The following is a 69,220-nucleotide window of genomic DNA, read 5'->3' as shown; positions in this document are numbered from 1 at the left end:
GCCGGCCCGCCCCGCGGGAAGGAGCCGAGCGGCAGGGAAGGCGGGTGGCCACTGCAGATGCGGACCCCCTGCCCACCCCTGCCTGCAGGACTCCTGATGCCTTGAGGGGACAGGGAAGCCACCGGTTCACCTGCAACACTTGGTCTTCCATTTGCAGGCCCCAGGCCCCTGGATTCTTCACTGACCCTGGGCTTCCAAGACAGGGGCCCATGGGCCGATCCAAGGGGCTGGCAGGGCCCCGGCCCGGGCCTTTTCTCCAGCTGAGGGGCAGGGCAGGGGTTCACAGCGGCCCCTGTAGAGAGAGCACAGAGCACCTGGGGTGTGGCCATATATCATTTTGCAGGAGCCGTTCTGGCACGTGGATATTTGGCCCTGGCCCAAAAGCCTACAAGCCACTGAGCTTGCAACTTTCAAACAATGTTAAATGAGATGCAAGATGGACACACAAGGCCTGTCAGGGAGTCCGGCTCTGCTGAATGGCCCGCTGGGACACGTGTGATGAGGGCAGACTGGATCAGTTCTGGAGTCTTCTGCAGCCAGGACCTGGCGTCTCCAGCTCTACCACGAGGGGGAGGCCGGAGAGGGCAGATGGAGAGGGTGGTGACTGGCAAGCCCCGCTCCCCCTTCCCGCCCCCTCCAGGAACACACTGGAGACGCCTTGTGGGCCACAGGAAGCCAGCCCGTGCCCAGGCCCACACTGCTGTTCCCCACTAGGCCCACTGAGCAGTGGGGAATGCGGGTACAGCCTGGCCGGGAGCCAAGGACCGTGTAGAGCCTCTGGCCCAAGTTGGAGGGCGGGGGAGTAGAGCTCCCTTCCCTGACTGCTCACCCCACCCCTACCTCCTCCGCCGCTGCTGCCCAGGGGGCCAGGTCGGCCCGGGGTTTCCGAGTACACTTCTCTCCAGGACAACTGGCACCTGCCTCCCGTCTTCTCTTCGGCTCTGCCTGCTGGGGGCAAACACCGGGTCGGGCTTGGACCGAGAGGCGAGGCTGCCCGCAATGGCACACGGCTTTTCCAGCCTTCTTGACGGCACAACCTCAAAGTCCTCCCGGGGGGGAAAAGTCTGACTGTTGACACTGTTTTTGTTTATTATCAAATTTCCCAGGGTACATGACGATCATCATCATACGTGCACACACATATACGGACATGCAGCCCAAGTGCCTGACCCCTGACCTTAAGCGTCCAATCGCCGAGCCGTCCATTCAGAAAACATCCATCTCAGAGAAACACACTGCCCTCTGCACAACACGGCAACTGGCAATCCTGCCCGACCCACGAATTCCCGTCTTTCAGAGGGCCCAGGGTGACTTAGGTTTAGGTAACTGGCCACTTGAGTGTCCCTGCTTCTCCCTTCCTGTGCCCTAATTCCCGCTCCGATGCTTTAAATTTCCCAGTGAAGAGTGAACCGGACAAAGCCTGACGCCCCGCCCTTGAGCCGAATAAAGGCAGAGCCCCAGGTCGGCACACTGTTCTCCTTTCCCTCTCTACCTGCGGCCACACTGTGCGCCCCTCAGGCCTACTGTGCACCCTGCAGGGCCTGTGAATAATAGATCCCGTCCCTCCAAGTTCCCTGATGGTTTTTGCTGACATGCATCCTATGACAGAAGAACCACAGGGGACAGGCCCGTTGGGTAAACATCCGTGGGGCTGGCTGCCTATGAGTCGGGGCTGGGTGGGCGCCTCAGGCTTCCTTGCTGAGAGCAGCACCGCGGGTAGGCTCGGACCAACCCAGCAGTGTGTGTACATACAGACGTTATCAGTGCGTATACTGTGTATGTATTACACGTATGGAATGTATACGGACCAAGTTCACTGCCAGGCTTCCTAATTAAACACACTCGTTTAACAATCCTGGGCCCTGGGCCCTCCCTCCTCTCTCAGACGCAGCTCAGCTGACGGGGAACTCAAGCATGACAAAAGTAGAGAACTTCCTGGTAAGAGTCAGGCAATATGGGGATCCAGGCCTCTCTCAGGAGACCCCAGGCTCACCTGCATGGAGGCCGTAGGGGGCCCCGGGCTCTGCTCTCCGTGGGCCTTCACCCAGGCTGCCGCCTGTAGGGGCGCCGCCGGGGCGTGGGGACAGGGGGCCAGGACCCCTGCAGCTCGGAAGGCGGTCCCTCTCTGGCAACACAACCAAAGCAGGGGTCAGGGCGGTGGCTGTGCCCGCTGGGCCTGGCTCCCTGGCCTCTCCTTGTCCCCCCCCCCCCCCCCCCGCCCCCCGCAAGCTCACCCTGTGGAAGCAGCTGCCACAGCTCTTCTCCCTCCGAGCTGCTGAGGCTGGAGCTGGAGCTGGAGCTGGAGCCGGAACCAGGGCTGGGGCTGAGGCCCGGGCTGGAGCCGGAGCCGGAGCCGGGGCCTGCCAAGCAGGCAAAGTGCAAGGGCCTCCCTGGCAAGATCCCCTTCAGGGAGTTCTCCAGGCAATGGAGTGGGGAGGGCTTCGTGGCTGCCCCTGGGCCATGACAACAAAAGAACACTCAGGAGGACCCTCTACCTTAGAGAACAGGCTAAGTCCCCCTCCAGCTCAGCTGACGGCCCCACACGAGCGCGGGTAGATGCTGAACAGCTCCCACTCCTGCTGGCAGGCGGACAGAAGCGAGGCCGAGCCTGGCCGGGCTGCCCCAGAAAGCCAGCGGGGGACCTTCCCGGAGTCTCACGTCCCTGCTTCCAGCCAGGCCTGCACCTACCTGCACCCCACTCAGGACCAGCGGTCCAGAGCAGAGACTCAGTTATGTCCCCAGGAACCTCACCCCCCACCCCAAGCCAGTTCTTTTCTGCTGGGAATATTTAGAAATACCACACTGAGCCAAACAAGTCAGACCCTGCCAGCCCACTCTGGCCGGGCTCAGAGGGAACACTGCTGTAAGTGCAAAGGAGCAGCGGCACCAGAGGAGGGAGACCCGCCCCCCTTGGCCCCAGGCAATCTCCGCAATAAAGGAAATGACCAGTCCTCTCCCAGAGAAACCCAATGGCTGCATAAAAACCATTCTCCTGCCTTCCCTTCAGCGACCCGGGTCACAGTCTTCTTTCAGCACACCTCGGATGCTCCAGCCAACAGCTGGAGGGAGGTTGGGGAAGGCCCACCTGCTCTAGCACGCAGCTTGTGGTGTGGAGCATGCGGCCGGGGCAATGGCGGGAGACGGAAGGAACAGAGGAGAGGGAAGGGGAAATCTAGTCCCTCATGGAGGATTTTATCTGGAGGGAAGGGCTGCCACTAAACACAGAGGGAGATGTCAGCTCACCATCTTGGAGCCACCGCCACGGTCCCGGCCTGGTGGCCCCGTGGTCTTTGAGTCCTCGCTGGTAACAGATGGGGACACTGCTAGAGGTCAGCGCCTGTGGGCTGGCCAGCCGGAAGCTCCTGGTGGGTGTTTCCCCCTGACTCTGTCCCAGATGGGCTGGCTCACAGGCCTCGCCCCTCAGTCCTGTTTCAATGAGAAGCCAAAGGGCCTGTCAGCCCCATGGGGCGTTGAGACAAAAAAGTTACTGGACAGAGAATAGTTTCTGCCGCTGTTGGCTTCTCGGGCACACGAGCTCCAGGTGTGGGACACACACCAGGCCTCCAGATGCTCCCGGGAGCCGCCCAAACCTTCCAGGACCTCTTCATCCCCAGACCCAGCCACCTGGACTCCTGAGGGCCCCACAGCTCAGCGAGTGTTCTGGACAGCTGAAGGCGGGCAGGGCCGGCACAGCCAGGATGGAAAGAGCAGGCCTGGACCCAGAGTAGCGCGTGGTGGGGCTGGGTATGCCGCCCTGACTGCGCCCACACTCAGATCCTGGCAGCGCTATTTGGCTTTCTGGCCTCACAGAAGCCCCTGCCAGAGCCATCCCCAGAGCATCGTCTCAGGGCTGGAAGTGGGCCTGCCGGCCGCGCAGGGACGCAGGGCGGGGGTTGGCAGTGTGTGAGTCGCCTTGCCCTGCTCTCAGACACCGGGGTGGCCATGCTTTACCTTCCTTGTCTGCCGTCCAGTTCTTGGGCTCCGCTCTCTGTGGCCCCCTGTCCCCCGCTGAGGACCAGGACGAGGCTGACTGTGGCCTGGGCACAGGTATCTCTCTGAGACAGTTCTCCAGGCCCTGGAGCGGGGAGCTTCCCACTGGGCTTCCTGCGAAAACCCAACATTTGCAATCCTGGATGGTCAGAGCTCAGTCTCTGTGAACCCCGGGAGCCTGGCTATGCCCTTGTGTGCGGGGCAGCTGGGGCCCCGGGGAGGCGGCACGGAGCGCTGGACTGGTCGCGCCAGGTACCTGGTCCCAAACACGTGTCAGTCCCAGCTCTGGGCCAGCCTGCTTGGGCTGGCCCTGGAAGAGGCCAAGCTGTCTGAGCCGGAAGATGAGCCACAGGCACAGGCCAGGCTCCCTCACAACACCCTGCTCCACCCTGGCAAGGGAGGCCACCATGCTGCTTCGCCCACAGACAGCCGTGAGGACCGAACGCCATGAGGCCCCCTCCACTACGCGGAGGAAAACGCGTGCCCTCGCCTCCGGACATGACGCAGCAGGTTGAGAAGGCCAGCACCGGTGCAGTCACAACTTGGGAAAAAACCCAAATACATCGCAAATAACGCATCTGCGTTGGAAGGAAGTGGATGGGCCAAAAGTCCAGAAAAGGAAAGGCCCTTATCTACAGGAGCTGCCGCCATGGCCACGCTCTTTCCTGAAGGTGTCTGCAGACACTGGGCCAGGCCAGGCACAAAGAAAGAGAGGGTACCAGAGCTCTGTGCCGCCGTGTGGTGCTGGAACAGCAAAGTTCAACCACAGCAGCCCCGAATGCGGTTCTCCTGAGTTCCAGAGCCACAGAGGGAGCTGCAGAGCTGGGCTGGGAGCTTCCAAAAGGCAGCACGACCTCTCCTGCAGTTTGGGTTTCTTAGAAAACAAGGTGCCCCGAGAGAGGCTGCCCAAACAAGCAACGCGCCAAGCCCTGTGACCGACACTGTCCGGTGGTTCAGAGGAACGGGGTGCGGCTAGTGTCCAAGAAACATGCAGAGAAAGTTCAGGAAGGTGCCAAAGGCAAACGGTAAAACAAAAAATGAGGCGGGGGAGCTGTGTAGAGCGGGCTACCACCTGTGTGAGGGAACAAGCAGCTTGGCCACGCACGGGACGCCCCGGAAGGGGAGAACTCACAGCAGTGGTGACCCGGGAGGGTGGGGTGCGGGGAGGCATCATCTCTCCTACACAACCTGTTTTAGCTTTTGAACGAAAACCCTGTGATTACCTATTAAAAACTAAAAGTTGGGGCGCCTGGGTGGCTCAGTCAGTTAAGCGTTTGGCTTCGGCTCAGGTCATGATCTCACAGTTTGTGAGTTCAAGCCCCACGTGGGGCTCTGTGCCGACAGCTCGGAGCCTGGAGCCTGCTTTGGATTCTGTGTCTCCCTCTCTCTCTCTGCCCCTCCTCTACTCACACTCTGTCTCTCTCTCTCAAAACTAAATAAACATTTAAAAAATAAAATAAATAAATAAATAAATATAAAATAAAATCAATAAAAAATAAAAACTAAACGTTAAAAAGAGAAGTTGGCTGCATTTGGGGAGGAAGAAGCCCCCACACCAGCAGCTGACCGTGGCAGGATGCAGGAATCCGGGCTGCCGTGGACACTGGAGCCCCCAGTGGTGATCTGCGGGCCCCAGCTAGCCTGGCCCAGAGTCCTGGGGCAGCCCTAGGCTTTCCACAGACAACACATGAGGTGAGCAAAGGGGGACCGAGTGCGGACAGGGCAGTGCTTGGACTATTCAAGTGGGTAAAAAGGCCAAGAGGGGACCCCACAGAGTCCTGCAAGGTTCCAAAGAGGTGTGACAGCTCACCGTGGATGCCTCCCCGTGGGGGCACCTAGGACAGACACAGGTCACCACAGACACTCCTTAAGGAGGTTTTACATGAACCTGAACCTCTGAACTTTTTTTTCCTAAGTCAGAGGTCAGTTTGATATCATAGGCATTTCTTTGTGGCTGGGACAAAGGAGAATTTGACACTAAAGGAGACCCTTTTCTATTTTTTAAGAGACCTTAGATATCGTCCTGCCCCTTCTGAGCCTAGTCGTTAAAATGGATACTCCCCTCCCCACCCCTCAACCCCCGATCCTCCATTCTCCCCCTCCCACCCTGTAATAAGTCCTGGGTTTGCTCCTGCCTCAACATCCCCAGCTCTGCTCCAGACACTGGGTAGGGCGGTCGGACTTGGTCGGGTCAGACGATGTGGGCAGGGGAAGAGCCCACCCTTTCCCAGGACTGACGGCCACAGGCCCGGCAGCTCACCTTTTCCAGGCTGACGCCCCTGGCTGCCCCCTGGGCTCTGGAAATCCAGGTCCCCATCGGTGCTGCTGGATGAGGAGAAGCTGGTAGGGGTGCTGTGGGGACCTGAGGGGAGGGCAGGGCTGCCTCTCACATAGCCCTGCAGACTCAGAGCCAGAAGAGGCCCCATAGCCACCTCTGCAGGAAACAGCACAGCTGACATCATGAGAAAGCCACTGGGCATGAGGTCCCCGGGGCCCTGGGTGGGCACCAGGAGACCTACCCCACAGGATCTCCCACAGGGGTTTCCCCGTAGGCTGGGGGCTCACGGCTCTGGTTAAAAAACCCGTGGGAACCCAACTGTTGGTCTCCTGGGACTAGAAGGTAAGCCAGAGCTCTCAGAGGAGGCAGTGTGCAGGAAGAGTTGAACTGGTTTCCCCCACATTCAGGAAGTGCTTGAGGGCAGGCATCAGTAAGGGAGCTAGAGAAGGGCATGCACCTCATGGCCCAGGATGAGGAGTGGGGGACCTAACGACGTCCTCAGTGTCCCCCTATGCCATGCGCAAGGACAAATGCCACCCTGTGCCCAGGGCCCCGTCTACCTTCACTGTGTGATCTTCGGGGCTGCAGCTCGGGCCTCTGAGACCCGGGATCTCCCGGCTGAGGGCTCCGGAACCCAGAGGTGGTCGGCGGCTGGGGAGGTAACGACCCACTCAGGGGAATGCCCTTCAGACAGGCCTCCAGGGCTTCCAGGGGCGAGCTCGAGGCACTGCCGGCTGGGACAGGGGAGACGGCCCTATCACCATCTCGGGCACATTCCCCTGGCCCGGCCCCAGGCTGGCTGCCCCAACCTGCCTTCTGCAGGGGTGACAAGTCCTGCACCAGGCATGGGGGCCTGCCAGGCAGGACACCCTGCAGGGGACTTTGATTTGTTCTCTGTTCCTACATGGGAAGGACACAATCTGCACCCCAGGCCCAGGGGTGGGGTGGAGAGACCCGCTAGTACATAGGGGCCAGCTTCCTGGCAGGCAGGGAACCTCTGCAAAACAAAAGTCCTTACAACGGAAGGCTCCTTACAACGGAAGGCTCCGGGGCGGGCACCCAGATTGAGAAGGATGTGGGTTAAGAGAGGGGAGTCACTGCCAGAGAAGGACGGCGTGGTCCCTCCCTCCTCCCCCGTGGCCTGGACCTGCTCCCTCTTCTGTGGGTGGGCAGAACCTTGTTGGTGGGGCTGAGAATCCTACTGGGGAGGACTCGAGCAGATGCCCCCAGGCCTCACCTTGAGCTACGGGGCCCCAGCTGGGCACCTGGACCCCTCTGGTGTCTCCACTGCTCCCCTGGCTGCTGGTGGCAGAGGGGCTGTGGGTCCACTTGCCGGGCTGACAGGACGCAGGCACTGGGGGGCTCTGGGCCCGGCTGTCCTCTGTCTTCACCACAGGGGGCACGCTGCCATCTCCTGGACCAGGGCCGGGAGGAGGGGTCTGGGGGGGCCTGGGCCCTGTGGGAAGCCCGCACGAGGCCCCTGTAGGGGTGGGACGGGGCTCCCAAGGCCCCTGGCCTCTACAGCAGTCTCTGGCTCCAAAGCGGTCACTGTTCACGGACTGACATGCGCCGACTCGCGCTCCCATCCTGCCCCTGGCCCCTCTGGGGTGCCGCCTCCAGGGGGTTCTACTGAGGAAAGCCACATCAGCCTCCTCCGGCGGCACCAAATCAGGTCTCTACTCCAAGGCCAGCAAGCCCGTCTCAATTCGACTTTCCCAATAGTCTGAGAAGCTACTGAGTACCAGTGATCTACAGCGAGTGGAAATGCTACCCCAGCCCACGCGAACACGAGGACAACGCCCAATTCGAAACTATGCCCCAAGTGTCTACGGGGAGCCAGAGCCGTGTCTTCTGTTCTCAGCCTCCTACCCCTCCCTCTGCCCCCTTCCTCCCTTCTGGAGCTTTCAGCCCTACTCTCACAGCCACGCTGGATGGTGATCACGGACCGATGAAGCGTCTCTGACGTGCCGAGCCGACATGACAGGGATCGCCCCCAACATGCGGTGACCCCCACCTACATGCAGAGGCCAGGGCCTGAGGGCCTGGCTGTGGAACCCTGCTCGGAGTGGGGAAAGGAAATGGACGGTGTCCTGGGGCCCTCCCTGCCCGGCCAGTGGCCTTTACCTCCAGAACTCCTCCTGTAGGCTCCTGGATCCTCCTGCACGCCGGAGGGGCTGGGACGCCCGTGCGGGGTCTCGGGGATGTCCTTCAGACAGTTCAGCAGACCCTGGAGGGGACAGTCCCCGGAAGCTGCCTCTGACTTCACTACAGGAAAAAGGAACATACTTTCACCCTGGGCCCGGTCACGACGTACAGCCAAAAGCAGCCGACCCAGGTTAGCCGTTAAAAGGGTTCAGGGCCAGGAATCTAGAGATGTGGGTGTTCTTGCGGCTCATTCAGATTTGCACAGGCCGCCATCAGCTCGGTAGCTCGGAGCTCGGTGCTCGGTTTAAAAACGCCTGCCTTCACGCCTCCCTGAACCGGCCGGCTGGAGGGAGGGAAGACGCACGGGCGCGGCACGGAGGCAGGGCACGCGGCGTCACCGCAGGTAGCAGCGGCAGGAAGCGAGCTGACAGGCTGCGACCTGCACGTGGCTCCCTGGGCCCCGAGCCGAGCTGGCATCTCCGGACCGAGCTTCTCACAAGCAAACACCAGTCCGTCACCGTCCCGGGGCCTCACAACAGCCCCCAAAGGGGGGGACGGTTGTCCCCTTTTACAGATGGGGAAGCCGAGGCTCAAGGGCTTCAGGGGCCGGGCACAGTCTTCACAGCCACCAGGCGTCAGACGCCGGGCCAGCGCTCCCGCCCCCACCACGCTGCCCGATCCCCCAAGCCCCTCCAAACACGCACTTAGTGTCAACGCGAAGTGACAGCCACGGCTCCTCCTCAGGGGTCCCATATTAAGACGGGTGAAAAAACACACACGGATCTAGGGCCGAGTCTGTTTTTGAGTTTCCGCCTACGAGCTGACCAAATGCCGTTCTCCCAAGAAAGCCGCCTGGCTCCAGAACGAGGACACTGAGGATACTGGAGCAGCCACGTTGGGAACGATCCTTTGGGAAGACACTGCTATTCGGAGAAAGAGCTACCGAAAGGCAATTCGGGGACTTCCGAAACCTTGACCTGAGGAGACAGGTCCCCGGGGGACTCACCTCCCCAGGGCGGGCTCCCAGGCCCCAGCTCTGCTCTGGTTAGCTGAGAGGTGTCCCGGCCGGGGACAGGAGGCAGTGAGCGTGGGGACACCTCAGGGTGCTGGGGCCCAGGCACAAGGATCTCCTTCAGGCAGTTGATAAGGCCTTGCAAGGGGCTGCTCCCAGGAGAGATTCCCACGGCACCTACAAGACCGGCCAAGGTCAGTGCAGCCCTGATGGTGGCCTTCAGAAGGTCTGTGTGAGCAGGGACGACACCTGCTGCGTAGGGTGGTCAGGGGGCTGAGATGAGAAAGCCGCCTGACACGCGTGTGTGAGCCAAACGTGCCTCCGTTGCCCTTCCCCGCTCAGCTCCGGGGCAGACCCCACTCCCGCAAAGCCAGCCTCTCACCTGTCCCCATGGGCCCTCTCTCCTGTTTCCGGTGACCCTTCTTCCTGCTGGGGCTACAGGTGGGAGGGCTGGGCTCCCCACCTGGGGCTTCGGGGCCTTCCTTCTCTGTAGATCTTGGTTTGCCAGCAGTGTCTGTAACAGGAAAGACAGAAAGGTCTTTCTAGCCCTGGCTCCTGGTCCTGAGGAACCGACCCAGGTTGGTGCCCACAGAACAGACCTCTCAGCACCTCAAATCCCTGGGGGGCAGCCAAGTACTAGAAACTTGGATTTGCGGCAGGGCCAGCTCCTGTGGGCTTGTCCTAGGAGTCTGTCTCTGTTTCCTTCTGGTGTCATTGTAAGCACCAACACGGCTTTCCCTGAATAACGTGGAACCCCCCAATTCCAGCCTCTGACTTTGGCTCAGTAAGTCATTCCGGCAGCCTTGACACGCAGGACCCAATCTTGCCCTCCTGCTTCTCAAGTCTGAGCACATGGACCCCCTGCCAGACGACACCTAAAGTCACAGGCTAAATGGGGTCTGTTTTTCAAGGGTGTCAATTTTAGTCCCTCTTCATTTAAAATACTTTAAAAACCAGCTATTCTGACAAATGCAAAATTGGCAAGAATTTTTGAAAATACAATGAGACTCCGGAGGAATTCTAGTGGCTACCCTCACCCTCCTCTGCTCTCAGCGGGGGGAAAGGCTGAGACTCCGATCAGGGGCGCACAGGTGTCCCCTTGCCGATGGGCCTGCATGTTAGACACTGCCCTCAGCTGACTGCGCATGAGCACACAGAGCACAAGCGGGGCTGGGACAGAGGCTGCTCAGGGACCGAGCATCACACCTGCTCTTTGGTCTACAGATAGGGAACCTTGTCCCGTTCTCTGGGGAGCCTGCCCCCTTTAACAACAAGGGAAATTGAGTCCTAGAGATAACAGAGGGCACAGAGTCCAGTCTCCCTGACTCCAGGGTCAGAGCCCTGCCCCTGCTGGGTCACACTCACTGATGGGGAGGGGACTGCCCTGTCCCCCGGCTCCAGGAAGGCCGCTGGACGATGAGCTGCTGCTAGACGTGGTGGCCAGGCTGGGCCAGCCAGTAGACGCATCTGGAAGGCAGCTGAGCAGGCCTCGGAGAGGGCACGTCTCCACGGTCACAGCTGCTATTGGGGAGGAAGGACAGGACGCTGGAAGCCAGAATTTAAGCCCAGCAATGGGTAAAAAGTCCCTGACACTGTCCCATCCGGGCCCTTCCTTGCCATGTTCCAGTACCAAGGCAGTATCCTCTGCATTGTCATTCCTGGGCTCTGAAATACAGATTCCCAGCCACGGTCTTGTTCCCATAAGATCCTCCCACCCCATTTTCTGTTTCATTTACCATCCACTGAGCAGGCGCAAAGGCCAGGACTGGTGGGGACAGACTTCGAGAGAAGGTGCAGTCTGAGCTGACAGCACCGGTGAGCAGGGGGAGGGAGCAAGAGTCTGGGAGGTGGGAAGAGCACGGGCTGGGGGTACCGAGCCCAGTCTGCGTGGCTTCCTCTTCCTCATCTACAGAACAGGGACTGGCCTCAGCTGCCACACAGGGCACGACGCGACAGGGCCATAAAGTGTGGCTGAAGCCACGTAGAAACCACCATGAGAAGAGTCGGGAGGCACCGTCTCACCAACCACCCATGCCTTCTAGGGGGCGGACGCGCTCTCGGGGCTCGTGAGCCGGGGGCTCCGCCTAGGGTCTGGCAGGAACTGGGTAGGCACACAGCTTGCAGCCTGAACTTCATCTTGTAGAATGCAGTGGCCGCTGTCCGACTTACCCTCGGGACTGGCCCGCTCCCTGTCCAGGCCGGCTCCCCCGCTCTCGCTCTCGGGGTTGACCTCCCCAAACAGGAACTCTGGAATCTCCTTCACCAGCTGCACCAGGGCCGTGAGGTGCAGGCTGTGCGGGGGCGCTCCTCCTGCCAGAAAGGCCGCAGTGAACCCCCACACCCTCTGTCAGCTCCGCACTCACGCTTCTGTGCACGACATCAAACCACATCTCATGTCACCCTCCTACCACGTGAGTAGCACGTGGAGTGACTTCTGTCCCAGAAGTAAAAGGATCTGCCCGGGCACAGCCAGGACTCAGGGCTGGGGACTCAAGGTACCGTCGCTCAGCACCTGGTACTTCTCGGAGGGGAGCGCCAAGGAGGGCTGCCTCCCCTGCCCCTCCCGGCAGCCAGGGCCTCTGCCCTTCTTGGCACCTGTAACCTCCCAGCCTCACCCAGGCTGGGCCCGTGGGCCGTGTCCACCATGTGAGGTCTGCAGATGTCAGCCCTGTGGCAGCACCCTCGGGAGCTGCAGGCTGGCTCTGCGTGGTTGGTGGTGGGAAGGGGGCTTGAGTAAGTCTCCAAGGGTGACCCTAGGTTTCTTCCTAGCCCTGCGTACAATGGGCAACTGTGTGCCAGGTTCCCAGCCCAGGGGGGGCAAAGGGTAAAAAGTCGCAGAGGGCTTTGGGCATAGAGTGTGGCAAGGGCTGAGGTCATAGCGGTCCCTGAGGAGTAGAGCCAGGGGCTGAGGACCACCCAGTGGAAGGGACAAGAGTGAGTCCCCCTGGGCCCAGGGGGCCAGAACACCCAACGAGGCCTGACCCTCATCTGCCAGGATTACTCACCCAGGGGGCCTCCTCCCTGGGGAGGCTCCTGCCCCTCACCAGCGTAGCTCCTGCCTTCCATGGTTCCAGCAGGCTCCGTAGGAGACAGGAAGGCAGAGAGGGGGAGCAGCTCAGCTGTCCCTGGGAAAGAAAAGAGGGAGGGACAGCCCCCTGGGAATGGAAGCTGGCCTCCACCCAACTATACACAATCACACAGCTGCTTACGTGAGTGTTCGGTGTGACCACCCAACCCCAAGAACCGCAGGGCCGCCGGGTGCTCAGAGACCAGCCTTCTCCGCTCCGGAGCACCCACCAAATCTCACCCAGAAACAATGGCAAAGAAGATCAGCGAGGCCCCCAGCGAGGCCCGAGGCTCCCGGAGCACCACTTCCAACTGTGTCCATTTAGTAGGTAAGACTAAGGCCCGCCGGGCCCAGGGCGACTCAGGACATGGTGCTGGCCCGCTGGGCGAGCGGGCTCCTTACCCAGGGACAGCAGCGTCTCGTAGTTCTCCCGCATCACGTCCTGGTACAGCGCCCTCTGCCCCTCCCCCAGCAGCTGCCACTCGTCCTCTGAGAAGCGCACCGCCAGGTCCTGGAAGGCCACGGACACCTGTGGGCACAACCTCAGGGGAGCTGGTGGTTCCCGCCTGGCGACACCAGGGGTACACCAGGAAGTGGGGAGCAAGGAGGGTGTGGCGGGGGGCTGGCACATGGGGGCAGGTGAAGGGGTGATGGGCATCTGCTCAAGAGACAGTGATGGGGTTTGGACTGTGTGCACAAAGAGGGGGGCTGCACCTCGGGCCCCTGTGAATGCGGCCCTATTTGGAAACAGGGTCCCTGCTGATGTGGCTAAGGTGAGGTCATACGAAGGTAGGGTGGGTCTTTAACCCAGTATGACCGACGTCCTCATAAAAAGGAGACACGGTCACACAGGGAGAAGGCCAGGTGACAATGGAGGCAGAGACTGAAGTGACGCAGCCCCAAGCCAAGGAAGGCCTGGAACCACGGGAAGCCGGGAGAGAGGAGGAGGATCCTCCCCTAGAGCCTTCAGAGGGGGGCACGGCCTTGCCCACACCCTGGTTTGAGTCCCGTCGCCTCCAGCACAGTGAGAGAATTCACTTGCTGGGTAAGCTGGTTTGTAATCCTTTGTTACAGGTTCCCAGAGGAGCTGGTACAATCTGTGGCCCTCAGCCTGGGGCCTCAGAAAAGGTCAACTCCAGGCTGGGAAGTCCAGCCAGCCCTGAATTCACCATGTTAGAGAACCCCCGGAGGCAACAAGCAAGCTTCACCTTGGCTGTGCAAGGACCTGGGATCCTATCGCTACGGCATATAAAAAAGTTGACACATAAAACAGATAGTAAGGACGACAACGAACGAGACACTCCACGCTTTTTAGTGGGGAGGACCCAACAGTCAGGAATCAAGCAAGCAAAATGTTTACATTGCTCCTCCCTGTCCCACCCCAAGGAAGAGGGGGAAAGAGAAAACCTCAAACAGCTCACAAGTCTAGAGGAGGCAGACCCTCCCACAGACAGATGGCTGGGTGCCTGTGAATGAAGAAAACCAGCGGCCGACGCACCTGTCCTGTATTCGTAGCCCCTGAACTTCAGACCCCAAATCTTACAGCCACAGTTCTTCTGCAGACCCTCTGGCCCGGCCAGGTAGAACTCTGGTTTCCAGCTGTTTTGCCAGAATCCAGGCCTGTGCTGGGCTGAGCCTGCCCTCACTTTCCTGGTCTCACCTGACCTTCAGGGCCCCAGCCAGCCACGGTGATTGCCATGGCCATGACCCATAGCATTCACCACCAAGCCCATGCAGCTCGTGGGCACTACACTCTAGCAGGAGATGATGCCACCCAAGCCCTTCCCGGCCACCGTCCAGGGCTCCCTGCTCCCACCTCCACACTCCCCCACTCTGTCCCCCTCCCTGACCTTTCGCTCTTTGGCCCTCTAGGCTTGGAGCCTGGTACACCGTTATCCGTTGTGCAGAGAAGGGCTCCGAAGAAACCTGGGACCACCCTTGGAGAGCATCCCCTGCTTTGTAAGATAAAAGAAACATTTTGTCCTGACTTCTTTAAAAATAATCATTAAGTGGGCCTTAAGATGGCTGTGAGACCCCAGATGACCAGCATCTGATAGGTATGAATTTTAAATTACAGCAAAAATTCACTTTGTGCAAATTAAGCAAACAGAATGTAAATTGTGGGAAGGGTCCTTCTGGTGTAGAAATAGATGCTCAACTATTTGTAAGAAAAAAATTAGTGAATAAAATGAAAACACTTCCTAATCAAGCAAATAATCTACTGCCTTGTTTCATCATCTCAAGTCAGCGACTTTAAAACCATCACTGCTACCAACTCTCAGCATTGTCACCCACGGCATCTGCTTCCCACTCTACCCGTCACCCTTTGACAGGGGGCACCACATGGTCACAACCACTGCCCTCCGCTCCTCTGCTGAAGTGGTCGGGACCCCATCCACACACACACGAGGCTTGAGGCAGCCTCCCCACTGACCACCTACCTGTCTTTGGTCCCAGAGGTTCCCATCCTCCCTCTACAGCCCACTAGGCCAGCCAGGAGTCTCTCTGGAACTAATCTCCACCTCTCTGGCCCACGTTTGCTCACTCCCTTCCAAGAACACGCTCAGACATCCTCAAAAACATCTTTCAGAGAGCCACCCCCATTTCTTCCTGGCTTTTGGACATATACAATGTAGTCAATGGTAGGGTCTGTGCATGACAACTAGCAGAGCAGGCCTGAGGCCACCCTGCTTACAGGCTGGGCCTGGCCAGTGTTAGGGAACTTGGATTTCAGGAGGGTGGTTCACTGGGCCCAGGCTGTTTGCACAGTGTGGTTCATGCTGATCGTTTACTTTCATTCCGGAACTCTGGGATTTTGGTCCATGTCAGGTGGAAGTGACTATGTGACCAGCCCCCAGTGAAAACCCGGGGCACCGAGTCTCTAGTGCGCCTTCCTGGTAGACAATATTTCTTTTCTTTTCTTCTTCTTCTTCTTTTTTTTTTTTTTTAAAGTAGGCTCCATGCCCAACATGGGGCTTGAACTCACGGCTCTGAGATTAAAAGTTGCATGCTCTACCCACTGAGTCCCCAGCCAGGGAGCTCAGGCCGCTCCCTTCCTTCCCAGAGCCCACAGCCCACTGCCTTGCTACACTCTCTCGTCCCTCTGCTCCTCCCGGCTACATCCTCTTCCTTCTCTCCCTCCTTCGCAAGGGGAACCCCAGGGCTGATGGCGCAGGGAGACACCTCGGTCAGAAAGTTCTCATCTGCACAGTAGACCCAGAGTAGACCCAGAGCCTCAGACTTGCCCTAACACGCCTGGTGTCAGAATGGTCACAAACATGGTCTTATTGACTGAACACACGTTTTTGCTTACACACTTTGATGACTACGTTTAAACGTATACAGATTCTGTTGTGATTATGTGCGTGTCCTTTAAAAGTAACACTGAAAAGGGGACTTTACTATTACTTTAAAAGTAATACTGAAAAGGGGCGCCTGGATGGCTCAGTTGGTTGCATGTCCGACTCCTGATTTTGGCTCAGGTCATGATCTTACGGTTCGTGAGATCAAGCCCCACATCAGGCTCTGCACTGACAGCGTGGAGCCTGCTTGGGATTCTCTCCCTCCGCCCCTCCCCTGCTCATGCTCTCTCTCTTTCTCTCTCAAAATAAATAAACAATAAAAACATTTTTAAAAATTTTAAAGTAACACTGAAAAAACTTCTTTTAAAATACTTGCAAAGACTACCATCTAATATGCTAAGGATACAACTACGTAGGGTTCAGGGGAGTTTCCAACATTAAAAAAGAGGATCCCAGACCCAACAAGGTCGGAACCCCCTGTTAGTTGCCCCATTCGCTCACTGCTACAGCTGAGGAAAGATGGGGAGGGGGCAGGGAAGGGCCATCAGGTCACAGTTATTTTGCTTTTATGCTAGCCATACAAATTTTTATTAAACTCTCACTCTGGCCAATATACCAGAGCAAAATAAGACATCCCCAGAACTTGGAAGCTGGTCAAACCAAGCCCGATGGGAGAGATTAGCCACCTGGAGGAGGCGGCCGAGCCACGGGGCAGACGTGAGTAGTTTGGGTGCGCTGAACACCATCAGGCTTCACGCCTGCAGGCTTTCACGCCCAACTGTAGGACTGGGACCTCTGAGCTGACACTCGGGTACCCTTTCTGCTGGGCTTAGTTGTCACTATAACCAATAATATTAGTAAACCTTAAGAAAACAAGCATCAAATGGCTCTAATTTTTAAAAAGTTATTATTACCCAATAAAGTTTGCTGTGACGGATCCTCAGTACAAATAAAGGCTCCTGTGGCCACTGCTAAATGGCAGAAGAGTTCAAATGGCATTGCTCTGGCTGGAGCGGGCAATGTGGGAGTAAGGACTCAGGACAGCCGAAGGACAGTTCTCCTGGGGAGTTAGTTTATCCCAAGAGGTAGGCAGACAAGTTCTCTGTTTAACTGAGTGAAAAATACTCTGTATCCTCAACTTCTCCCATAAGAAGCTTTTTATAACATGATGACTGAAAAAACAAAAGGGCTTTTGGGTTCAAATGATTTACTTCAGTTTGCTTATAATTAGGGCTGATTTCCCTGCCTCATTCTTGATTTACTGAATCAGGAGTCAGCCCAGAAATCTACATTTTCACACATTCCGTTATCCTGACACATTCTCAGCTTAGAATCAGAGGGCAGGGGAGCACTACAGTCCAGTCACAGGCTGGAGTCCTGCCCAGCCTTGCTGGAGATGAAAAGCATACGGGAGAACAGACCTCTGCAAACAGGCTCGGCCCCCCTTCTTCCTAGGAGCCAGCTCTCAAGTGGAGTGCATTTGTGAGCTAAAAATCACAGGTAACTGCTGTAGACCTTTTAGGAGCAGGGATCATGAAATCCCGATTTCCACCCCAAACAGGATGGCTCTTCAATTTCCACTTGAATGCCTTCAGTAATGGGTGGCTCACCACATTTCCAGCAGCTGGTCCTATCACTGGCCCAATCGGGCAGTTCGGAAGTTCTGGACGCACAGACGAAGTACAGCACAGGAGTTGGGGCTGGACCCCAGGAGCCAGGCTGCCAGAATTCCACTCCCTGCTTTGCTTCATATTAGCTATGGCATCTTGCCAAGCTACTTAACCCACTTGGGCCTCGGTGAACTCATTTATAAAATCGGCCTACAGCCTAGGGATGCTGTGAAGACTAAATGAATTAATACAGGCAGTGCCTGGACCAAACGCTGGGACACAGTTAAGTGTTATGGTTAGTATTGCAGCAGCCAAATCTGTCGGCCTGACGTCCAGTTACACAGAATGAACTCGTCCACACACACACTACTCCTGACCTCGAGTGCCTCTTTATCTCCTGGCTAAATACACCCAGCTCTTTTAGACATCTGGAAGGGATGGTTTCCAGGTCTTTCACCATCTCAGCCTCCAGACAAATTCTTCAGGACAAAGCTCTTATAAAATGGAAATGGGAACTGACTGTGGCCAGAGTAGGTGGTTCAGTCAATGGCCTCCCTCTGCCCAGAAAAAGCGGAGGCACAGTGAGGAGCGTGTGTGTAAGGGATGCAAACACGTAAGGCACAAATGCTTGCCTCAGGAGACGGAAACACGCTGTTGGCTTGCAGTCTGGACCCGCTGCCCCCTGCGAGCCCTACCTCACCTCCTCTGTGACGCTCAGGCCTCCCTCCCTCAGCCGACAGGAGGAAAGCTTTCTGGATTGACCCAGGATTGTTGTAACTGTGCAGTCTCCTGGCTCACTGCCGCCATGCTGGGCCTCCTAAAACATTCCTTCTGCCCTGCCACTAGCCCAGCATGAAAACCACAGCTTCTGTGCCCATAGGGCCAGTCCATCTTCCCACAGTCCTTCCTGGCCTAGACCCCTTCTCCCAGAGTGCCTCAGGCTTGGGTTCCCAGATCGGACTCTGCACCCTGCTGCTCCCCACTTATGGGCTGTGCTCACACATCCCTAGGTATTTGGGAGACACACTGGACAGGAAGACAGGAGGCCTTTCCCATCACTATCCATCTGACGGTAATCTCCTGCTCCCCAAAGCCACTCTAGCCACCTCCTCTATGAAGCTACAGGGTGTGAGGACACATCCTTCCTGGAACATCAGATCTGAAAAACTGGTGGTCTAAACCTCTCATTTTGTAGAAAAGGAAACTGCAGCATGAGGAGGGCCTAGCACAGGCCCAGTGGACATAATCTGGGCAAGGGTGCCCTTGGGCTGCTTAACTGCACAGCCAGAGCTTCAGGCAAGGCTGCCTCTGCTCCCACAACTTCCACTTTTCCTGCCTTGTCCCAGGAGCTTGTGGGTCATTAATGACTGGAGGTTTTGGTACAGTGTGGGCTATGCGTGGCCACAGATGGCCCCAGCCACCATCTCAATCCCCACCCACCTCCAAACCATGGAGTCTACAATTAGTTGACGTTGGACCAACCTCACGGGCCACCAGAATTACAGAACTGGCTCCGGTCGCTCACCCAGGGGAACGTGCGACAATTCCCCATTAGGTATCATCACGTATTCCCGGCACCTTCCCAGCCCCGCACGCAACTCGCCCCAACTGCCCAGGCTATGACAGATGGGGCTCTTCCTCCAGCTCTCGAATCTACACACCTTACCTGGTGGATAAAACCTGAGGCCTTGTTTCACGCCCCCTCCCCCAAGGGTCCAGGATCCTACCAAATAAACGCATCAGATTTACTCATTCCCGAGGCCTTCGTGCCCACAGCTGCCAGGATAACTAGCAATCAAAAGAGGCCACGCCGAGGGAGGGCGATGCGTAACCCAAAGGAACGAGTTTCCAAAGGTGGAGACAGGCTCCACGTACAGGGTACTGGGGGCCGAGGACTGGGGAGGGGTTGGGGTCGTCCGAGGGGCTAGACTTCTCGCCAGGAAATCCTGTCCCGCAGGCCCGCCTGGCCGAACACAGCCAGACCCCAAAGTTGGCGGGTCCCGGGGTCTTCGCCCCGCCCTACCACCGGACCGCACCACGCCGCGCGGAGCTGACCGGCCGAGTTGTCCGTCGGTCCTTCTGTCCTCCTGGGTTCGCCTTACCTGGCGCGCCATTCCGGGACTCGACCTCCGCTCTCAGCTTCCGGCGCGGCCCGCGGCGCCCGCTCCCCGCCCGCCGACCGTGCCGCCACCCTCGGCGACAGCGGCGACCGAGGTCAACGCGGATGGAGGCGGGGCTGGGGATCTCGGGCAGTGGGCGAGAGGCGACGCTGGGGACGCCCCGGCCGCCCGGCGCGCCCCACTCCCAGAGACGTGGTCCCACTTCCGCCCGGAGACCCCGGCTTCGGCGGCCCGCTGGGCGCAGGCGCGAACTACCCTTCCCAGAGGGCGCCGCGGCACCCGCAGCGCGACAGAGTCGGGGGCGGCCTCCTTGAAGTCCCCTCCCCACCTGCTCGGCTCACTACCCCGGGAGGCTGCAGGGAGGGACTCCGCGCCGGGATCCGCCTGGTGGCCAGCCTCCGGGTGTGTCCGCACGCGGGAACGCATTCATCCATCATCCATCCGTCATCCACTCTTGCATCCAACATTTACTGAGCGCATCCTCCGTGCCAGGTGGGGATGCTCTGTTGAAAAGGGACCCGCCTCTCCCAGAGGTCACATCCCGTAAACCGACCGTTTCCGAGGCCACGGGGAGGTGTGGGGGGGAAGCGGACGCAGGGGTGAAGAGGGGGCTGCAGGCCGCGCGGTCGGGGGTGAGTCGGAGTGGCAGCCGGACCCCCGCGCATCCTCAGATCTGCCACCCCGCTCCCTCGCTTGCGGTAGCATTGAGCCGGGCCAGTGTGACCAATTGCTGGCCTATTTGGTTGACTTAGGTGACCCCAGAAGTTTCTGGAACGTAGGAGGCCCTCAAATAAATGTGTGATGAGTGAATGAAGCATGGGCCCCACCATTCTGGTCAGGACGTGGTGGGCTGGGGGCAGGGGGAGGATCCCTGCTGAGTACAAGGAGCCTCATTCCGGCCCTGGGGGACCACCCCCTGTTAAAACAGCTCAGAGAAGGTGGGCATGTGGAGCTAAACCGGCTCTGGGAGACAGAGGCAGGGGTCCAGCCAAGTGGAGAGGCCCATGGCCCCGGGGAACCGGCTTCCCCCGCTCCCATCCCCCACAGGCTCTTCCTCTGGAATATTTGGGGAAAGAGAATTTCTGGCCCAGCAGTCCCAGTGCTGGTCCCTGAAGCAGCTCTGGCCTGCATAGGTCTCCGCTGACCTTGCTGCTGGTCACCTCCAGGTACTCTGGGGTACAGTGTTGACATCCTTGGCCTGGCCTCTCAAGGAAAGGCCTCCAGGGGAGACCACTCTCAGTCACTGCCCAGCTTCATACCCAAGGCCAAGCCCGGCCTTCGTGCCTAAAGAATTGGCAACACAGACCGGTGAGTGTGTGCGTGTGTAATCCACTGTGGGAGTGTTTGAAGATATCACAAAGGTTTCACCACATGGAAAAGGAAAGCTTCAAGTTCAGCATCTGATCTCGGGATCCCTAAAGGTCGTAGCCCCTTGTGGTAAGCCCCTTGCCTGTGCTGTGTGCCCGGTATTCGTGCTGAGGTAGGTTTCCTCCCAGTAGCCAGGGTGTCCCTTCTCCCAGTGCCTCCCCTCGCCCCACCCTCAGTCTCTAAAATCCCTCAACTTAGAAAAAAGTAATTTCTCCACCCAAGACACACCTTTATTATAGCATGTACAGAGTCTTGGCATCTCTTTGTCTCAACCGCCCCCTACCCGACCAGGCTGAGACCCCCTTTGTAGACTCTGGGTCAATAGTCGCTAAGATTTGCCAGCCTCCAGTCTGCTCAAGTTTGCCGAAGCTCAATCTGCTGAGTGGCCAGCTCTCCCAGTGCTTGAGGAACCTCCTTCCTATCTCTTTTAGTTGTACCTCTGACCTTGTTCCTACATCCAGCCCTGCCTCTGTATCTGCATTGCAAAGTGATTGTGGAGAACTTTCCTGAATTCCATTGGAAGTGTGTGTTGGCAGTTAGGCACAGAGACAGAGGCAGGAGTGTAGCTGGAACACATTTTTTAAAGATTCTCAATCATTCAGTTTGGTTTTCAGCAAATTGATATTCAGTGGTCTAGTTTCATCAGATTTGGCCTTTGGCTACCTGGCCATTGTGTGAATTGGCTTTTGGTGAACTAGCCAGCTGTACTTCTCCCAAACAAATTGGCCAGCTTCCTCCGAAAGATAAATGGTACTGTCCACTCCTCCACGTGAAAATGGCTGCAATTTAAAAATATTTTCTGGTTTTCATTATTTTCTTTTTCTATCCACGAGGTTATTGAATAGTACTTTTGAGTTTCCAAATGTATGGGTCCTTTTCAAAGTTTTCTTTTCCTTATTGAGTTTTACCTTGTACTAAGAGAATATAGTATGTGATGTTCTTTTTGTTTAGGATTTTCTGAGACTTGCTTTGTAGTCAGGGATGTAATAAATGTTTGAAACTGTTCTGTGTTTGTTTTGAAAGAGCGTGTATGTTCTAATGTTGGTTGTCGGATCTAGTTTGATCTGTTAAATCAAGCTTACTGATTGTGTTATTTGTGTCCTCTCCATCTTACCATTTTTTGCTTCTCGATGTATCAGTTACTAAGAATGATGTATTAAAATCTATTTATGTTGTGCATTTGTCAGTTTCTCCCTGTATTTCTGATACTTTTTGCTTTATATATTTTGATACTGTGTATACAGTATAGAATTGTGTTTTCCTGGGACAGTCCATTTTATTATTATGAGGTAATACTCTTTGCCGTAATAGTACTTTTAATCTATAATTCATTTCATTTGATAATGATATAGCAAAACTAACTTTATTCTGGATAGTATTTGTTTGATATATATTTTCCCATCCTTTTACTTCCAAGCTTTCTGTATATTTATGTTTCAGGTGGTGTCTTATAAGAGCATGTAGCTAGAGTTTGTTGTTGAATCCATAATGACAACCTCTATCTTAACTGGCAAGTAGTCCATTTGCATTTATTGTGACTAGTAATATATTTTGATTCATTTCTACCATCTTATTTTGTGCTTCCTATTTATTCTGATTTTTTCTATGCCTTTCTTTCCATTCTTCTATTGGATTGATCACTTTTTCTTTATTCACCTTTGACGAATTCACCTTGATTCACCTCTTTCTATTAATTTGAAATTTATCTAATTTAGTCTTCCTTTTCTATACTTTTAGGGGTTACTCTAAATTTTTACACACACACCACCTGATCGGATACAGTCTCACATCAATTAGCATTTCCACCCTCCTTTCACACAATGGAAGGACCTTAATATATTAATTCAATCCCATCATTGCCCTTGTCTTCTGTATAATTGTTCTCTTTAGTTCAGTCTTATTTTTAAGCACCCCCCAATTCATTTTTCGTCTTGTTTAATCTGTGCTATTTAGATTTACCAGTGTGCTCACTGGTATCTTTGTTCACTATTTTTTCTTTTGCCTCTTTTTCCTTCCTTCTGGGTTCAGTGTTCTTCTTTCTGAATTACAAGTTTTAAAGTTCTTTCAGCAAGGAAATCTTAGAACTAAAAGCCTTCAGTTATATTTCTTCCACACCTGAATGATAGTTGAGCTGAGTAGAGAATTATAGCTTATAGTCTTTGACGTGTAAGATTTCATTCCATTGTTTTCAACCATCATTGTTTCCGTTGAAAAGTCTGCTGTCATTCTAATTATTATTCCTTTGTACATGATTTGTCTTTTCTCTTTGGCCACTTTTAAGATCATCCCTTTGTCTATGGTATTATGAAGTTTCACTGCAGTGTGCCTGGGTGTGAATTTATCTTTTTCAGAACTCATTCCTAAATCTGAGGTCTTTGTACAAGTCTGGAAATTTCTCAGCTATCGTATTATTTAATATTTCTCTTCCTCCTTATAATTTATACTTGCAGAATTCATATTTGATATTTGTCTTTATTCTGCACCTCTCTTAACCACTCTTTTTTGTTTTGCATTTTTTTAGAACTTTGTGCTTCACTCTTGGTAGTTTTTTAAGATTTATATTCTATTTCACTCACAAATCTCTCTTCTATCTAATCCACTATTATACTATTAATTTCAGTTATTGTATTTTTCATTTTATTTATTTATTTTAATTTTTTTAATGTTTATTTATTTTTGAGAGAGAACACAAGCAGGGGAGGGGCAGAGAGAGAGAGAGAGGAGACATAGAATCTGAAGCAGGCTCTGGGCTCTGAGCTGTCAGCACAGAGCTCGATGTGGGGCTTGAACCCACAAACCATGAGATCATGACCTGAGCTGAAGTCGGATGCTTAACAAACTGAGCCACCCAGGCACCCCTGTATTTTTCATTTTATATGAGTCTGCTTCATCTTTTTAAAAGTCACATATTCCTATATATTCAATTTCCTATGTCTTTAATAATTTTAACCATACTGAGGCATCTGGGTGGCTCAGTGGGTTGGGTGTCTGACTTCGGCTCAGGTCATGATCTCACTGTTCATGGGTTTGAGCCCTGTGTCGGGCTCTGGGCTGACAGCTCAGAGCCTGGAGCCTGCTTCAGATTCTATGTCTCTGTCTCTCTCTGACTCTTCCCTGCTCGCTTGCTCTCTCTCAAAAATAAATAAACATTTAAAAAAAATAATAATAATTTTAACCATACTTACTTCATAGTATCTATATGATAATTCTCTTATCTGACATCCTTTATTTTGTCTGATGGCTTTCACTCATGGTTGGCTGATCCTCATATGTTTTATTATTTTGATTGTGAACCCGTTTTAAGCCAGGTTTCATCCGTGGGAATTCTGTGGGGCCTGGTTTGCTTATGTGCCCTTCAGAGTTTGTGTTTGCTTCTTCTGGGTACCCCACAATCAGTGTTAGCCTGGGCACATTTTTTCTGTTAATTTTTAGCTTGGGGAATTTCTCAACCCTGCAGGCAGTGTAAATTCAAAGTTCTAACAAGAATAGCTTTGTAGTTATGAATTTTCAGGGGAATTACCCCCTCCCCCTGAAAAGACAAGGACCTCTTGTCTACTTGTGCTGGTGTTTTACTAGCCCGCCCTTTTACTAATGGTGCGACTCTGAGAGTCTGACTTTACATGGGGGAGGGGATTCCAAGTCTAGACCTAACCTTCTGGATCCACATGGCTGTTAAAACTCAACACCTAGGCCGTCTCACCACAGCCATGGGCATTCTTGGGGTCAGAACTTTAGTTCATCCCCCCACCCACCCCCAAGACACCCTTTATTGTCATGACAGCTCAGTTATACTTACGAAAGGATATTTGCTATATTTTATCTTGCATTTCTGGGTGCTTTGAGTTAGGAGGAATTTTAGATGATCTAATCTAGCATATTTCTGGTATCAGAAATCCTTTCATGTTGAAACAGCGCTCTCTTCAAAAAAAATACAAAATAAAATAAAATAACCCTCTCCTCTGTTTAGCTTATTCTTGTTATTCACTTGACCGTTTCTTCATGTGGCTGTTCTACTCACCACAGATGGTTCTTGCTCAGCTCTGTCTTCCCTGTGTCCGGCCTCAAGTAGAAATCAAATATGTCTTGAGCGAATGGATGATTCCATGGATGATCAGATGGATATCAGCCACTGCTCTGATGTCAGTCAGCATCGTGAGGATAGAGTAGAGGTCAAAGAGTCCATCGCTGCCTCTTTGGGGAAGACAGATTGGGGACAGTGGTGTGCTAGAGCCGATCTTGCTCCAGAGAGTCACTTGTTAGCACACCTTCCCAATTCCATGTTCAGTGATCTTACGTTTGTAGCTTGAAATTGGCCATGGTGAGATTATTTATACCGTGAAACTGGAAAACACTAAAAATCAGCCATGCTCTTCCCCCAAGAGCTGGTTGTTAAATATTTACCAGCATACCACAGACTGGAACAATGAAAACATGTAGACAAAATAATCCAAAGCCTATACGGAAAAAGACCCATGGTAAGTGAAACATGAAGTCAGAGTTGGAGGAATCTATCACTCTGGGGCTGTGGTGCTTGGTGACAAAACTTTAAGTTATCCCTGACTTTTTTTTTCCTCCAGATTTGGAAAGTCTTAGTATCCTGAGGCTCCCTATTAGGGAAAGGAGCTGAATCTTTAATAGCAGCTTCAATGAACAAAAGTGAGGGCTGGCAGGGGGCACCTGGATTTGAACCAGGGACCTCTTGATCTGCAGTCAAATGCTCTACCCCTGAGCTATACCCCCTGACGTAGGCTGGGGCCTGAGTAATACCTTTTACCTGTATAGCCACACCCAACATCCCTATAAATTTTCACTACAAACGTTCATTGGCTAGGCCTTCTGGAAGCTGCCAAGCCTTCCTCACTACAATTTTATCTCTCTGATGCAAAACAAGCAACAGTTTCCCCTCCCTATAGCTACCTCCCTGCTTTTTCTGGAAAAGCACTGACACCGACATTTATAGCTGGAAGGGACCTCAGAGTCGCTAGTCTCTATGCCATTCACAGTGGGCATCTGATTACAGAGATTCAAGATTACTAGTCTTCCTACCACAGAAAGCCCTTTATTAATAGGATCAGAACCTGGATCCACTCTTCCTGACTTTGGGTTTAGAACCCTGGGTTCCATAGGCTATAGCATACCCTTGGATTTTGTTCTAAGGAGGGCGGTAAGCTACTGAGCAGAGCAGGAAATGTGGTCTCACTCATGTTTGAAACAATCATCTGGGTGGAAATAGGAGGAGGGGAAGAACAGAAGGGGGAGACCTGTGAGGAGAGTATCAGGACGGGCCAGGTGGGAGCTGGACCCTGGGCCTTGACCGCAGGTCCCGGTGGGGGGCCAAGAGAACCGCTCAGATGCAGACACATCTGACAGCGGAGCCCACAGTTCTCACTGCCGGCTTTGGAGGCAAAAGAAAGAGGCGACCCAACAGTGGCTGGCAGGTGTTTGGCCCTGGTTGCTGGGGGAAATCCTTGCACTTAGGTGGGCACCACGGATGGAGCAGGGAGCTGGTTAGGAGTGAGAATTCATCATTCGCTTCCCTCTGTGTTTGGTGTGAGAAGCCTGCTAGTTCTCTGCATGAGGGTATCAGGTGTGAGATGCTGGCTCTGGGAGGAGGCTGCAGGTACCACTGGAGGGTCACCCACGGACTTTTCATGTCCCTGTTTCTCCCCAGGGCTCATCTCCTTTCTCTGTCCTCTGTGGATGGTGGGGTTCTGCTCTAATACACATGCTCAGGTCTTGCCCAACTGACAAGCCCTTCCTTTGCCCTCGTGCTTAAATATTAGTTTACCTGGGTTCAGAATTCTAGGTTGGAGGTTGTTTTTCTTCATCTGTAAAAAATATTTATTTTATAATAGCATAAAATATCAATAAAGACAACTTTATTCAAGTATTCATCTCACCAAGGAGAAAAAAAAGTTTTAATTTCAAATGCCATGGTTCAAGTGTCTACACAGCTAAAAGGTTATGCGTATCATTGCTTACTACTTTGGATTATAATTCTCAACTACAACTTTTTTTTTTTTTTAATAGCACACACAGTAAAGGAAGGAACTCTATGATTTAGAAAATATACATTTCAAACAATCCCTGATAATTATGACCATCCCGGGCTTAATCTGAAAATATTTATGTTTTTTAAATCCATAGACATTTAACAATGCAAACAGTACATTTGGGGCTGTGATGATTTGAGATATAGTTTGAGTTTTTTACTTTGGGGAGAGATGGGGGGAGGTCTACTAAAATACAGATCTGCCCGTTAGATCTATTTAATTTTACTTTCTTTTACTTACGTATACATTTTCACTTGAATATACAGCTTTTTAAAATAAGAATGTTTTCCTGATTATAATAAGGCAATAAAGGCGGTATTAGAACCAAGGGACAAGATGGTTGAGTGATAACTGCTTTCGCACAGTAGAGGAAAATCAAACAAGAACCGAGCTCTGTGGGAAATGAAGGGGAAGCTTCATCACTCAGGGCATCACTCTGAACGATGAGGTTCTGTAGGCCCCCTGAGTGAAAGACAGTCGCAGTGTCCTGGAAGGTACCTGGGTATTGCAACAGGTTAAAAGATGTCAGTTAGAAGTCAACATCGTGTGTGGGGGTATAGCTCAGGGGTAGAGCATTTGACTGCAGATCAAGAGGTCCCCGGTTCAAATCCGGGTGCCCCCTCGAGATTTTCTTTCCGCGTCATCCTGGGTCCCGGCAGTGGTTTCACCCTACCTATTAATTAGGCGACCTTTTTAATTGGGCTGATTTCCTGTGGACGGCTCAGCAGACCGGAAGTGGAAGCGGGAGGAAAGGCCGGAAAGGCCATCTCCTGCTTCGGGAAGTGGTTTGCTGCGGGAAAATTGCATTGCCCGCCCAGAAACAGACCTTTTTGCCACGACCCTCTGGCCGATGTGTATGTCTGGTGATCTCAGGCACTGTTTCTCCTTCCGAGTGAGTAAGCAGGCAGGAGGCTGGGGGCGCACACAGAAGCCGCAGCCGCGAGACATCATAGGCCTCGGAGCCGGGACTCTGATGCGGGAGGCCTGGGCAGGGCCCATCGGGAAAACCTGGCACCCTTCTGCCCTTCCCCCTATCTCCTCCAACCCCACCCGCTCTAGATGATCTGACGGACGCGTGTGGGGCAAGACTACGCTGGATGATTTTTAAAGGGCCTTTCGCCTAAATGTGTATGATTCTCAAAGCCGGTGCCCTGGGCAGGGGCCTGAGAAGCTGCCAGGTGCAGAGGGAGGCCTGGCAGGAAAGGGGCCCCTCCGCCATGCAGCAGACCCCCCACCCCCAGGCTTGAGGCGAGCCCATGGAAGACGTGGGCCACTTGCTATGCTAAGAGCTCTGGATACCGATTGCGGGGCAGGGGCAAGGCGCCCTGGCTCCTCTGTGGGTCCTTTGAACACAGATCACGTGGTCTCTGATTCAGTCCAGGGAGTCCCCACCTGCTGTCATTAAAAATATGTATGTTGCAGACCTTATTTCTTAGAGCAGTTTCCGGTTTACAGAAAAACTGGGCAGAAAGTACAGAGAGTTCTCCTATACCCCCTCACCTTACTCCCCCACCCCCCCGCCCCAGTTTCCGCGTCATTCACACCTTGCCCTAGTGTGGTACATTTGTTAAAATTGGTGAATGCATATTGATACGTTATTAATACCCTGTAATTTACAGTAAGACTCCTACAGTTTTATGGGTTTTGACCAACGCAGAATGCCATGTATCCACAATTACTAGCATCATGAAAGATAGTTCCACTGTTCTAAAAAATCCCCCCTGCTATACCTATTCATCCCTCCCCTCCCGGCAATCCCTGGCAACCACCTATGTTTTTACTGTCCATAGTTTTGCCTCTCCCAGAGTGTCATACAGTTGGAAGCATACTGTATATAGCCTTTTCAGGTCAGCGTCTTTCACTTAGCTATAGTCACTTAAGGTCCTTCCATGTCTTTTTGTGGCTTGACAGCTCATTTCTTTTTTAATCACTGAATAATATTCCATGGTATGGGCTTGCTGTCGTTTCTATTTAGACTTGGTGTTGACATTTCCAATAACTGCATCTTCCAGCAAGAAGAGGAGAGAGAAATTAAGAGTACACATACCTTGATGAGCACCAAGTATTGTATAGAATTGTTGAATCACTACACAGGACACCCGAAACTAACATGACACTGTATGTTAACTACACTAGAGTTAAAAAAAAAAGGGAGGGGGGAGAGAAGAGCAGCACGTCAGGCCTTTGCTAGAAAGCTTCCCCCAGTCTCTGGTAACACTACACAATTTTCTCCATTCCTCATCCTGCCACTGATTCAGTCTCACTGATGATACTCGTGGTACGTATTTGTAACTATCTTACACCCTCAACGTTTGAAATTCCTTTCCATCTGGGGGGGATCCAGAGCTGTGCATGGCTGGTGGAAACCAGGATGTAACTATACTACAAAAGGCAAAAGTACCAGACTTTGCCCTCCCACAAACCCCAGCAGGGCTTAGCCGATCCCATGCACGTGATGGAGACTTGGAACATGGAATGAGGTACACACAAGCAGGAAGAGTCTGGAATTTACTCCAGGGGGGCCACTGCTCTGGCATTGGCAGTGGGGCTGATGGCTGCAGCTGGTGCACAGTGGGGGCATTATCAGCCCCCTAACCAGGATGCTGTTTGGAGGTAAATGATCCTGACCACCCCCCCCCCCCCAGCTGTCCTTTAATTCTGCCCATTTTCTGAGCGTAGATCTCTAGGTTTCCTTTAGTGGTCTGAGATTTTTGTCATTGTGCCAGTCATTTCCTTGTTTGTTTCATTTAGCCATTATCAGTTTCTGTTTTTGAGACAGAATGCTGGCAGTGTGAAAATTGATACCAGAGTTCGGTGCAGGAGGTGAAGGGGACATGACATCGGTCATCTGGTCTTGTTGGGGCTAAAAGCAGTGAACATCTGGCTAGTTATTCACAAATTGGGACCCGGCAGTCATTGACACACACTGACAAAGCAGGCAAGTTGAATATTGCCAGTGTCACGTGGAAGGAAGTGCATGATGAGAGCCAGGCCTTGATGTGCTAAGAACACCAGGGGACACCATACAGTAAAGTGGCTAATTCTAGGGGCGCCTGGGGGGGCTCAGTCGGTTGAGCATCCGACTTTGGCTCAGGTCATGATCTCGCGGTCTGTGAGTTCGAGCCCCGCGTCGGGCTCTGTGCTGACAGCTCGGAGCCTGGAGCCTGCTGCAGATTCTGGGTCTCCCTCTCTCTCTGCCCCTCCCCCGCTCATGCTCTGTCTCGCTCTCTCTCTCTCTCTCTCTCTCTGTCAAAAATAAATAAAACAGTAAGAAAATATATATTAAAGTGGCTAATTCTATTGGCATTGGGACTCAGAGAAATAAAACGCAGGTCAAATGTGTAAACCCTCTACCCAGCGCCAAGCACAGAGAGTCTGATCTCTTACCCCTAAATAACTGAAAAAGCCTCCAGCCAAAAGTAGGATTTGATCCTGTGGGTTACTGACTTATAGTGTCAATTAAATTAATAGTATCTTTGTCACATGCGTGAAAGGACACGAAATGGAAAAGAGTGGGATCTTCACATCCATCCTGGGCTTATTCAGGAATTACTGAATATTACTCAGAAATAAAGGCAAGAACTTTGGGCAGGGAGGCTAGGAACCAGCTCTGCCTAGTGGATTTCGCCTCACCGGGGAACGTGGCCACCCCAGGGAAGGGTGCCCAGCTTTCCAATCACCTCCCTTAATAAAAAGATGGTGTTTTATAGGGTGGTCAAACAGCCAGCAACATGATAGCAGACTGATTATGTTAGAAACATCCTGGATGGGGCGTTGCTTTGTTCTCACTGGAATACTTATTTCGAATTTACATTCTATTTTTGAAGTGAAACATGTTACCCGCGTAACGCAGTAATGATCCAAGTAAGCTGCACAGGAATGAGACAAAAATCTCCCCTCTTTTACCACATTTTCCATTGCATAGCTCAGTATCCTCTGTGGTCTCTGAAAAGTGAATCTCACTGGTCTCTGATGCCATGTAATAGAACATAGGTTACTGTGCTGGTGCCTTTTAGGAAGGACTGGTGTGTGTCCTCCCTATGTGAGTGAGGGTCGGCCGTGGGGAGGGAGTGGGGGTGGGGGCGTGGGTACATGCAGGGCCTGGAAGAAAGAGCCATCTCTGACCATAAACCAGGGATCCTTGCGCCAGGGCTGTGGGTCTCCAAATAGCAGCCTTTATGCCTCTCACTAGCTTCCTCTGTTGTGCTGCCGAAAGGATCCAGGGGCTCCTGCCTCTCTAGTGCCCAACCAAGCCGCTGGGAGACTGCCTCAGGACGGCATTGGGCTGGGGAGACGGGGGAAGATGTGAAGGGCAAGAGAGCAAGCAAGGGTGAGGCTGGGGAGGATGGGGCAGAGCAGGTGTAGCTGAGGGAGGAGGGAAGAAAGGAAGGATGGGGGGGTTGGGGTCCACAGAAACCTGGTGCCTCCTGCAGTTCAGGTGTGGCTGTAGTGGAAAAGTGCTAGGAGACAAGCGAAGGGTCTCTGGGGAATCGGAAAGGCGGTGTTATGGCTGCATAGCCGTCTTTAGTGAGTTGCGGTGCACCTGCCGGTTTCACAGGCCGACCAAGAATGAACAGAACTTACAGTGCCCTATGGAATGTTTGGTGCGGCGTCACAGGTGAAATAATGTAAAGAGGACCTCATCCCACGCAAGGGGGTATAGCTCAGGGGTAGAGCATTTGACTGCAGATCAAGAGGTCCCCGGTTCAAATCCGGGTGCCCCCTGCTGGAGCTTTGCTTTATTGCCTCTCGTAGAGGAGTGGCTTCCCAGCTACCACATTCTATACAATGTCATCAGTTGCCCTCCCCACCTCTTTTCCCCAGACCCTGGTGTTTTTTCAGGTGTCCTTTCTCCCTTGACGTACTGAAGTATGGTAGGTTCCTGGTACCAAACTTCTGAGGGGCAGAGGCCAGCCAGGTGGCCGGCGCCGGCAGGGGCCAGGAGTTGGGAGGGCCCAGAGTGATGGTCACCGGCGCAGCTGGGACTATCGGGTCCACCGCGGGACTTCATTCCCCGGGTGCGTGCCTGGGTCCTCACACTCCCACACCACTGACCAACCCTGCAGCAGAGACCAAGGGGAAGGAAAAGCAAAAAAAAAAAACAAACAAACAAACAAAAAAAACAAAACGAAAAACGAAACAAAACAAAACAACACGTAGCAGGAAAGAGGGAGACAAGCCCCTTTTCTTCTGCAACATCCCTCCGGCGCCCTCTACTGACAGCTCTTAGCATTGTGCTCGCTCAAGGAGAAAGGCGTAGGGAAGCCAGTCCGTTTATTGCAGGGCAGGTATGGAAGCATGAATTTGGACCCAGGAGTCAAAAAATTGGTAACTGGCACATCGTGTGAGTGCCAACAGGATGTTAGCAGGTGTATGCAGGCGGGGGCTTGAGATCATCCTGAAAATTTGAGTGTGCCCTCTGGCATTTCTGCCATTACTGTGAGATGTGTTTATCCTGTGAGCCGCTGCCCCTTCAGCCTGGGCCCCAGAAAGAACACACGTGGTCCAACCTTAAGCGCAACTCACCTAGAAAGGCCAATGCCCTCTGGACCCACAGCCTGAAGCGGGCTTACCCAGCCAAGCCCAGCCTCTATCAATTGATCCTCATTCAATAGTCTGACCCATGAGCATGAGAATAAATGCTTATTGTCGTGTGTCAATGCTTTGGGGCATTTTTGCAACACTCTTATGAATACGACTAGAAAATACTAACATTGACATACAGAAGGGGTCTCCCACTATAACAAAAGCCTAAAGTACATGACATGTCTTCATGATGAAGCATGCGGAATTAGTGGGAAGTTAGTGGGGTAACTATAATTGAGGGCAGGGAAAACGGGCTCATGATAACCTGGAAGGCAGAAAATGTATTTGAACTTGTAGTGTTAGGGGGGGGATATTACAAAGAAAAATACTGAATGCATGAGCTGTTTTGTTACAGGCTGTTTTTGATAAGGTACTGCAAAAAAAAAAAAAAGATTTGAGTTCAGAAGACAACTTACTGGTTTGCAGTCAGAATTTAGAGACAATCTAGATAGCTCAGAATTGCGTAGTGAGAAAAATAAAACCATCCCGTCCAAAACAAAGGCGAGGCTGTTATTACATCACTTTAGCCAAAAGGCCAAATCCAGAGCCTTCCAGTAAGACATAGCCCCAAACCAAATCAAGCTTAATGTGCTCATAGCTTAGATGTACTTCATTAAGAGCACTGAAGAATTAAGCCGATACTAAGTACATCCTCTCAGCTGGACAAAAGTATTCCTAGAAAGACTAAGGATGTGCCCAAGTACTTATAATTGAGCTGGAGGGAGAACATACATCAAAGAGAATTGTGGTCATGGCTTTCAGCATGTGGAGTCAAATACATAGAAAACCCACACATTTCTTGAGAGAGCTGTATTGGCAAAAACATTACTAGCCTGGACAAAAAAGTTACCAAGACTGGAGAATAAAAGGGCCTGGGCTTCCAGCATTCCATAGGGGGAAGCAAACTGAGAAGAATGCCTAGCCACAACAAAGGACATGTTTTCCAATGATGTCTCCAGAAATTTCAGAGAAGGAGGAAGGAAAAAGGGAAGACGTCTTAGAGGGTGGGCCCATGAGTCATGCAGAACAGTGGGCAGGGAGCTCTCCCTAGGTAGCAGAACCAGAGCCGACTCAAGGAATATTCCCTACTGCTGGAATGCGTATGTTGTGTGCCACTGGGGTTTGGGGTGGTTTGTTATACAATATTATTGTAAAAAGGCTGGCAAATACTGAATTTGGTATCTAGAAGGAGGCTCTGTCTGTAACAAAAGGCAAAAGGGGGGCGTGGCCACTTATGCCTAGCATTTCAATGTCTATGACCATGTGTGTTTCCCGTTGTGATCAGTCATTGCACGTAAACATTTACTGCCGTAAGTCTGTTCCTGCACCATCGCTGGACTTTGGGTGTATGAGTGGTAGATAATTCGTTTCTTAAGCTTATAGGTCTCTGGATCGAGAGAAGCCTCATCTGGATCTAATGTATATCATAAGATCCTGGACTTCGTCTGACTGAATGAGGCTCTGGGGGCTTTGGGATGAGGCTGAGTACCTTATGCACGTGGGAGAGATTTAAGTAATTATGGCCAAGAGGGCAGACGATGGTAGATTAAAATGTTGGCCCCAGTTCTGCACTTGTTCTATGTGTGCCCTTTGCCACAAGACTTTTCACATCCTCCCATTAGAAGTGGAACAGGTTTGGGGTGGCTCCGTCGGTTAAGCATCGACTCCTGATTTTGGCTCAGGTCATGGTCTCACAGTCATGAGATTGAGCCCTCCATTAGTCTGAGCATGGGGCTTGCTTGAGATTCTCTCCCTCCCTGTCCCTCTCCCTCTACCCCTCTCCTGCTTGCACGTACATTCTCTCTCAAAAAAAAAAAAAAAAAAAAAAAAGATAGATTTCCCTGCCCTTGATTTAAGGGTAGGTCCTAAGACTTGCTTTCACTGATGGGATATTAGCACGTGTGATACTAACAGAGGCTTGAAATCTGCTTACGTGCTTGGGCTTGACCTTTTTGCATTTCTGCCACTACCATGAGAAAATTTTCCCTGCTAGCTGTGACTCTTCCAACCTGGACCCAGGAAGAAACAGACTTGGAGCAGACCTGTGCCCAACTCACATAAAGAAATGAAGCACAGGAAAAAAAAAAAGAAAAAAGAAAGAAAGAAACCAAGCACAGATGGACCTCCAGCTTGAAGCAGGGCCACCAGGTCAAGCTCAGACTAGATCTACTGGTTGTCATCCATGTTGCTGACCCTATGAACATGAAAAAAAACGCTTATTGTTGCATGCATCTGAATTTGGGGATGGTTTGTTATGAAGCGTTATTATGGACATAACAGGCCTGATTCCTACACTTCCTCTCCCTTCTCCCCACCCCCCAGGTACTGAGCAAGGGGTGAGGAGGAGATTGCAGTTTATGGGAGGAATTCAGATTGTGGCTTCAAAATGGAAAAGTGCTATTTGACCAGCCAGAAGCCCTGGGCGGTGGGGGGAGGGGTGGAGGGGGAAGGAAGGGTGAACTCCTGGCCAGAGGGAGGTCTCCAGTCAGTTTCTAGTGGGCTTGCCAGTTTCATTGACTGACCAAGAGTGAATAGAATGTACAGTACACTGTGGAATGCTTGGGCGTGGTGTCACAGGTTAACTATGCTAATGAGGAGCAGGACCACAGTGAGGGGGTATAGCTCAGGGGCAGAGCATTTGACTGCAGATCAAGAGGTCCCCGGTTCAAATCCGGGTGCCCCCTGTAGGTGGCTTACCTTATTGACAAATAAGTGACCTAAGTTAGGGTCCTGCTTATTGGAAAGTCCTCTCCATTGCCACCTTCCTTTTCTCAGGTGACTTCTGGGATGCGGCACATGTCATGGGGCTGTTATGAATGACGTATGTGTGACAGAAGGTCCTAAATTCCTCTTCAAACTTTACCTTATGATCACAGGTTACCCAGCCTGCCTGCACACACTTAGGGACCTTAGTTAAAAAGAAAAAAAACAGATGAGCCCTAGGAATTATGATTTAGTCGGACAGAGGAGGTACCTGGGAACTTTTGCTTTGGGGAGGCACACATCCCACCGCCTCCCCCCTCCCTGCTAACTTCAATTGTAACATCCAGTGGTTCTAAGTAAGTAAGTACATATAACACTATGTAATGTTAAACAACGTTCCGGTGGTGAACATCAATGGGCTGTAGGCACGGAGAGCGGCCAGGTGTGCAGAGGGGAGAGAATGCAGGAAAGGCAGGGAAGGTGTGGGCATGCTAGGGTGGTGACAGATCGTAGTGGCACCATACTGCTAGGTGTGGTGACTGCCCATAACTGATAACTCTGCTTTAATTTCTTATTAATGTTTATTTATTTTTAAGGGGGGGGGCAGTGCAAGCAGGGGAGGGGCAGAGAGAGAGAGGGAGACACACACACACACAGAGCAAGCTGGGGAGGGGCAGAGAGAGAGGCAGACACAGAATCCAAAGCAGGCTCCGGGCTCTGAGCTGTCAGCACAGAGCCCGACGCGGGGCTCGAACTCACGAACCGTGAGGTCATGACCTGAGCTGAAGTCGGCTACTTGACCGACTGAGCCTCCCAGGTGCCCCTCGACTCTGCTTTAAAGTTCAGAATTGAAACGCACTTATTAGACGAGACTGGTTGTTTCTGAATGAAGCGTTTGATTGACAATCTAGAGGTCCCTGGTTCCAATTCAGGTGTGTTGTTTTTCTTTTTGCCTCCCAACTTTAGAACCTTCTTTCCATCTTTTGAGGATGTCCAATTATGGGAGCCCTGGTGGAAGAAATGTCTCCTCTTGCAGCTGCAGAGGCCAAAAATAAAGGCGATTTTCTCCCTTTCTCCCTTTCTTCCAGCACCGCTGGCCAAACAGGTGCTCCTGACTCACACTACACTCGGAATGAGTGACACAAATCCCAGGGTTGGCAGTGCCCGAGGGCCTGGCTGGCTGAGTCCCCTTGGGTCGCCCCTGCCTCACGTGAACCTGCGCATCCAGCCTTCCCTTCAGCGCTGCAGGCTCCCTGCCACACAGACAGTGGTCATCTCATCTTTTGCCACAGGCAGAACCAGTTTCTGTTTCTGGAACCACGTGCCTAGGCCGATACAACATTTGGGGTCTTTTGCCGCTGGCAAAAGACCTTCACGAAAGTGGGGTGGCTATAGAATTGCTTTTCTGTCCTATTGGCGTTGAAGGAGGTGGAATTCCAGTTGATTCGTCAGGGCTGAAAATCTAAGAGCCCACGGGCTGTCAGTGGGAAGTTAGCTGATGAACTGATCACATGGATTCAACTGGCCAATGGGTTGGAGGAAGCTTATTCATCGGGCAGGCATCTGATGGCTGTTTATGGCTGGCGTGCATTCCGATTGGTTAGTGTCTATGCTGTGAGCCGTGGTTAAGGGTTCTGAGTACCACTCTTTCTTGGAATAGAGATCCCGCTGAAGGACAGAACCTTTAGGGACCACGTGTTGGGATAGAACAGTAGAAAGGGCCAAGCCAAGGCTGACGGTCTCGGGAAGCTCAAAGTCGTACAGTGGAAAGCTCAGACGTGTGTGTTCTCTTCTCCGGACACAGATGGAGACGGCGGACTTCCCAATAACCCCAGCCCAACACTCAGCTCGTCTGCTCAATGACTGATGTGCTGAAAACCAAAGGCAAGATCGTCAAATTTCTATCCATTGGGTTCATAGTTTCACCCGCCTCTTGTATGAATCATTTCACAGGATGTCAGGGCCCCTCCTCCAATTCAAAAAGCAACTGGTGGAGAACCGGGGTGGCTCAGTCGGTTAAGCGTCCGACTTCGGCTCAGGTCATGATCTCGGGGATCTTGGGTCCGAGCCCTGCATGGAGTCTGCTTCAGATCCTCTGTCTCCCTCTCTCCCTGCCCCTCCCCCCCCCCTCAAAAATAAATAAACATAAAAAAAAAAGCAAGTTGCTACATCTTGCTTTCATTTTAGCCTTTATCGGGACTGTTCCTATTACCCAGGTAATGGTGCGAGGAATGACAAAATACTTAGACACAAAGGGTCTCCCTGAATAGTCAGGTAGAACATGGGGGATGGTTCCTAGTTGCCAAGTTCTGCCTACATGTACATATGGTTCTATATTGTGTTTGTATTTTATAATCCCCAAAGCTTTTCTCTAATATTTAACTCGTGTGCACATGTATGCATGTGCGCGCACACACACACACACACACACACACACACACACACTGTGACATCTCCCATTTGAATGTATGTGATGGCCTTTCTGCTTTTTATCCAATAATGAGTAGAGCTTTGTAATAAGGGAAACAGCCTTGTTGCTTAATTCAAAGGGATATTTAGCAGACGCCTCAGCAAAAGATAAAGAACAGGAAAACACTCAACTCCTAAGATTGCTGCTGTAATCTCTGAGGCTGATGTGGTCATGCCTTTCCCAAGCCTGATTGTCTGCTTCCTAGCAATTCTGTGATGTATTTCCAATAGTTCTTTTAAGTTTCTTTATTCATTTTGAGAGAAAGAGCATGTGAGCTGGGGAGGGGCAGAGAAAGAAGGAGAGAGAGAGAATCCCAAGCAGGCTCTGCATTGTCAGCACAGAGCCCGACGCAGGGCTGAGACCCACAATATCAACTGATACACCTGCCTTCACTGTCTTTTTCCTTTCTAGCAATTGGAATGCACCATGATGACATCTTTGGACTGACCCAGTGGATGAGGAACAGAAGCTTTGTAAGAAAAATCCATCTGGGTGTGCAGAAATGCAAAAACTCTTCCAAAAAATAAGACCATTGGAGCCACCAAAATGAGGTCAGAGATCTGAATCTGGATGTCCCTGTGCTATGAGACCACTAGCCTGGATACTGGGTTCTTGGCACAGCATCATCAGGAAGGGAGCAGGTGGGATCAGGGCAGTTGGGACCTGTCTCCACTGACCCATTTCGAATCTTTTTGGAATCAGTCTCTTTTCAGACAGAAGCGTCTCCTGTTTAAGTGACACAGACCATTGGAATTATTGCACTTTTTTTTTAAGGTTTTATTTTATTTTGAGAGAGAGAGTGTGAGTGGGGGAGGGGCAGAGAGGAAGGGGGAGAGAGAGGATCCCAAGTAGGCTCCGCACTGTCCGTGCAGTGTCGATGTGGGGCTTGAACTTAACTGCGAGATCATGACCTGAGCCAAAATCAGGAGTCGGATGATTAACAGGCCGAGACACCCAGGCGCCCCAAGTTGTTGCTTTTTATTAAAGCAAAACTAACTTGCGTGGAGAAAAGCAAATAGGTCATTTCAGAGATGTTTGTAATTTGCAAATCGTTTTCTTACAAAGATGAAGCTATTCTATGACGTTTTTAACATCAAAAGGAATAGATGACTTTTTCACACCAATAAAAAAAAGCTTTTAGGACACCTTTCTTAGTGGATACAGAGTATTCTTCTGTATGGCGGCTGCTACCACTCTTGACTTAGCCAACACTCGTTTGTTGGTCCCCCACACGGTTTCTAACCTCCCCTCGTACAGACAGATCTGCAAAGCGTCCTGTTCAAGATGCATGTCTGCTTTTCATCTAGTTTGGCCCCCATATGCTATGCCAATTTGGATGATTGTCTCTTCTCTGCATCCTGGGGATCTCTGTGGCCTTTGGGCCTCGTAGTGGTAACTTCCAGGGGAGAGGTCCAAGGAGGCAGGGAACACTGGTCCCAGTCTAGGAGATAGTAAAGGCCTGAGTTTGGTGCCCAAACAGCGAGTCCTTGACCTGGTCCCAAGTCATCCGGCTGTGCTGGGCTGATGGTTTGGGGCCAGCATGGCACCGTGACCTCTCCAGTAAGGCCATCTCCCTTTTTTTTTTTTTTTTTCATTTATTTTTGGGACAGAGAGAGACAGAGCATGAACGGGGGAGGGGCAGAGAGAGAGGGAGACACAGAATCGGAAACAGGCTCCATCGGCCCAGAGCCTGACGCGGGGCTCGAACTCCCGGACTGTGAGATCGTGACCTGGCTGAAGTCGGACGCTTAACCGACTGCGCCACGCAGGCGCCCCTAGGCCATCTCCCTTTAAAGCCAAGGAGTAAGGAACGAAAAGAGTGGGGGGAGCAGAGAAAGCGATGTAGGACAGCTCAGAGGAGCCCATGCTGCAGGGGGTCAGAGTGGGACTGGGGGCAGCAGACTGGGGAAGTGAAACCTGAGCGCAAGGGAAGGAAAGAGGGAAGCTTCCAGCTCTAAGCAATGATTAGTGCCCCACACGGGGACTGGGGAGGAGGCCGCAGCACTCTCGGCAGGGAAGATTCCTAGAAGTTTCTAGAGAAGGACAGAATACGTCCAAAGTCAGACAGAGGTCTATCTGGACGAGGTCGGGCAGTCAGCTCCCACTAGTTCGCTAGGGATGAGAAGTGAGAGTGCGTGGTAGCTCCTTGGGCACAACTACACAAGTGGCGTGGTGCTCACCGGGAACCCCAGTTCAGGGGCAGAGCCTCTGACTTTGTGTCGGGGAGTCCCTGGTTCCAGTCCGTGCATTGCCTGTTGGCATTTCTTTTTGCTCTGACCTCCTGTTTGCCATCACGCGGTCCTGTGTCTGTGCTCCGGTGACCACAAATCTCTCATTCTTGCCTCACCGCTTTCCACGCACTGCACGCTTATTTCTGCTGCCTGACCCACGGAACGATGCACCAGACAGAGAATAAGGGGGAAAAAGAAGATATGAAGGGGGTAGCTCAGTCTCCTGCGCAGTTTAGTGCAAAGAGGCCCCCTAATCATAAACGTGGATTCTAGTGGCAACTTGGTCATTAAACCAAGTGAGTTTGGTTGGGGCGTGATTTGAATTCCAAACTTTTTTTTTTTTTTTTTCCAGATCTATCCCGTGAGGGGCACAACAGCTCCCGAATCATCAGGAGCTTGTTAGAAGCTCGTGTTGTCCCTCGTCCCCTCCCCAGAGAGTCTGGCTTAGGGGTTCTCAGGTGGGGCCCAAGCCCTGCCTCCCCTCCCCTCCCCTCCCCTCCTCTCTGTCTGTTGAGCAGCTAGTTCTGTATCCCGCTCTTGCGGATGAGTCTGAAGAATGTTCCAGCTGCAAACCTCAATGTGGTCAATGCCAGTGCCTACAGCCAGGGGCTGAGGGAAGGAGGAGGTTGTAAGTGGAGGTAAGGGGCAGGGGTGGGCGTAGTGGGTAGGGCATGTTTGCAGGGGTGTTAGGGTGGCAGAGAGCCACGAAGAATACATCTCGAGTCAGAGACAGTCAGGGCGTGGCTCTGAAGGATTAAAGAGTTTATTAGACACCTGTAAGCAGGTGGGGGTATAGCTCAGGGGTAGAGCATTTGACTGCAGATCAAGAGGTCCCTGGTTCAAATCCAGGTGCCCCCTTATTATGCCTGCTTTTGCCCCCCTATAACAGCTGTTGTGTCCCCCACTTGGAAACCCCTCTGAGGAGAGAAGAGATGGATCCCGACCCTTCGGTTTCACCTCCTGTGTTTCTCCACCACTCAAGCGGGCTCCACCACCCAAGCCTCTCTGGTGGCTTCAGGTGGGTATTTGTGTTATTCTTTGACTGCCCAGCACCTGAACCCCCACCCGAAACAGTGAGTCTTGGGGGAAAGCACAGCTTTGCAACCTGCTCTACCAAACCAACGTGCCAAATACTGCCCGGGCCTAGGACCCGGCTCAGACCTTACCAGGTAAATTCCACTATGGGATACAGAACTCTGGCTGCCTTGGCAGGGCTGGCAGGTCCTTCAGCACCCACTGGGGATACAGTGGCTTCTGCCCCCGCATGGTGCTCTGCTATGCCCTTGGCTGTGAATTTGGCCACTGGGGTCCCTTTGAGCCTGGCTCTCCCACCCTCCCTCCGGGGCCTTGGGCTCCTCCCAGCCTGCCAGTGACTGTCTAGTCTATTTCCACCAGACAGAAGCAGGTTCTGGGTTCGCATCTATGTGCATGACTAGCTGAGAAATGGGTACAGGGAGTCATTTGCAAGCAAGAGATCCTTGGCGAAATGGGGGGCTGGGGGCGGATGTGGGACTGGGGAGCTAACTGCCAGGCCTAGTTTTGCTGAAGTCAGTAAAAGTCCAGTCGGCCCCTCCTGGTAGGAGTATAGCAGGCCAGGGTCCACAGAGGCGAAACAGCTAAATAAATTGTTGCCTGGGGCCAACCGAACCAAAGAGCCCGCTGAGAGCGAGAGACGTGGTGGCTGATTCTAACATACTGGGAACGCCTGGATCCGAGGTCCAGCTTCTTTGTTCGGGGCTCAGAAGGCCACATGGGGTTTCCAGCTGAGAAAATCTAAGGCACCACATGACCCAGTGGAACACCGGAGGCAGACTTTGATCCTGAGGTTGCCAAATTCCCTTGAAGCCAGAGCTTCCCTGGTCTCCTGCGTGAAAGTTGGGGCATTTGTTCAGGGGAGAACGGTGCTTCCAAAACCGTACGGGGGATTTCTGAGAGAATGGGGAGGAACCAGCACCAGAAGCCAACTCCAGAAGCCACCAGTCCCCATGGATTTCGTCTTAAACCAGGACTGATAGGATTGCTTGCAGAGGGTCCAGTGCCCCGGCCCCCACCTACCAAGTGCAGAAGCTGCCCGCTCGCTGCTGGTAACAGAGAACACCCAGGGGGTCTTTCGGGCCCATCAGAATCTTTGTGCGTCTGGTTTGGAATCCACATGGCCTGTGGCCCCAGGAGGGGACAGTGTGGGGTCCCCTGCAGGGGGGAGGTGGGTATGGTCTGACTGTCCCGGGGCAGTAGCCCTGCCAGCAAAGTGAGAGTCCCCGTGCCCATTCAGAAGGCTTTTGGGCTTTGGTACCCCAAACAGGCATCCTTGCCCCCTCCAGGTGTGCTGAGCCCCAGATGTGAGGCCTTCTGAGGCAGATGGGGCTGCTCACAGGGAAGGTGACTTCAGCCTTCCTGGCCAAATGCCTCCCCTAGACTCAGCCCAAGGAATTGGCCTTGGGATGAAGAAGAAGTGTCTTGAACAGGAGAGGCTGGGGGGGTCTGGGGGGCAAGAACAAATGAGCCCAGGAGAAGGTGCAGTGAGGAGGGAAGGTTACGGGAACACCAAAGCGTACCAGCTAGAGACAGAAGTGGGGGCGGGTACTGGGCAGGGCACAGGGGGCTTCTGGGCACTCAAATGAGGGGTCAGTGGGAAAGGGGAGGGAGCTGATGGCCAGGAGAGGGTGAGTCAGCCAGGACACGGGGCAGATGGGAATAAACAGCAACTACCGGGTATTGGGAGGTCCCAACCAGGAAACAATTTGAAGTGAGCTCCTGGCTCAGGGGAAAAGATCCGACTGCGGGTCAAGAGATCCCTGGGTCAGATTTCCAGGCCGCCGTGAGCTTATCTCATTTAGTACCGGGTGGGGGGGTTGGTGGACATGATCCGGGTCATTATGTGGCGTCATGTCTGGCACCGGGTTGGGAAGTGGAAAGAGCCCAAGACCAGCCGTGTGAGATCTGGCCCCAACCCTATTATTAATCAGGTGTGTGTGCTTGGGAACGTCTCTTAATTATGGCCTCTTTTCAAGCCTGTAACACGGGGCACCGAACTAAATTGGTGGTTTCCAATTCTGACTTTCCACCGGGATCATCCCATGGGCTTGTTAAAAATAGAGTCCATTGGCCCCACGCCCAACTATTCCGATCCAGGCAGTCTGATCTGGAGCCTGTGAGCTGTATTTCCGAGAAAGGACACACCCCACTGCCCTTACCCCCTCACACACCAGGGGCTGTGATGGGCAGTCCCCCCGGGGACCCTTGGCCTTAGAGGAGCCCGGAGCCCTCCAGTGACACAGCCCTGCTTTGACCCAGATGTCCTTGGCCATGGGTGGCTGGTGTGGGCAGGGGATTGTGCAGAAGGAGGGCAGGAATGCCTTCCACCTGCCGTAGAGGTCCGACTAGACATGAGGGGTATGTCAGTGTCTGAAGGAGTTCTGGGATTCACGTTGGAGGCCAGAAGTCTCCCTGTCACAGTGAGGTGAGCTTTTAAGGACAGGTGCACCTTACCCGTTCTTGTCCTTACTGATTTGGGGAATGGGGTTCGAGCTTCCTTTCCCTCACTGGAGCCCGTGACTCTACACTGAGGAGAGAGAGAAAAGAGGCAGGGAAGGCCAGTCATCTTCTATACTAACTCCTTGGAGTCAGTCCTCCAGAGCCAACCGAAATCCTGCTCTTCTTCAGGGGGTGGGTCTGAGTCTGGAGCGGGCCCCAGGGGGAGCTCCAAGACCTGGGGGCTAGAGCCTCAGACCCTGCAGAGGGTTTGATCTGCTTCATCTTTCTTTGCCGGGTGTTCTGGCCAAGGAGGACCAGGCGATACAGGACCCACTTGTGATTAAAAGCTAGTAAAGGAAGGGGGCACCCGGATTTGAACCGGGGACCTCTTGATCTGCAGTCAAATGCTCTACCCCTGAGCTATACCCCCTTAACTGGCCTGGTGATGTATTATTAACACCTTGTACCTGTGTCAATACACCGGGGTTCAGTTTTGCTGGTTGGACTGTCCTAGCCAACTCTGCTCCTCTCAGCTCTGGCCTCCCTCCCGCAGTAAACCAGCCCGTCCTCTTCGTGTACCTCTTCTGTGTGCACCTGGCTGTGGGCGCCCGGTAGCCTCGTTGACCCTTACAGGTGGGCAGACCCTTAAAATCATGCAGGAAACTCCCTCCCACTGTTCCCCATCCACTGCATGTCAGGCACACTGGGACGGTGACATACCTGTGACCAGGTGACAGCGCCTTCCCCTGTGCCGAGAGAAGGTTCAGAGCCCACGGCCGAAGGTTATTTAATTACACGGAAGAACATCCACAAGAATTTGCCAAATGGAAAGGCAGGTTGCAAAACAGTGTGTCTGCATAAAATTACACATGATCTCAGCTTTTTCTTTTTTTTTCTGTGTTTTTATTTATCTTGCAAGCTTTCCATATCGAGCATGTGGCCTTTAAAAAAAAAAAGTTACTTAGGAAAGATTATACGCTAGGAGACTCCTGCTCCTAGGGATTTCTTCCTCTAATAGTCCCATGAGTACACAAAGACACACGTATCTGGAGATTCTTCGCAGCATTTCCTTTTTTTTGTATTAGCAATAAACTGGAAACCACCTAAATATCCATTGACGGGGATTAGGTTACAAACATGGTGTCCCAGGATGGGCTGTGATGCGACAGAAAATGATGAAATAAGCCCAGAGCGCTATCTATGCGAGGACTCATAAACAAGATCATGAAGGCCAAAAAGCAAAATAGGCAGCATATGATGCGAGATCCTTTGGGCTTTAAAAAAGATACTATATAGGGGCGCCTGGGTGGCTCAGTCAGTTAAGAGTTCGGCTCAGGTCCTGATCTCCCGGTTTGTGAGTTCGAGCCCCGTGTCGGGCTCTGCGACAGCTCAGAGCCTGGATCCTGCTTTGGATTCTGTGTCTCCCTCTCTCTCTGCCCCTCCCCTGCTCATGCTCTGTCTCTGTCTCATAAATAAATAAAACATTAAAAATTTTAAAAAGTGGGGCGCCTGGGTGGCGCAGTCGGTTAAGCGTCCGACTTCAGCCAGGTCACGATCTCGCGGTCCCGGAGTTCGAGCCCCGCGTCAGGCTCTGGGCTGATGGCTCAGAGCCTGGAGCCTGTTTCCGATTCTGTGTCTCCCTCTGTCTCTCTGCCCCTCCCCCGGTCATGCTCTGTCTCTCTCTGTCCCCAAAATAAATAAACGTTGAAAAAAAAAATTTTTTTTAATTTTAAAAAGATACTATATATACATATCATTAGATGATAAGAAAGATTACACATACACACAAAGGTATTTATGTGTAAACATATATTAAATTGTTATATATAAAATACATAATGTATAGTTAATATATATTTAATATGTTTAAATATAAATTTTCCTATTTTAAATATTTTATGTTATATACATTTGTTATATATACTTTGTTATATATATACTTGTTATATATATTTTGTTATATATATTTGTTATATACATTTGTTATATATATTTTATTATGTATTGGACATTAATATTTTATGTTATATACATATAATGTATATATATATTTTAAATTTTAAAACAAAATTTTTTTTTAACGTTTATTTATTTTTGAGACAGAGAGAGGCAGAGCATGAACAGGGGAGGGGCAGAGAGAGAGGGAGACACAGAATCTGAAACAGGCTCCAGGCTCTGAGCTGTCAGCACAGAGCCCGACGCGGGGCTCGAACTCACGGACTGTGAGATCATGACCTGAGCCGAAGTCGGAGCCCAACCGACCAAGCCACCCAGGCGCCCTGTATTTTTTTAATTTTTAAAATGTTTTTTATTTATTTTTGAGAGAGAGAGTGTCAGCGGGTGGTGGGCAGAGAGAGGGAGACACAGAATCCGAAGCAGGCTCCAGGCTCCGAGCTCTCAGCACAGGGCCCGACGTGGGGCTCGAACCCACAAACCGGGAGATCAGGACCTGAGCTGCAGTCGGATGCTCGACAGACTGAGCCACCCAGGTACCCCTAAAATGTATATATTATATATAACATATATATATATATACAACATATAATCTCCTCTGGAAGGAAATAAACCAAAGAGCTATTGCCAACGAGTGGGTGAGGGATTCTTCAATTTTCCAATTTACGCGTGTAATAACCCAATGTCGGCACAGTCCCACCTTCCAGGTACTGACTGAGTGGTTACAAGTAACCGAGAGAAAGCACTGCAGATGTTCCTTCCTTCCCCCAGCTCTGCAGCTGCACTCATCCTGACTCCTCCCTCTTCCCTGGGCCCCTCCTGGTTTGTCCTTCACCCACCACCTCTGCTGCGGTTGTGCAGGCATTTCTTGTTTCTGCCGGTCTCCAGCCCCCTCCCCTCCCCTCCGGTGCCGTCACTCTGGTTTCACACACGGGTTGTCCACTGTCCACCCAGCTAGGATCCAAGATGTCCTTGGTTGGTCTGAAGGCAAAGGGCCCGCCCGCTGCCTTCTTGAGACCTCCGGCACCTGCCCGCCTCTCAGCCACACGCCACGCTCTTCCACGCCTGCCTTCCCGCCCCGACCTCTCAGCCTCCGGAGTGGCCTCTCAGACTTCAGGCTCTGGTGCCCAGGGTACAGGGAGGGCACGCTCGAAGGGCATAGAAACCATGTAGGAGGTCACCTCCCAGGTCAGCTGCGACTCGCAATAAAGTCGAAGGGTGACGATGACATTTCCAAAGGGAGAGAAAGGTTTTGATATTCACACTTGGAGAGGGGTGCCTGGGTGGCTCGGTTGGTTAGGTGTCTGACTTCGGCTCAGGTCACGATCTCATGGTTCGTGCGTTCGGGGCCCACGTCGGGCTCTGCGCTGACAGCTCGGAGCCTGCAGCCTGCTTCAGATTCTGTCTCCGGCTCTCTCTGCCCCTCCCCAGCTTGTGCTCTGTCTCTAAAATAAACATTAAAAAAAAAAATTTTATATTCACACTTGGAGCAAGACAGCAGAGGAAGGGATAGGCCCCAGCCAGTGATGGGGACCGTACACAGAGCCTTGTATGTAGGCCTCTTTCCCTTAAGAGGGAGATGGCTCCATCAGGGGCACTAAGGAGCCCTCCGGAGGGACAAGGAGAGGCAGGTGCGGCTTCTGCCCAATTCTGTGGGCCCCCAGGAGGGGAGGAGGAAATGGAAGGCCTCTCTGCCTGCTATGGACCTACTGAGCCCCGGCACCAGGGAGCCCCGTCCTCTTGCTCTGCGCTTGGGACTGCACTGGCCCTTTAAGGGCCTCCAGCATGTTACTTGGCCTCCCTTACCTCCAAGGGAGGCTGGGATGTGTAGTTTTTCTTCTGCGAAGCCACGCGACAAGAAGGAGGCTACAAAGGACACTGGGTAGGGGTGGGGATACTGGCACTCTGCCTCACCCAGGCCTCTCTGCCACCGCAGTGGGGTGGACTCTGTGAACACATCAGAGCTAAGCCCGAGCCCTGGAAGGATCGTTATGTGGCGTTGACATTACTGAGGCTGAAGGCCGAGGGAGCCAAGGCAAATACAAGTGTCAGCCTGGTTCTAAAATCCTCCACTAAGCTTGGGGCATCCCAAGAAGGGGACCCAGAAGGGCAATGCGGGGCAGAAGGCGCTCCTTCCAGTTGGGGGGTTGAAGGCAGAGGTGTGGGCAAGGAACCCTGAAAAGGGGGGAGGGGTCTCGTGGGGAGAGGGCGAGGAGGAAGAAAGGGCCCCACTGAGCCACCAGGCTAGGACGATGGGACCGCAGGACCAGAAGTCGTAATGGGGTGACAGATGGAGGCTGTCATCAAAGGGGCCATTTTCTTTCTATTTTTTTTAACGTTTATTTATTTTTTGAGAGAGAGGGAGAGTGAACGGGGAGAGGCAGAGAGAAAAGGAGACAGCATCTGAAGCTCTGAGGGGGGGGGGTTTCAAAGCACGAACCCTGAGATTGTGACCCCAGGCGCCCCCAGAGAGGTCATCTTCAAGATCAGGAGGTGTCGTGGGAGGGCAGGGACAGGAAAGCGACAAGCCGCCAGGCCCTCAGCCAAAGTTCCAAGTGTTTATGAAACAGGGGGAAAAAAGTACTAATTAAGAAATTCGAGTCTCTCGCCAACAAAAAGGAAAGAGCTTTAATGAAAGAGAAACTCTGAAGCACATCACTGAAGATAAAAAGAGGTTTTGTCTTTTTTTTCAGGCACTTATGTTGTGTGCTGATAACGGAAGACAAAGAAAATTCGCAACCCGGCGTGTCAGACGGAGAGCTTTTTGCCGGCTTGTCAAGTTAGACAAAGTCTGACCGCGCTGTCCTCAGTGGCCGTTTCTCTGCCGCATTTTCCTGCCGTCCACTGTAAAGAGATTGAGGCTTTCTTGCTGTCAACTAATTTATTGTGAGAACCTGTTTTTAGCCCATCTAAAGCATAGAGTTTTGCTGTTGATACAGGCCTAGAGGATCGTGAAGTGTCTTTTAGGGAGTCAGGAGAAAGGTCGTCGAAGATCATTGGTGTGGGGCCCCTGGGTGGCTCAGTCAGTTAAGCGTCTGACTTCAGCTCAGGGCGTGATCTTACAGGCTGTGAGTTCGAGCCCCGCGTCGGGCTCTGTGCTGACAGCTCGGAGCCAGGAGCCTGCTTCGGATTCTGCGTGTGTGTCTCTCTCTCTGCCCCTCCCCACTCGCACTCTGCCCCTCTCTCTCTCTCAGAAGTAAACAAACATCAAAAAATACATATTAAAAAAAAAAAAAGATTCGTGTAAGGGATCATAGAAATCATGACAGATTTCCGAATTCCATGCGGGGATCTTGGGACTCACGGCAAATTCTGGGATTGTCTACCAAAATGCTCAGCGGCTTGTCCTCCAGACCACAGAAAGCCATTACATTCTTCGGTTTTGAGACGGGTGATACATAATTCACCGGTCCCTCATGCAGAAGTTTACTTTGAAGGCTTGAGGAGGACATACCATTGGCTTTAATGGTTCCTCAAGCTAACCGTGCACTTGGACAGGTAGAGAATTCATCCTCTACAAACTCTCTCGGCCCCAGGAGAGCCTGCTGTCTGAGCCACAGATCCTGGTGCTTTGGCTTGGAAAGAGAAGACCACTCCCCCCTCCCGTGCACAGAGATTGCCCGGATTAAAAAGGGGGAGGACTGAGGAAACTGAGGCAGAGACAGTTAACATCTCTGGAAGACACCGTCAACGTCGCCTTCCGATGACGTATACTTAGGGCTGAATGGGAGGAGGTCCAGAACACAAGGTGCTGGGCACACAGAGCGGGGATGAGGCAGCCTGGGTCTAAGAAGGCTTCCTGGAAGCTAACTAAGGCTGGTTCTCAACTCTGAGGAGCTCTCACCCTAACTGGGCTCCACCCCAGATACTCTGATTTCATTGCTCTGGGGTGAGGCCTGGAAAATGGCACTTTTATAGACTCCTCAGTGATTCCCACTTCTATTTTGAGGTAAGAACCCCCAACTTTGGTATGAAGCTTCACGAGTTTGCTGGTTCCAGGGAAGAAAAACAACTTTCCGTTGACATCTAATAAGGAAGAGGAAGTTTAAAAAAAAAATGCAGCACCAATATGAATTAGGAATAAATAAGGGGGCACCCAGATTTGAACTGGGGACCTCTTGATCTGCAGTCAAATGCTCTACCCCTGAGCTATACCCCCTTCTGTTGTGGCCTGGCTTAATTAATATTCTTCATCAGGACAGCCACACCCAGACTCCCCGTAAAGCGATGAGCAGCCGGGACAGACCACTCTCTCCGTCAAAAATAAATAAACATTAAAAAAAAAAAAAAAAAAAGAAGTAGGTGGCCGAGTGGAGTTAGGAATCCCCCAAAGCATGAACAAACCGACCATCTCCCCCTATTATTGGCATGTCCCCCTTGTACCCACCAGCCTTTCCCTTGGAGCCCTGGAGATCTCCTCTCCTGGCTGGAAGGCTGTAGAAACTCTTACTTCTACACCGATTTCTTTCTTTCTTTTTTTTTTAAGTTTATTTATTTGTTTTGAGAGAGAGCGCACCAGCACTAGCAGGAGAGGGGCAGAGAGAGAGGGAGAGAGAGAGAGAATCCCAAGCTGTCAGCGAGGAGCCTGACACGGGGCTCCACGAACCATGAGATCACAACCTGAGCCGAGATCGGGGTGAGCTCTTAAAGGAGCACGTGATTCAAGACAAGAGGCAGGGCAACCCTGAGCCCCTGGCTGGCTGATGTGCCTTGGGCCCTGAGTGTGCCCTCCTCAGCCGGTGGGGAAAATGACACGCAGTTGTTTGTTTGTTTTTTTTAATTTTTTTTCAACGTTTTTTTATTTATTTTTGGGACAGAGAGAGACAGAGCATGAACGGGGGAGGGGCAGAGAGAGAGGGAGACACAGAATGTGAAACAGGCTCCAGGCTCTGAGCCATCAGCCCAGAGCCCCACGCGGGGCTCGAACTCACGGACCGCGAGATCGTGACCTGGCTGAAGTCGGACGCTTAACCGACTGCGCCACCCAGGCGCCCCCACGCAGTCGTTTTAATTCAAGGTGGACTCTGTGGGAATGGGTCCACGGGCTCCTAGGCCAATGAAAATCCTCCCCGAAGCGATGCAGCAGGAAACAAGCCTCCAAGAGCCCCCCTGGGTAGGTTTTCACAAATCTAAGTGTGAAAGAAGCAGCGTGGCAGAGAAGCCAACGGCACAGACTCTGAGGGCAGATAAGCCTGGGTCCAAGTCCTGCCCCAGCTCGGAGACCCTCGGCCGGCCACTCCCCTTCTTTACGCCCTCCTCTGCGTAAGCTGTAACATGATAATAGCATGGACTTGATGCCTTGGCACGTTGATTAGATGAGTCAATCCACGTACAGTACTTGAACCAGGACTGGCACGTAGAAAGCCCTATGTCACTCTGCAGAACAAAATTTAAAACATCCTAGGGAACTAGCCAACATTCATGAGAGTCACCAGAGATAGTAAACATTGGAACTTGACCTGCAAAGCCTCCACCTCTGAGATTATTTGCACAAATCAAAGGGTATCTTAAGAGGGAGAAATGAAAACTAAATTGAGGAGTAAAGACTGAGAAACGCTCGCATACATTTGAAAAGCTAATCAAATAAGACGTTCTAGGAATGAAATATGTAATTAACTTGTTTTTATTTACTTTCTAGTGAAGTATCATCTACATGAAACACACAGATCTGAAACTTACAGCCCAGTGAATTTTTACACAGACATACACCCAGGTAACCACCACCCAAATCAAGATACAGAAGATTTCTAAAACCCCTTGGGGTTCGTTCCCTTGGACCCCCTTCCCAATCGCTCCCTCTCCCCAAGGATAACCACCACTCTATGGCCATGGATCAGTTTGTCCGTTCTTGGGTTTATTCTTTTGAGTCTGGCTTCTTGCACCCAACCTCATGTTTCTGAGATTCATTCGTGTTTGTCCACTGTGACCCTTCATCAGTTATATGGATACATGTATATCACGTATTTACAAGGAAGTTTGGAGGGACCATGCAAGAGCGGAAGTTTGGGTGAAGGAAATGACCTTGTTGGAAGACAGGAGAGTGAGAGTGAATAGCTTTATCACTCACTGTGTAGGAAGTTGGTATGCCATACCGCGTGTATCAGCTAAAATCTTGTATTTTTCCACGGACCCAGCTCAGTCCTGCTAACCTCACTAACTCTATTTGTGTCAGCTATATTTTTCTTGAAACTTTTCCATGCCATCTAAATATTATACTTTATTGGCACAAAGCCACTCATAAGATAGGCTTATGATCTTTTTTCTTAATCTTATGATCTTTTTAATGTCTTTGGAAATTGTAATAATGTATCCTTTCAAATATCTCTTATACAGATTATTAGTGTTTTCTCTTTTTCCTTTGTCAGTCTTGTCTGGGTTATCATGTTTATTATTTGTTTCAAAGAACGACATTTGCTCTATTGGTTCTATCTCTTGTATATTTGTTTTCTACTTAATCAATTTATGCTTTCATTAATTAACCTTTATTACTCCTTTATTTTTCCTTTGGATTTATATACTGTCCCTTTATACCTTTTTGGGGGTAGATGCAGAGTTAGCTAATTTTCACCTTTTCTCTTCATAATGCTGTGGATACAGGAAGGCTTTAAATTGCCCCGTACATGCCTGCTATGGTTACGACTGACAAGTTTCAATATCTAGTATTTTCATCATCACATAGTGCACCTATTTTCTAACTTCTAATTCAATTGCAATTTCCGTTTTGACCTCTGGATTATTGAGAAGTATTACAAAATTAGGAAATTTCCAAGATGGGGATTTTCTATTTGTTGGGTTTTCTTATTATTTGTTGTTATTGGATTTTAACTTTATTTTGGTCAGAATACATACTCTTTGTGATTTAAATACTTTGGAATTTGTTGAAGAGTTGCTTTGTGCTCAGAATATGGTCAAGTTTTGTGAATGTTCCATGAGTGACTGGGGGGAAAAATGCACATTCTATAATCCTTGAGTAGAAAGTTCTTTATGTGTTAATTAGGTCATGTCTGTTAATCACATTGTTCAAATCTTTCATATCTTTCTTTTTTTCTTAATGTTTATTTACTGTTGAGAGAGACAGAGACAGAGTGTGAGCAGGGGAGGGGCAGAGAGGGAGACATAGAATCTGAAGCAGGCTCCAGGCCGTGAGCCATCAGCACAGAGCCAGATGCAGGGCTTGAACTCATGAGCCGTGAGATCATGACCTGAGCTGACATAGGATGCTTAACCAACTGAGCCACCCAGGTGCCCCACATATCTTTCTGATTTTATACCCACTTGTCCTAGCAATTCACAAAAGAGGGTTTTAAAGATCTCTCACACGATCAGAAGGTTGTCCATTTCTCCTTTTTAATCTGTTCATTTTTGCTTAAATACGTTTTGAGGCCTTGTTATTAGGTGCATCAAATTTAGCATTGTTGTACCTAACTGGTGACTTGAACTTTTTATCAATCCAAAATGACTGTCTTTATCCCTGGTAATGATTTTTGCCTCAGAAATGATTTCGTCTGATATTAATATGGCAACACAATATATAGCCATTATAGTTACATCTTTTTCTGTCAATTTATTTTCAATGTATTTATATCCTTATGTTTTCTGTCTATTTCTTGTGAACAGCCTATAGTTTTTTTTTTAATCCAGTTACATTCTTTGTGGTTTTCCTGTGGCATTTTATACATTTATATTTAACGTTAATACTGATAATATTTTGGCTTAAATTGTCTATCTTCTGGGGCGCCTGGGTGGCTCAGTCGGTTAAGCGTCCGACTCTTGGTTTTGGCTCAGGTCATGACCTCACAGCTTCGTGGGTTCAAGCCCCGTTTCGGGCTCTGTGCTGTGAGCCCAGAGCCTGCTTGGGATTATGTCTCCCTCTCTCTCTGCTCCTTCCCCACTTGTGCTGTCTCTGTCTCTAAATAAAATAAATAAATAAATAAATAAATAAATAAGTAAATAAGTAAATATCTTCTTTGTCCTGCAAGTTCTAGGTTCTTTTTCTCTCCTTTATCGTCTTCTTTTGGCAACTATAGGAAGAGACCCTGGGAGTTGAGAGATGAGATCCCTGCATCCTGGAACAGAACTGGTTAAAAAAAAAAAAATCCCTAAGAGTCCATGGAGCTAACAGATTTCTTTTGCAGATGGGATCACTCAAAAGACGGTCAGCGTGTGGCTGACAGACACTGGGACCAGGATCTACACAAGGCACCAAGCAACCTTGGCTGCTACTGAGAGTGACCTAAGACTCCTTGGGTTGGCATTTGCACGGAATAAAAACCAGGGGGCTAGAGAAGGAAATCACTAGCACTTTTCCTGTGCCGACCCGGGTGGGGACAAGTGTATTTAGCGGACAGCAATTTTCTCAGTCTCCGCAAAAGGTTGACTTCACAGAGGTGCGGAACGCGATCACAGCTCCGATAAAACGACACCCCTCCCCGCGGCAGACTCCCACCTCCTTTGTTCAGATTGTGGACTCAGCAGGGATAGGCTTCCCTCCCCACCTTCCGTCCCCAGACTCCAGAACAAGACGCTGCCTCTGTTTAACAGACAGAATCGAAGCCTCTAGACCACAGCTTCCTGATTTCCCTCCATACCTCAGAGACCCCTCTCTTCAGCTATCCTACGCCCTCTCCCGTGGGTGCCTGGGTGGCTCAGCCTCGTCCAATTCTTGGTTTCGGGTCAGGTCATGACCTCACAGTCCGTGAGTTCGGGCCCTGCGTCGGGCTCTGAGCTAACAGCGCGGAGCCCGCTTGGGCTTCTGTCTCTGGTACACCGGACAGCGGACGGAGAGGTCGCTGGGTCACATTTCCATGCCCGCTACTCACTCGCAATTTTATTCACGGGACTGGTGTTAAACATCAAGATCCCCCACCCTCGGTAAGTGGCTGAGTGCTGGCCAGGAACCTTCTGGACCAAAGCACGTTCCAGCTCTGAGTCCCTTGCGCAACTCAGGAGCCCATGGCACTGTCAGCACCAGGGGGCTTTTTCTCCCAATCTCACGGGTCTCCCAGGGGGGCAGGGGGCCTGTCTGAGACGCCAGCCTTTATTCCCATACACTACTGGACTCAGAAGGCCTCAAGGAGCCAGTCGATCACTTGGCCTTGGAAATGGGAGAAAAAATCAGCAAAAAGAGAGAAAGTCAGGCCAAGGGGATCACCGGATGTGTGGTATGGGTTGACTGGGTATGTGTAAGGCTCAGCAGAGGGAGCATGGCCTTGAACCGCAGCTGTGTGAAGCCAAGACCCAGAGCAGGACCCACCGAGCCCTGCAGGCTCCCCGACCTGGTGTCTCTCCCCAAACGCACCAGGCCCCTCCAGTGACTGTTCCTGCCGACCCCACAGCCCTTGGCAACTCAGGACCCAGGACGCAGCGAGGAGAGAGTCAGTTTTGTTTTGCTTCCTTGGTTTTCACCAGGCGCCAGGAGATTACCCTTTCCCTCCATCAAAACTGCAGAGCCCCGCCTCCCTGGCCACTTGGATTCAAGGGGAACAGGCAAGTTCAGGCGGCAACCACGCTGCCATTCAACGCGCTTCTGTTCCCTTCATGTTTAAAGGAAGCTGCCGAGGGTGGTTTTTGTCTCTCACTGGCCCGGGAGTCCACGGACAGAAATGGCCTGTTGGTTCAAACCGTCTGCGCTCAACAGAGATTCAGGGGCTTTCCTCCGTAAATTGGGCTTTGTGGGAACAATTCTTCAGAAAGAAATTCAAGTAGCATGAGAAGCCCCATGAACTCCTTCCTCGTCGGGAATCTGCTGATACCAGTCACAGCATCTCGGCCACAGGGAACGGAGACACAAGGACCCCCCTAGGCCACTGGTGGCCTGGTTTTATAACTTCTCCAGAGGACGTTGGTCCTGAGGTTTCAACATCCACTAAGACCAAAGTTATTTCCTTTAGCAGACATTCTCCAAAATAGTCCAATAATAAAAAGACTTGGGGCGCCTGGGTGGCTCAGTCGGTTAGGCGTCCGACTTTGGCTCAGGTCACGATCTTGCGGTCCGTGAGTTCGAGCCCCGCGTCGGGCTCTGTGCTGACTGCTCAGAGCCTGGAGCCTGTTTCACATTCTGTGTCTCCCTCTTTCTCTGACCCTCCCCCGTTCATGCTCTGTCTCTCTCTGTCTCAAAAATAAATAAACCTTAAAAAAATTTTTTTTAAAAAATAATAATAATAAAAGACTTGGGCGCCTGGGTGGCTGTGTCGGTTAAGCGTCCAACTTCGGCTCAGGTCGTGATCTCGCGGTTGGTGGGTTCGAGCCCCGCCGGGCTCTGTGCTGCCGACTCGGAGCCCGGAGCCTGCTTCGGATTCTGTGTCTCGCTCTCTCTCTTCCCCTCCCCCACTCACGCTCTGTCTCTCTCTGTCTCTCTCTCTCTCTCTCTGTGTCAAAAATAAATAAACATTAAAAAAATAATAAAAAGACTCGCTATCATTGACCTTAAAGCATTAACTGCTTTAAATTCTCTTTCTCTCTCTCTCTCTGTCACACACACACACACACACACACACACACACAAACCCTATGAGGTGGTACTATTATTATCCCCCATTTTATAGATGGAAAATCTGAGACATAAAACAGTGAAGCAACTTATCCGGGGCGACACCCCCACCTCACCGCAGCCACTCTCAGGATCAAACCAGACATCCCACCATCAGAGCACAGCAAAGTGCTTGGCACCTGCCAATAGTTGATGGTCAATGAGTCCATGAGTGTAACTGGACAGTTTGTGCACAACCTCCTGGTACCTTTCTTCTTAACTGGCAGCACAGGATGGTAAGTGGGCGGCAGGGGGAGGGCGGGGAAGGACTACCCAAACTTGCACATAAATAAGGGGGCACCTGGATTTGAACCAGGGACCTCTTGATCTGCAGTCAAATGCTCTACCCCTGAGCTATACCCCCACGCTATAGATGCTACATAATTAACACCTTTCAGCTGTTTGGTAACACTCAGCTCTGCAAAATGAAATCACGGCCCCCCTCCAGGACTGACTTTCTGGAAGTTGCCAGACCTGGTTCACGGTAAGACATCCTCCCCCAGCTCTGCAGCTTTCCAAGCCTCAGTCCCTGGAGGGGTCATTAGAGAGGAAAAAAGGAGGGAAGCCGCCTGAGGAACTCCCAAACTCCCAACCCATTTCTTTTTTGCTTTAGCCCAAGAGCTGGCCAGCTGTCTCCAAAACTACCCACCTATCGGGGCTCCCAGCCCCTCACCTTTCTCCCTTCACTGAAGACAGAGATGGACTCTAATCCAGTGTTGCAGAGCTCTGTTAGTTGGGATTTACAGCAGCAACACTGCAGAATTCCTGTCTCCCTTGTTTGAGTAGCTAAGCCAGACGTTAGTAGACCCACAAGGTTGAAACAGGGTGTGAGCTTTGGTGTGAGAAAAACCAGGTCCCCGGAGGAAATGCCCATCCTACCTGGAGAGAACCCGGATGCTATGATTCATCTCTGTAGGTCTCACCACAGGTCCACTGTGCCAAACTGGTTTAGGTGGGAAGGAGGGCTGAGAGTGATAATTTAAGGTTACCATCTAGGGCCTGTTCCCGGGAAGTCTGCTGTATCTACTCTGGTCTGCCTTGGAAAAGCCAAGCAGAATTCTGCATGAGTCCCTGCCCTCTCTTTGATGACCCTTTAAGAGTTGAAGAAATGAGATGTATACAGAAGGTGGGGGGGGGGGGGAAGGCTAGATGCCAAGAGGAGGAGGGATACCCAGGGTACTGGCATGGGCAATCCACCCAGATTGCCATTGTGCGATGGCTTCCAATTTTAGGAAGGATCATAATTAGCATGGATGAAAGGAAATCAGAATATTGGCAACAGCTGCAAATAGGAAAACCAATAGAGCAGGGGGCACCTGGATTTGAACCAGGGACCTCTTGATCTGCAGTCAAATGCTCTACCCCTGAGCTATACCCCCTTGCTTGGTATAGGTGTCTAATAAGTACCTTTCACGTTCATAGTCACACCCATTACTCCTATAACACATTGGGAGTTTCTACTTGTCTCTAGAGAGCTGATAAAACCAGCCATTTATTCCTTCACAAATTCATCCCAGAGAGGTCCCCCTCCAGTGCTCAGAGGCCCCAGCCTTACCTCTTCCTATGCCTGCATCTCCCCATTTTCTTCAGTCTGTGGTGACAGCAGCAGCAGCAGGAAGGAGCATTGACTTTAACTACTAGAAGGACCTTTAGGAATTACTTGTCTGTTTTTCTCTCGTTCTACACCACAAAACGACAACTTGAAGAGATCCTGCCTAACCTCTTTGGAGACACATGCATTACTTATAGCTGAAGATGTCTTTCCAGTGTGTGCATCTATTCATTAACCTTGGAGGGTGGTGGTGGGAGCAGCTGCAGAAATTAGTGAAATTTCCAGTCCCTGACCTGGATCAGGGAGTTATCCTAGAAGCATCATGGAGACAGGGAGACATGAGGACTACACAGGGCCTCTGGATTCCAGCCAGGGAACTCTTGAGCGAGAGCGAAAGGCTCTATCCTGAACTACACCTCCACCCACAGGACATGGAGGTTTTTAATATATATTTTTTTGTTTTTATTGAAGTATCTTGTGCAGTCATTTTTAAAAGTCAAATACTGTTTTTCAAGCTTATCACAAAAACCTCAATCCTCTGTATCTCCCTCCTGCTACCCAGAGGCAATCATTCTCCACACTTTTGTCTGTTTCTTTTAGTATATTTGCCACCATGATTTCAAATAATATAAATATCTGATAGTATGCAATATCTAACTTAACCAAGTCTGGACATCAACTGTCTTACTTTTATGATGAGGATGAGAACTTATATGCCTTCTTCCCTTCTCAGTTTTCTATTATATCTTGACTTTTGGTTAAATAATTTTCTATGTTTCTGTGTTTAATATTTTCATTGTTATCAGTTAATAGTGTTCATAGTGCTAAGTAGAACTAAGAATTCTGGTGGAACTTTTTGTTTTTCCTGAAGTTAGTGATAGCCTTATGTTTCAACTGCTTAGTTTTCTTTGAATTTCTAAGATTTTCCACAAGCTTTAATCATGCCAAAAAGTGTCTTTCAAAACAATTTTCCACTTATAAAAACTATCAGATAATTAACATTTCCTCTTCTTGTTTTCCAGTAGCCATCCATCTTCCTGATCCTTCTGGTTGCCCTAGAAAGCCTGCTACACACTCATGAGAACATTCTTTCCACCTCTCTCTCCGTTTGGGAGTCCTGCTTTCCTGGATTCTGAGTCTTGAATGTTTCTTAATTTACTCACTTAGCTTGTCAGAGGACCTCCTCCAACTACCACAAAATCAGGGTAGGTAAATTTTTAAAGAACTCGCATGTCTGCAAATGTCTGTAATTCTACCCACAGACTTGATTAGCAGTCTGGATGGACAAGTCATAGTCCCTCATATAGTGAAGGATTTTTCCTATGGTGTTCTAGCATCTAGTATTGCTACTGAAAAATTAAATACATCATAATTCCCTTTCCTTTGTGTATCACCTATTGTTTTACTCTTTGAACTTTTAAGAGCTTCCATTTAGTCCTGGTGTCCTATAATTACACCATAATCTATCTGGTGAGGATCATTGTTCTAGGGGCTTGGAGGGTCTTTTCTAATGGAAACCCATGCCCTTTCATCATGGGCAATTTTCTTGTATAATGTTCCCTCCATCATTTTCTCTTTCTGGAACTTTTACTAGTTGGTTTTTGCACCCCCTGGTGTCAACTTCTAACTTTTTTACTTTTAATCTCTATTATTATCTATTCTTTTATCTTTTTGTTTGTTTTACTTGGAAACCACCTCAACATTATTTTTCAAACTATTGAACTTTTTATTTCTTTTGATTTCTAAGAGCCTTTTCTTATTCTGTAACTGATTCTTTTTTATAGAGCATCCTCTTCCTGTTTCACAGATGGAATATATTTTTCGTATCTCTCTCAGGATCTTATTCAGCTTAGCTTTTCTCCACTCCTGGCCAATAAACAGGGAACCCAGTGACCTGTGGTTCTGCCCACACAGGGATAATAACCAATCGGATTATCTTTCTTCAAGATGCTTAACACAACAGACACAGAGAAGGGAAGAGGAACTGAATGCAGAGGAGAAAGTCCAACAGACAAACACAAATTGACCATAAAGTCTATAAGCACGTTGAAATAATTGGTGAACAGAAACTGTGAATGAGGTTGTATAGATGTTCGGTCAGGAGTGATATCAGGTAGATCTCCTTGGAGAAACGGTGTCTTAGGCCTGAGTCCTAAGGCTTTCTTAATGATGTCAAAAACCATCCCAGACTCCGCAGGCCTGTTGTCTGACTACTCCTGGATCCCCATGGAAGTGCACGTCTCCCATTCTGTTCTTACCACAAGCCCCCTGCCTCTGATGAAGCCCAAGAGGTTCTACTCTTTGTAACCCAGGAGTGGAGGCTGGCTGGTTGCTCAGATGGGGCCTCCCAGGCAGGGTCTCAGCACAACCACCATGGTAAGGCCTTATCTCTCTGCAGTGTTTGATTTTTTACCCCCAAACCACAATTTTTTAAGGTTTATTTATTTGTTTTGAAAGAGAGAGAGAGAGAGAGAACTCATGTGCTAGCATACAAACAAGTGGGGGAGGAGCAGAGAGAGAAAGAGAGAGAATCCCAAGCAGAGAGAGAAAGAGAGAGAGCTCTGTCACCACAGAGCCCGAGGGACCCAAACCTGCAAGCCATGAGATCATGACCTGAACCAAAATCAAGAGTCAGACACTCAACCGACTGAGCCACCCAGGCGCCCCCAACCCCACCAAAAAACAATTAAAAAAAAAAAAAAGGAAATTACTTCACCACCAAAGATATTACCAATTATAGGACCGTTCATGCTCACTAATAGGGGCTCCCCCTTCCCACATCAAGGCAGTCAGGAGTCTGTGGCGACACTGCTGATAGAGTGAAGGGGGCTGGTTGCCTCTGGGAGACTTCCCCCGAGCAGGGCAAGAGCCTCGTAACTTCTGCCTGACACGCAGCACAGTCCCCTGTACAGGGCCCGTCTTGGTCCCACTGATATGGAAAAACACAAGCAGTCACTGTGCCTTTCCCCTTTTCAGTGTTTCGGCCAACCACTGCATCAGGTCACAGTTCCCAGGGGTCATACCTAGTCCTAAACATTCTGCTACCATCTTGACTCGACAGAGGCACTTCCTAAGTCCCCGTCAGCGCACACGCACAAACCACCTCTTGTCCTGGATGCCTTCTGCAGAGGGACCGCCCTCCAGATTCTCAGAGGGTAACCTTACTCCCAAATGACAGTAACTTCCCAGATACCAGAGAAGCCAAAAGGAACTCGGAGGAAGGAATTCTAGCTTCTCCGTCCCCACTCCCTCCTGGCCGACGGGGATGTCAGGACTGAGGAGGGCCTGCTGAAGTCCAGGCCTGGGGACTGGGGTCAGGGGGCAGGACCAGGGGCCTGGTGGGGTACCAAGAGGTCCGCTTCAAACCCAAGTGCCCCTTAGGCAGCCTTGCTTAGCATCCACACAGACGGTTCTGAACTTCTCATTCATTTGCACCTGCTAAGTCCTGAGTCTGTAAAGTCCACAAATAAAAACCACACAGGTTGGACCCTTGACAAAGCCCTCTTTGGCCTCAGACAGATGAACTCCTCATGCCAAACTCCCTCCTGGCCCCATTCCTGGGCCCTCATCCCGAACCATCTCTCATTATAAAGTCCTGATGAACGCAGCTTCCCAGAGACTCCCGGCTTACCTCGAAAAGACACGTTTACGCCCTGAGCTCCCAGGAAATCAAGTTGATTAAATAATACCAGCCAGGGCCCCTCCAGAGGAGAAAGGGCAGAGTGGTCTGGGGCGCCATGCAGTGTCTTTTCCACAAGAGCACAGTGACCTGACCTCAGCGAGAGATGAACGTTGACGCAGGGAGCAAAGGGGACAAAGAAAAGTCTGGAAGGCTGAGAAAGGATGAAGGGTTTTTGGTGGACTGAACCCAAATTCCGAGCCCTGAATATAAAGGCCTTCAGTCTCTGGCCTCTGCTCCCCTCGGGGCTCCCCCAACCCACTCCCTATGGGGGCACTTAGGTCACCTCCGGAGGCACTTCATGGCCTACCTCTGCTTATGCTCTTTCTCCCAGATTGCCCCTGCCCGCAGCTCCGCAAAAGCCTAGGAGGCTTCCTGGAGGAGGCAGCAGCTTCCTTCCACCCTCTTCAAAACATGCAAAGAAACTGCCTCGCCCCTTACAACATGGTGGTTTTTGTCTCGTAGGCTAATATTTTATGCGAGTGAGCAGATTGCACCTACGCTTGTATTATTATTGACTACTACTGTTCCCTTGTTCTGGGGGAGGGGGGGTGGGGCATCACCTGGCAGGGATTATGCAGGACGGGCTTCAGATTTTTGCTCTCCTGACCTCCCGAATAAGAATGTCAAGTGGAATAAAACAGAGCAGTAAGCTGACACATCGAAGTTGGACACCGCTTGCAGGAATGCATTGGCTAGAAGCACCGTCGTGCCTTGTGATCAGGATGCGGGTATATTGACCTGAAACACCAACGCCCTCCAGGGACAACTGGTCCGCCATCTGGATGCCGGCACAGAGCACAACTGAGCACTAATTAGAACAGAACCACTGCCTTCCCAGCCTCCCTCCAAAATGCCAGCGGCCAGCATTAAAGAACTCCCTAGACCAGGTCACCTTGGACATCTTCCTGAGAAAACATGTTGCAGCTTACTCATCCCCGTGGGCCCTGCCTGTCTCTGCTGCTCAGATGAAAAGCAGATGTCCCATAGGGCATTGCCGGTGTCCCCGTGCAAGGCAGGCGACCGGGGTCCCTGTGTGATGGCAGGGGGCAGGGAAGTAGCCCCCGGGGGGCACAGGGTCTCCGGACTGGCGTGGCCCGCAGCCCCTCGGTGCATCCTGTGCTCTGTGCACATCCTGCAGAGGCAGCCCCGGGGCGGAGCGACAGGAGCCCTGGGGGTCCGCTGCGGTCACAGCCCCGGTGCTCGGTAGGGATGGGGTACACACGAGAGGAGTCAAAGCTCCATTCTCCCCCCACAGTGGAGGTGGCCATGTGTGGCGGGAGTGGGACTACTCACAGGATGGGTGACGTCTGCCAGGCTTGAGGGGTAAGTGTTAACAGGGGGCCCGAATCAGCCCTGCAGACGTTCCCCTGCAACTGGCAAAGATCTAAACCGTCTGGGCTCCCTCCTCTCCTTGCAGGAAGACTCAGCTCCGCAGGACCCAGAGGCGGAAAGGCAGTCCTTCCATCAGTAGAACACGGAAGGGAGGCTTGAACGAGAGACCCCTTGATCTGCAAGGAGACCCCTGCCTTCGCTCGTGCCCCCACTTGTTCGAGCAGGCTCCAAAGCACCTGTTTGCTTTCCGTCAGCCCACGAGAACAGCTCCACTGCGGGCTGGACGCATTCCTGCCCGCCTTGTCCTTCCCCGGCCCCAGCTTCCTTCCACCCAGCAGACCTGCACCATCTCCTCGCCCCACTTCATGACCGAGACATCCAGAGCCGCTCATGTCAGCCTAGAAAGGCCCTTAGAATGCTCCAGAACAGCAGTTGCTAAATGCGGCAGCCCAGGAGAATCATCTGGTGTTTCTGTGATGTGGGTGGATGAAAACAAAGAAGCGTGCTATTGAGAAATGAAGTTCCTCGGGGCCCCAGTAAATCAGAATCTCTGGACTGGGGGCCTGGAGAGTGAGTGAGTGTGTGTGTGTGTGTGTGTGTGTGTGTGTGTGTAACCACTTTCCCCAGTAATTCTCCTGCTCAGACACAGCTTCGGGTCCACATATCACCTTCACAACACAACACGGTCATGGATTGGACCACGTTTCTGGTTCTGGGACTTGGACAGGTCAAGGCTTTCCCAAAGGACCACACCCCTCAATCTACCAAACAAGAGCCACCCTGAGGGTGCCATTCAGTGTAGGTACTAAAACTTGAGTCAGGGGGCACCCGGATTTGAACCGGGGACCTCTTGATCTGCAGTCAAATGCTCTACCCCTGAGCTATACCCCCTGGTTTGTTAGGTGCCTAATGAATACCTTTTCACCTGTGTTGCAACACCCACCTCCTCTGCGCACTGGAATGCCCATTAATTTTTAGAAAGTTCTGGAAATACGGAAAGTTTCCCTTCAGGAAATGAGCACCTTTTGGCCCTGCTCTTCCACATAGATGCCCCTTAACTGTGGCTCCCAGAAACTTCTTTGCTCACAATCTTGCGGTCATATTTTCTCAGCACCACTTTGAAGGCACTGCTTGAGAACGCATTGCTAAGAGCTGGACTGCTTGTGCCTTCCTTGCTGTCCTCAGCAAGCTCCATGACTTGCGACGCGCCCTCCGCACCCTCCCTTCTCACCCTTATCCCCCCACACGGCCGATGGATCCCAGGCTTTGTTGCCCATCTCTCTGCTCTGTCCTCCTTCCACGGCTACCTCCCGGCTTTTGGCAGGGTCCTGACTGAACCCAGACGAGTTACCGGAATTACTTAGCCAGAGAGGTCACAACCCCCAGCCTGGGGCCCAAGAAGCTGCCCCAACGGTCCCAGGGGCCCTCACACCAGAAGGTCGGCCCAGCTGGAGCAGCAGGGACTGTGGCCGAGACCCAGGACCAGAGATGCCTCTTTCGGGAGAAACTCCTGCCCTGAGGCACAGCACTGCAGCCCTAGGAAGTGAACCTGGCCCCTGGCCAACACACCACCAAGATCAAAAGGCCATTGATGCCCCTAGTGTAGAGAAAAGACACCCGCCCAAAGGGACACGAGAGGCAGTGAAAGAGCCTGTCGTGTCTTCATGAAGGAGACCAGCGCTCAGAGCGCACAGGGACTTGCTTTGGAAAACCCCTCCCTTGTCCCTGCAATCTATTTCAGGGACTTATGTTTATTTCACAGGTAGTGAGCCCTCCTTGCTGGGGAAAAAATAAAAAAGCAATGTCTCTGCATCTTTCGACAGTGGCCACAACATTAAGCATAGAAGTTAGTAAGCAATAAACGCGACGGCTGGAGGGAGAGATAGCGAAATTGACAACAGCGTCTAAGTCTGGAGCAAATACAGATTTTCTGAGGCGCCACCAGCCAAACGCTGTTGGTGTTTTGGTGTCCGTTCCTTCAAACTTGACCACCACCTCCTTCCCCTGAGTTTGGACTCTCCTCTATTGGCAGAGATGGGCAGTTCACGGCCACGTGATGGCCCTTACCCTCCACAAATCATGATACTCGATGGTGCGATGTTGAAAGCCTTCTCTTGAGAACTGGAAACAAGGCAAGGATTGTACCTAAAACCAAAGATGGTGTAATAAGACGAAAAAAAAAGGGGGGTGGGGTGGGGGGAGGAATGGAATGGAAGAAACAAAACACCCCATTATTCATTTATTCATGGATACTCTGATTATCTTCGTAGAAAATAAGCTATAAGCGATCTGAATTACCAAGCTTAATAAACTTCGCGATAAAAAATGAAATTATTTAAAAGCAAATCTACTTCTATGCACCCGTAATGAAGAATTAGAAATAAAACATTTGAAAAGATGTTATTTAAAATAGTAACAAAGGGGCGCCTGGGGGCCTCAGTCCCTTAAGCGTCCGACTCTTGATTTCTGCTCAGGTCATGATCTCTCGGTTCGTGAGTTCGAGCCCTGAGTCGGGCTCTGTTTCCGACAGTATGGACCCTCTTGGGATTCTCTCTCTCCCTCTCTCTCTCTCTGCCCCTCCCTGCTTGCACACTTCGCGTTTTCTAGCACGTTACCAAAATGGCGTCACACTTTGTGTGCTCTTTCTCGTCTCGCTTCCTTCGCTCAGCGGAAATGTTTTCCCCTGGTCTGGTCATCTGTGTTCTTTCCAGTGTTTGGCTATGACCACGCTTCTGTGAACAGTCACGCACGAATCTTTGGCTACGTACTTTCATTTCTCTCGGGTAAATACCCGCCAGTGGGACGACTGGATCAAAATGGTTGCGGCATTTTACATGCCGGCCAAGAGCGTTGGCGTCCCGGCTAGCAGCTGCTGCGCTCCGCATGCTTGTCGACGCTTGGTGTGCTCAGCCGTCCTGAGGTTGGCTGTTCTAACGGGCGTGCAACTATCTTAGGCGGTTTTCATCGCACTGTGGCTTGGGTTTGCATTTCTGCAATGACTAGAAATACTGCACACCTTGACATGCGCTTGATATCGCTGGAACCTCTCTCCCAGCATCATTTCCTGGTATAGGTTCAAGGTAGAGTTGGCCGAAAGAAGAACTATTGAGTGGCATTCGGGAGGTGGAAGTGAAGCGGCAGCCGTGACTGTCTGAAAGTCCTTGTGACATACAGACACCAGATATCAGCAGATCCCAACTTACCTGGGTTCTCCCCTGTTGTGTCCAGGTTTCCTTCCCAACTGCCAGCCCCATCCATCACCAGTAGCCCCAGGGCCTTCACCAGACACTTGCCTGAGGACCTACAGAAGTGGTAATTTTCCACCAGGTTTTCCCCAGCCCCTTCCTGGCGCCATCCCAGTGGCTGGATGTGCTCCGCTTCCCAGATTCCCCTTCATCTCGGTTTCCACCTTGCCACGCCTTACGAAGGCTCCAAAGTGACTGTTCTTTGGTCCTCCAACTCCCTCTCCTGGACCGTTCCTTCTACCGGCTCATCACAGAACTGTGCAAGGTCTTCTTTCCATAACAATTCCCTTCTTCAAAAATACTTGCGGTGATTCTGCTGCTCCGATTGAATACTGACCGGCACGTCTCAGTGGGTTTATTTTTTTTAAAACTTTTTCATTCATGTATGAAACATACAAACATGCGCAGATCGCCAGCGTTCATCTTTCTGAGTGACAAAAAATGAATACACCTGTTGCAACCCTGCAACCAGAGTCTGAGAAATAGAACAGTATTCAGAGGTGGATGGAAATGAGATGCCAGGAGTAATATAGGAGTAGCTCTTCCCAGAGTGTACGTGTTCGTATTGCCTCAACTTTTGAATTACTTTACTGTTTTACATTTCAAAAAAAAAAAAACCTGCAACAAGTATAAGGAGATAAATCTAAAGACAAATGTAAACAAAACCCCAAACCCTAATGGTGTAGCATATCGGTCACATGGCCCCAAAGAAGAAAACATTCTCAGTGCTATATATTCTAAGGGGGAGGAAAAAAAGAGACATTGAACCACGTGAGACGTTGAACTGCACTTGATTGGGTACAAGTTACAAAACCTATTTTTGAGCAGATGAGTAAATATATTGATATTTGGAGGAACCAGAGGTCTAACTGTGGGGCACAGGGGACATTACTATGGAATGGAGGAAGGGAAGGAAGAACCATAGAGAGGGATTGGGATTGTAAGCAGCAGGGTGAATACACACACTGACGCACACACACACGTGCATACACATTTCCTAACGCTGCCCTCTCAGAGGGGCTAGAACCAACGACTCAGTTCCAATGAGCACTCCTAATGCTTGTATTGTGGTTATTAAACACCCTCAAAGGGAACCAGGAACCCTGGGAGAAATGGCTGATTCCAGGGCTGGGCAGGAAACCTAAGAGGTGAACTATGTAGCATGTTGTTCCGGAAGGTGAGAGAGCGCTCAAAAACTGGTGAGTACGTGTGGACAGAACATAGGGCTAGCTTGAAGAGGCTCGGCGTTAGCTCAAGTGGGGACAATTTGAGAATCAAAAGAGATAAAGATAGGACTATGTTATAGCTCATTATTAAAGAATCCATGAATCCACGTTAATACCGTTTTTTACATTTTAGATGGGGAAAGGAAAACAGCTTTTTACCAAAAGAAGCCAACTAATACAAGTAAAAGGACAGATAGAAATATAAAATCACCATTTTATAACCATCAGGGTAACAACCGAGTTAAGTAAGAATCACTAATGGTTGCTAAGCATGCAAGGTGAAAATTGTTGGGGAACAGGATATAGAAAAATCTGTCCACCATCGTTTTAACTGAATAATCAAATTCAACCTCATCAATAGTGGAGTAAAGTGACATCACCCTTGAGGTAATGCATGGACATAAGATAAACATATATAACATAAACATAATATAAATATAAATATAATAGGGAGTGCCTGGGTGGCTCAGTCGGTTAAGCATCCGACTTTAGCTCACTCAGGTCATAATCGCAACATTCATGGGTTCGAGCCCTGCGTCGGGCTCTGTGCCGACGGCTCAGAGCCTGGAGCCTGCTTCAGATTCTGTGTCTCCCTCTCTCTCTGCCCACCACCTGCTCCTGCTCTGTCTCTCTCTGTCTCTCAAAAATAAATAAAACTTAAAAAAATAATAAATATAAATATAATATAACATAAAACCTGAGAAGGACTCAATATCACCTATGAGGTCATTTTATCAAAATACTGAACTTTAAATGATGAGGAAACAATCAGATAAAACCTTCTCTCCAAAAGTAACCCACTATTCTAATTTTCAACACATTTTTGGCCTGTGAACTTCACATACTCTTGCCCCCAGTGTTACATTGGTGAGATCCAGCCATGCTGTCCTATGTGTGTTGACCTCCGGGACGGTTCTGTCCATCACCCAGCTTGGACGCTTCAAAACTGTCCATTACCTGAAAGAAAATAGAAGAGTGGAGAACTATTCTGGGTTAAAGCAATCTAAAACCACGTGACAACCACATGCAGTGCATGAAACTTGACTGGACCTTATGTTGGAAATAAAAGACAACTATCAGTGACTTTATTGGGACAATTGAGAAATCTAGACTATGGATTGCATAATAAATTATTGGATCACATCGTTGATAGGCCTCCTGAGGGTGTTGTGATTATGCGGACTGCCTTTCTTCTCAGAAAATCCATGTTGAAATATTTAAGGGTGCCAGGATGTCTTTGATGAACTTTCTAATGAATCAGAAAAACCTCTCACACATACACAGAAAGAAAGAGAGCGTGGGCACGAGAGCAAAGGTGGCAAAATGTTAACGATTGGTGACCCAGGCAGAGTATTAACATTTTCATTATCGTGGTGCCTGGGTGGCTCAGTCGGTGAAGCATATGACTCTTGATTTTGGCTCATGAGGGTCAGGATCTTGCGGTTCATGCATCCGAACCCCGCATCGGGCTCTGTGCTGACAGTGCAGAGCCTGCTTGGGATTCTCTCTCTCCCTCCCTCCCTCCCTCTCTCTCTCTCTGTCCCTCCCTCACTCGTGCGTTCTCTCTCCCACTCTCTCCAAAATAAATAAACTTAAGTTTTTAAAAAAATTTTTCATTGTATTATTTTTATAACTTTCCTATAGCTTTGAGATTTTTCTAAATAAAAAGTTAGATTATGTGCCTATCTTCTCCCTTTGCTGTTTGTGATATCCAGCCATACTATTGTACGTAAGAAGGGTATTTTTCCTTCCGTTGCCGTATGGCATTCTGCTATATGAATATTCGTTATTTATCTATGCTGTTGAAAAGCTGTTGCCAGCTTGGGGCTATTAGGAGGAAGCAGCTATGAAAATTCCTGTACCTGTCTTTGATGAGCTCACGTATGCGCTTCTGTTAGTAGCACAATTGCTGGGTCATTGGAATGCAACTGTTCTGTTTCAGTAGTTAATGACATACAATTTTCCAAAGGGGTTATATGTACCAATTTATTGGCCATTTGGACAATGTCTAATGTGAAATGCCTACTCCACTCCCATTGTCCTATGGGGTCCTCTGTCTGTTTTCTCACTGATGCGTGGGCATTGTTTTTATATTTGGATACAAGTCCTTTGTTAATTACATGCATTTCAAATCTCTTCTCTTTGACCTTCCGCTTTCTTAAAGATGTCCTTTGATGAGCTGAATCCTTAACTATAATGGTCTGATTTATCAATCTTTCCCTTTATGTTTAGGGCTTTCTGTGTTCTCTTTAGTAAATGTTTACATTTGCACCAGACCACAAAGATATTCTTT

General features: G+C 50.9%; 1 protein-coding gene and 10 non-coding genes across 14 annotated transcripts in view; 4 read left to right on the top strand and 7 right to left on the bottom strand.

Annotated features, from left to right (window-relative positions):
• KRBA1 (KRAB-A domain containing 1) overlaps nt 1-19,775 on the bottom strand; it is a 22,876-nt gene extending 3,101 nt beyond the window's left edge. The window contains exons 1-17 of one of the 4 annotated variants that reach the window (XM_047847581.1): nt 19,507-19,775; nt 12,895-13,021; nt 12,431-12,550; nt 11,595-11,735; nt 10,791-10,946; nt 9,808-9,939; nt 9,420-9,602; nt 8,393-8,533; nt 7,506-7,724; nt 6,829-7,002; nt 6,251-6,424; nt 3,952-4,104; nt 3,244-3,426; nt 2,235-2,453; nt 1,994-2,125; nt 841-945; nt 131-292 (exon numbers count right to left, since the gene is read on the bottom strand). In XM_047847581.1, coding sequence (XP_047703537.1) covers nt 131-292; nt 841-945; nt 1,994-2,125; nt 2,235-2,453; nt 3,244-3,426; nt 3,952-4,104; nt 6,251-6,424; nt 6,829-7,002; nt 7,506-7,724; nt 8,393-8,533; nt 9,420-9,602; nt 9,808-9,939; nt 10,791-10,946; nt 11,595-11,735; nt 12,431-12,550; nt 12,895-13,021; nt 19,507-19,518 — 2,533 coding nt within the window. In that variant the 5' untranslated portion in view covers nt 19,519-19,775. Of the gene's footprint in view, nt 1-130; nt 293-840; nt 949-1,993; nt 2,126-2,234; nt 2,454-3,243; nt 3,427-3,951; nt 4,105-6,250; nt 6,425-6,828; nt 7,003-7,505; nt 7,725-8,392; nt 8,534-9,419; nt 9,603-9,807; nt 9,940-10,790; nt 10,947-11,594; nt 11,736-12,430; nt 12,551-12,894; nt 13,022-19,506 lie in introns of all 4 variants that reach the window. The other 3 variants (XM_047847586.1, XM_047847562.1, XM_047847572.1) reach the window with 3 other exon arrangements.
• Nucleotides 19,776-25,560: 5,785 nt separating this feature from the next.
• On the bottom strand, nt 25,561-25,632 carry TRNAC-GCA (transfer RNA cysteine (anticodon GCA)). Its single transcript has one exon. It is a non-coding gene; the product is annotated as a tRNA-Cys (tRNA).
• A 1,863-nt stretch (nt 25,633-27,495) lies between these two features.
• On the top strand, nt 27,496-27,567 carry TRNAC-GCA (transfer RNA cysteine (anticodon GCA)). Its single transcript has one exon. It is a non-coding gene; the product is annotated as a tRNA-Cys (tRNA).
• Nucleotides 27,568-31,598: 4,031 nt separating this feature from the next.
• Nucleotides 31,599-31,670, top strand: TRNAC-GCA (transfer RNA cysteine (anticodon GCA)). The gene has a single exon. It is a non-coding gene; the product is annotated as a tRNA-Cys (tRNA).
• A 3,473-nt stretch (nt 31,671-35,143) lies between these two features.
• TRNAC-GCA (transfer RNA cysteine (anticodon GCA)) lies at nt 35,144-35,215 on the top strand. The gene has a single exon. It is a non-coding gene; the product is annotated as a tRNA-Cys (tRNA).
• A 5,506-nt stretch (nt 35,216-40,721) lies between these two features.
• On the top strand, nt 40,722-40,793 carry TRNAC-GCA (transfer RNA cysteine (anticodon GCA)). The gene has a single exon. It is a non-coding gene; the product is annotated as a tRNA-Cys (tRNA).
• A 2,974-nt stretch (nt 40,794-43,767) lies between these two features.
• TRNAC-GCA (transfer RNA cysteine (anticodon GCA)) lies at nt 43,768-43,839 on the bottom strand. The gene has a single exon. It is a non-coding gene; the product is annotated as a tRNA-Cys (tRNA).
• Nucleotides 43,840-49,449: 5,610 nt separating this feature from the next.
• On the bottom strand, nt 49,450-49,521 carry TRNAC-GCA (transfer RNA cysteine (anticodon GCA)). Its single transcript has one exon. It is a non-coding gene; the product is annotated as a tRNA-Cys (tRNA).
• Nucleotides 49,522-56,182: 6,661 nt separating this feature from the next.
• On the bottom strand, nt 56,183-56,254 carry TRNAC-GCA (transfer RNA cysteine (anticodon GCA)). The gene has a single exon. It is a non-coding gene; the product is annotated as a tRNA-Cys (tRNA).
• A 943-nt stretch (nt 56,255-57,197) lies between these two features.
• TRNAC-GCA (transfer RNA cysteine (anticodon GCA)) lies at nt 57,198-57,269 on the bottom strand. Its single transcript has one exon. It is a non-coding gene; the product is annotated as a tRNA-Cys (tRNA).
• Nucleotides 57,270-63,275: 6,006 nt separating this feature from the next.
• Nucleotides 63,276-63,347, bottom strand: TRNAC-GCA (transfer RNA cysteine (anticodon GCA)). Its single transcript has one exon. It is a non-coding gene; the product is annotated as a tRNA-Cys (tRNA).
• Between the last annotated feature and the right edge of the window lie 5,873 nt (nt 63,348-69,220).

The sequence above is a fragment of the Prionailurus viverrinus genome, chromosome A2, assembly GCF_022837055.1.
Source record: "Prionailurus viverrinus isolate Anna chromosome A2, UM_Priviv_1.0, whole genome shotgun sequence".
NCBI lineage: Eukaryota > Metazoa > Chordata > Mammalia > Carnivora > Felidae > Prionailurus > Prionailurus viverrinus.
This window is presented reverse-complemented; position numbering and strand designations above follow the sequence as displayed.